We start from the raw sequence: 60,948 nt of genomic DNA, 5'->3' as shown, positions 1-60,948 counted from the left end.
GACTTTGTAGTTTTGTTGTACTTGATAAATCGCATGAGTTTTCTTGTATTTTAATTTGATTTATTTTTCTCTCTTTTAAATGTAATATTAATAGTTTATCAAACCTTGCAGGCTGGAATGTAGAAAGCTTTTTACCTTTTACTGCAGGTGGATTGATTGATATTTTGTAACACTCCTCAACTGCAAGATAAACTATCTTTGCTCTCCAGGTGAGGCTAGGATAGTAATATGTTGTCTTAAAAGGATGCCTGTAGTTGTCTTCTGATAAGATAGGGAACTCTTTAGTGTTGATTGTTATCTGGTTTGTCTCTCTGTGGATTCTAAGTAACCTTATGATATTTTTCCTCATTAACATCCTACGCTAAATTCTACACCCACAAATTCCTTGAAGCTGATTTGAATGAAAATGCTTAGGGTTATGGGGTGTAAATAGGTAACATGTTTGACTTCCTATGCAAAGATGGGGATGTGTCTATCCTATCAACTTTCCTTTTGTATTTTCCTTTGATGTGTTAACTATAAAAGAGAATGCAAGTTGATACCTGGGGTTTGCATGAGAGGATCCGCTTTTTTCAGAATGTTCTGAATAAATAGTAATTAAATAATCTTCCTGTCCCAGATTGCATAATTTGGGATCTGGCATGCTGGGGCGTGAACCTAGGGCCAGATTTGGCCATCCGTTCTTACTATGCAAACATAGCTGATGCTTTAAACTTTGTCATGCCTCTTTGAGAAATTTTCTTGAATCAAAACATTGAGGACTTTTATGTTTCTCAAAGACAACACATTATTTTGGGGAGAAACTGAAGGGTGGACAGTTAGAAACTGATGGGGCAAATAGAACTCAAATAAAGGCAGAGTTGATTGCATAGCAACCAACCCTTTAGTAATAAAATCACTTCGTTGAAGGAAGCTCCCCTTCCAGAAGGAAGATACAAACTAATCAAATTGCCCTTCTTATAGGCAATCTCCACTATAACTGGATTTGTTGGATTAACTTCCCTAAACTATTACATTGCAAAAGTAATTCTTAGATATTCATATTACCATATCATTTGGCTCCTAAATGCTAATTGGCATATGATTTTTTATAAGAGATTAGTTACTTTTCATCAGTTTCATATGCCAAGAAAATGTCTCCAGATATGAAGGTTGGCTAGGTATCAAATATACAGCTTCTGTCAACTTGTGGGAAACATATCCTAGGCAGCTGGAAAGTACCTTAGCCCAATATCTTCTTTTTTAAGAATGGAACAAAAAATGAAAACAGAGAATACCAATCTCCATTCAGTATCCATTGGCCTAAGAAAGGGTTAACTCTTCCAGAAACTCCCTAAATAGGAAGGGGAATTTAGACTTAGAAAAGAACATGGAAGTGTCTTTTAAAATTTACAGGAATTTCAAGCCAATGCTATAGGAATGACAACTGTTGCCTTTATACAATTGGAGCAAGAGAATTCCTAATCTGTGGGACAGGAAGGAGTCGTTATAATTTCTTTTTCTGAAGAGAAATGATGCCCTCATTGGAATCCTCAGGAGAATTTTGATCCATAAGCCTATGATATCTCTAATGGGAAGAATAAAATATCATTAAGAAGGGAGACTGTTAACTTGCCTATTACTTTCACCCAGTCCCCTGGCCCCAGTTTTTAACTCGGGGGCATTTATAATTATGGACCATTCATAATTGAATTCATAATAGTAAATGCCAATACTGCTCCTTCAGAGAACAATTTATTGTGTGTACCAGTTAGAAGGAAGAGGCCTCCTTGCCTCCCAATATTCAGCAGAAATAGATACTCTTCCAGAGATGAATGGCAAACTAACATGGCTTTGTGTCTTTGGAGCCGACAAGTGTAGTGGAAAGTGTAGTGGTAAAGGAATCAACCTTCTGAATTATTTTCCTGAAAAACGGCTTCATATTGCCCAGGGCTCTTTACAGATGCTCTCTGGGACAGGGCCTTAATGGTCTACAGCAGGCTTTAGAGTCCTGGGAGCTGGCAGAAACAGCTTCGTCCAAGCTGTGGTCAGAGCCTTTCATAAGGAGACTGGGTGTGCCCATCTTTCCTCTTAACCACTTTTATTTGAAATGGCTTATAAATCACTTTTCGGATATTAAGAACTTTCAGAAGGACATTTCCTTACACCAGATGGTTTTCCTATAATCCACAACAAAAGATTTATGTAAGTTTAAAACTTCATAACTTTTTAAAATTTGGAAATAAGCAGCAAAAGAGTTAGACCAGTGGTTACCAATGTGGGGCCCACGCTCCACAGGAGGGCAATTTGATTTTTAATGGGGGCAATTTGGAACCTTGTTTAAATCAAATTAGGTTTAAACAACCTTTTAGGCTTCCTCTGCGTGAATAGGTGTTCACTTTTTGAATAGTAAGAATTATATGTCACGGAGCGGGGTGGGGGGGGGAGAGGAGGATTCAGGATTTTAGAGATGCTTAGGTGGGGCATGGCCAAAAAAAGTTTGGGAACCACTGGATTAGAAAGTTGATTTTGAAAAGATTTTAAGTAGGCTAAGGGGCCAGATTGCTCGGACACAAAACAAGTTATAAGCAAGTTTTTATATAAACAATATAAAAATATTATATTAATATATTATAAAATATTATATAAAAATATAAAATATATAAGCAAGTTTTTGTTTGTTTAAAATCCTATTAAAGTGCATGAAGTTCTGAGTTTAAAAAATCTCACTTTTAGGAAATATTCTGGATGACAGAAAAACATGATGAGAGGACACCTTGAAGGATAATTATTACAGGCAATCAGAAAAAAATTAAACTTTATAATTAAACAATTGGCACTAATAGAGAATGGAGAAAAATATTTTAACTCACAAGAATTTAAAGATATTTGGCAACAAGACACCCAGCACTTACTCTTTAGACTTTTTGATTAATAAAAGTGGCTTAGGGCCAGGGTACTTATGGGACCGCCTACTGCTACCGAATGCCTCCCACCGACCCGTACGCTCGCACAGAGAGGGACTTCTCAGGGTGCCGTCCGCCAAGCAATGCCGGTTGGCGGCCCCCAGGGGGAGGGCCTTCTCTGTGGGGCTCCCACCCTCTGGAATGAACTTCCCCCTGGACTTCGTCAACTGCCTGACCTTCGGACCTTCCGCCGCGAGCTGAAAACTTATCTGTTTATGCGCGCAGGACTGGCATAGGAATTTTAAATAGTTTTTAATATTTGATACAAATTTTATGGGGTTTTTATGGTTAAATGTTTTAATCTGGCCTATATTTAATAAGTTTTTTAACTATGGTTTTACTTGTACATTATTGCTGTTTTATCTAGGCTGTGAACCGCCCTGAGTCCTTCGGGAGAAGGGCGGTATAAAAATCCAATAAATAAATAAATAAATAAATAAATAAAAGTGGACAAAAGAAGAGATAGAAGATATAACTTGAAAACCAGGCTTTTGGAATATGGATTCAAAACTACAGGATCTAAAAATGATATTAACAGAGTTGTTATACCATATCAACAAATGAAACTGGTTATTGTTTCTTTATTGTTATTGTTAGTTAAAATAGATACACAAATAATAAACCAGAAGAATGACATGGATACATGGATCTTAAACTCAATAATGTGACTCTGGAATTTTTTTTACTTTGAATTTACAAAGGAAGTGACTTATACCTATGAAGGCATTCTTGAAAAAAGCAAAAAAATAGAAGTAATAAGTTTTTGAGATATTACCTAAAACAAATAAGCAAGACCTTTAAAACTAAAATGAAGGCTTACAAAGTGGGCCTATTTGATCAAAATTAAATTGTATATGATACTGTCTTTTCTGAAAGCTTTTAATGGGTTTTTCTTGACTAGGATTGAATGGTGAGGCTTTAAAGATTTGTTTATGGGGAAGATATGGGAAGAAGAGACTTTTATTGTATTTTTAGAGAAAGTGATAAGCTATGATATTATGATCAAGATGAAAAAAGATAAGAAATTAATTTGAGGGACAATGTTTGAAGGTCTTAAAGATTAATATTTTCATTTTTTTTCTAATAGCGCTTAATGGAATTTTTCTTAATTGATAAATTAATTAATTTGATGAAGTGTTGAATATTTGTATTTATAAACCTGTAGTTTATAATTACAAGGAAGAGGTTTTAAAGAAAATGAGAGGCTAAAGAATAAAGTACAAGGAAATATTATGAAACTTATGGTTTTTTATTATGCTTGGTTTATGGGTGGGTGTTTGTTTTCCTGATTCATCATTCTCTCTCTTTCTCTCTGAATGAAATAAAAAATAAAACACAAATGAAAATCTAGAAGAATACTTTTATTTTTATTAAATGCTCTTCAAAATAATAAAGCAAATACTACTGAATAAAATATATTCAGAATATTTTAAATGCTATACTATTTTCATAACTTTACTTATTACATTTTATTCTAAAATTAAGGCTTTAGTATAAATAAATTTCAAAAATAGAAAATCTTACAAAATTTTTAACAAGTAAAAAAACTCCACTATTAATGACTTGATAATGTGCAAAGTGTTAAGTGTCATTTTGTAAATTCCAATAAGTTCCTTAAAGTACAGTATATTATTCCCAAGTTTCAAATATGAAGCAAAGTTGTACAACTTGAAATTTCTTTAGGTCTAATGGTGTCTTCTTGAGATCTTTACAGCTGTTTCATGTTGTTCGTTTTATTTTCCGATTCACTATTACACAGTTTTGACTTCTCTGAAAGAACAGTAAGTGTATCATAGTTATGATCCTCTCCCTGTGACTGGGATTCAAGAAATTGTGAACTATGATAAGGGTGGCTTAAAAACTGTGGATGAAGAAAAAGAAACAGATTAAAAATAGCTATCTTGTTTTGACAAACATTTTAAATCAGAATTGCCCCCCCTGAAGTCTCATCCCAGAGGATTCAGCAGTTAGATTCCAACAATTGTATATTTTTTAAAAACTCACTTATAATTTACTAATTACCTATCAGACATTCATTGCACAACCACTCTCTTTTGCTGTATGTCAGCATACTTGCAAAAAATCTCAAATTGCATTATCATGAATCTTGCCAAGCAAGGCAAATGAATGATAGTTACTCATCCACAGAAAAAGGACTCGGCACAATCATTTTAAATTCTACTCTCTCACTGAGCCTCTAATGCAGTTTTTCCCAACCCTTTTACCCTAGAGGAACCCTTGAGATAATTTTGAGATCACAAGGACCCCCTGCATAAAAATTGTAAAAAATATGAAGATCTTGCAACACAATTCACTTCTAATCCATATAATCCACATTTTACATTTATAATCACAGTAAAGTGGTAGGCCTGAAGCTGAGACAGGGTATGTAAAAATTTCCATCATTGAAAGTCCTAGCATTGGCAATTTATAAAACTAAAAAATAATGTTCATTTTTTTCCAACACAATCTCTCAAGGAACCTCTAGGGACCACTCAGAATCCTGGTTGAGAAAGACTGCACTATGAATAATACTATGCAGGGAATTGAAATCAGGAAGTTATTTATGCTTCTCTGTTTTGAGCTGTACTTCTCCTGGAAAGAAAAGCAAGCGCACTCTTCATTGGCTATGGCAAAAATCAGCTGTTTTTTCAGGTTACAAAAACTCCTGCAGAATCTTATATGGTAGAACCCTTCAAATCTCATAAGCAATCTCAATTTTTTTATTTTTTATTTTATTTATTTGTCACAACAGTATATATAAGCATAAGCATGAAATAACTATACGATATATAAACATATATATAAGCATAAGTATGTAATAACTATACGAAATTGGATATAATCAAAGGGAACATTAGGACAGGAATGGTAGGAACGTTGGTGCTCTTATGCACGCCCCTTACAGACCTCTTAGGAATGGGGTGAGGTCAATAGTAGATAGTTTTTGGTTCAAGCTTTGGGGATTTTGGGAAGAGACCACAGAGTCTGGTATTGCATTCCAGGCATTAACAACTCTGTTACTGAAGTCATATTTTCTGCAATCAAGACTGGAGCGGTTCACATTAAGCTTAAATCTATTGTGTGCTCGTGTATTGTTGTGATTGAAGCTGAAGTAGTCTTCAACAGGAAAGACATTGTAGCAGAGGATTCTATGAGTTAAACTCAGGTCATGTCGAAGGCGGCGGAGTTCTAAATTTTCTAAACCCAGGATTTCAAGTCTGGTGGCATAAGGTATTTTGTTGTAATCAGAGGAGTGGAGAACTCTTCTTGTAAAATATTTCTGGACACGCTCAATTGTATTAATGTCTGAAATCAGGTATGGGTTCCAGACAGGCGAGCTGTATTCAAGAATTGGTCTAGCAAATTCTTTATATGTTTTATATGCTCTGGTTATTGAATTAAATGAATTGAATTAAATGAATGAATGGTTAAATGAAGATTTGTGAGAGCACTTGGCTGACAACACAGAAATAATACAGGAGTTTTATTAAAAAAACAACAATTAATACCCACTATTTTAGCTGTTCTAGAAGGTTTCCCTCTAACCCAAAAGATTCATCTATATCTGTTCCAGCAACGTTACTGGATGCATTCTGTACTCTCTAGAGCAGCACACAAATTTTAAGATGTGTAATTTCAGCTCCCAGAATACCTCAGCCAACATAATTAAATTCTTAAAAAACATGTCTGGCTAGGAATTCTGAAAATTGAAGTTCACACAAGTTAATGTTGCCAAGTTTGAGAAACACTGTTGTCTACATCTTTGACCATGAAAGCAGAGTTGTTTACTCAAGGCTTGTAACTCTGACACTTCAGAACAACAGTCATGGGCCATTCTGCTTCAGTAGGCATCACATTCGGTTTAGTAAATTATACCAATTATTTTTATACAGACACAGATAGTGAGGAACATACAAACCTGAATGAAATGTTGTGGCAAAGAATATGAAGGGAAAAAGCTATATTTAATCCAGTGATAAATACAACCAATCATACAACCGCAGAAAAAAATGAATGCCAATACTGTTAGGAAAATAACCGTCACTGTTACTTGATCTGTCCCTGCAAGAAAGAAAAAAACAAAATTGTTCTATTTATTTATTGTGGAACACATGATGCATATAGCTTGAAATCTAATAATATCTTTAGTTTCATAGTTATAACTGTGACAGCATTATACCTAATGTTAACTGCAGAGAAGAAACAACAGCAGGTTGTATGCTGGCTTTGCCCTGTTGCAAAACCCAAGATTTAAATAGTTATTGTTATAATTTAGGTTTCAAAATTCTATCCATAGAATACTCAAGTCAGCTAAAGGTTTTAAAAGGACATTTGCAATGGTTTATATCATATTTATTTGTTCAGTTTATATGGTAGCCCACTCAATTAATCACTGGGGGCACTAACAAGATTTAAAGAAAATAACCGAAAAAGACAATAAAATAATAAAATGTACCGCACCAGGGACAAAATGCAGAACTCATATAGCAATCAGCTTATATATCATTCTGGCTCAGTGTCAACTAGAAGAATCAGATTTTCAGAGCCTACTTAAAGACTGGTGGGGTTGTGGTTCTTACCTACTATATTATTACTATTAATTGTTTGGGTACAAGTGGCTTTACTCCACTCTCCAGATTTATTCAATTCTTCAATAAATATTTGAGCCTTAAGACAATATGTTATTCCAGTATCTAGGCCAGATATTACATATAAAGTGTGTGGTGTAGTCACATCGATAACCTAATTGGAAAGAAACAGAAAATCACAATATAATCAAGTCATAGGAGTTTTATTTTCAATTGACACTCTCCATATATTTCTACTGCTAGAGTTCACAACAGCCTTTCCTAACTCAGATATATGTCTAAATAAATTTCTACTTTCTCAACAATGGCACTATTGGTTAGGGAATTCTGCACCTTGGACTCTACACATCTGAAGGGTGCCCAGGTTAGAAATCCTGCTCCAAAAATATATGAACTCATGTTAATATAGTAGCCCTGTAGCCACATTGATGAAACATTGAAAAAACATGCTACAACACCACCATGTAATTCTTGTAGCCTGTCATTTTTAAATCCACTTTCAAGTCACTCTTGTCAGGTAGAGCTTGTTTTTTTAAACACACTGTATAGAAGCAGACACTATTAAAATTAATATCTAAATCCACTGTTCAAAAATATCCAATGTTTTGCCCAGTATTTTGTTCCACTCGATAAGTTGTGATTGAATGTACTTTGCCTTTAATTGCATCTTTAGTTCCTTCTAGTTGCCTTTAAATGTCCAATTTTCCAAGTCTTACTTTATTTAAAAGAAAAGAAAAGAATTTTCCCACAGGAAGGATTTTTTATAATTAATTCCAAATTTTTATTTCAAATTTATCTGGAGCTTTAGCCTGTGTGTAACTTTCTAAAATCAAAATTTTAATCACCCTTTTGCTGTTTATTTTAAAAATCTGAATTTTTCTCTATTTATTGTATACAGAAAGGTATATTTAACCATCAAAGAAGCCCACTTCCACATGTCATCAAAAATTACCTGTTCACTAGCATTCTTCCAAATTTTTATCTTGTAAACTATCGAACCATAAAAATTCTTCAAGGAATATGTGATATTATTAAGTATAACAGGAGGGCTTTGGAGGTAAACATCCAAGATTCCAGGTTTTGTGGGTGTAATTTGTACAATAGGAGGTATAATGATTGCTAAATGAGTTGAAGGAAACAAAAGAAGATACTTATTTTTACTCTTTCTATAATTCACTTAAATATACAGCATGACATATAATCTTCTTTCCTATTTATTCATTTAAAAATTTAAAATGTAGTTGTATATTTTTCATACCTACCTAGCAACAACTACTCAACAAATTAATATTCTTGTGCTTTTCCTTACATTTTACACCCTATGTCTACTTGCTCTTCTTGATCTCTGTTTCTTTTTCCTAAAGATGCTAAGCAACAGCCCTGAATGTTGAGTTTTACTGGCCTGTACTTTTATTAAGCAGAAGGTTTGTGGCTCCCTTGTGACTGGATTCTGCTGCATATGTAATAGAAAGTGCATTAAAAAAGCGAACACATGATTAGAAGACTTACCTCCCTGTAATCATAGCACACCTCAAATGCAATTACTAGCTTTAAAAAAATAATCAGCAAATGGCTATCAAACCAATCCCATCATCTCTCATAGCTTCGCAAAACACGGTGAGAAAAATGCATCGAAAGAATTTATGCCTATTACCTCAAAACAATATATGACCACAAAATATTGTCAAGAAATAGAACCAAATAAGAAATTTCCTTTGCAACCTGTATAAGGTAAAGGTAAAGGTTCCCCTCACGCATAGGTGCTAGTTGTTCCCAACTCTAGGGGGCGGTGCTCATCTCCATTTCAAAGCCGAAGGGCCAGCGCTGTCCGAAGACATCTCCGAGGTCATGTGGCCAGCATGACTAAATGCCAAAGACGCACGGAACGCTGTTACCTTCCCACCAAAGGTGGTCCCTATTTTTCTACTTGCATTTTTTACGTGCTTTCAAACTGCTAAGTTGGCAGAAGCTGGGACAAGTAATGGGAGCTCATCCACTAGGAATTCGAACTGCTGAACTGCCGACCTTTCGATCGACAAGCTCAGCATCTTAGCCACTGAGCCACCCCATCCCATGTATGCATCAACTTAAAAAGCAAGTGGCTAAAGTAGGATTTGCTAAGGAAATAGGCTTTTCCAGAGATTTCTTTTTTAAAAAATCATGTGACCACTTTGTCTCATTCACTAAGGTTATAGAGAGCTGGATAGTCTTATTTTCACTGCTTTTTTCATTTATTTATTATTAGAAAAAGATTTAAATTTAAAAAAGGATAAAAATGTCAGCAGTGTATTTGATCCCAGTTCAAGTCAGTTAAATTTTTAAAAAATCCATTAAGGTTTGTTTTCTCAGGTTTTAATATCTGACAACACTAAGACCAGCTCTGAAATCCCGCCATTGAACTTTTAAACAGCTGAACCCCAGATAAAAGACATTTGGAATAAGAATTAGGTTAACAGAAACAGCAGATTCAGAATTATAGAATTTAGTCTAAAACTATCAAGCTGTTTACAGAGACAATGTTATTGCTGATATCTGAATTGCATGCTATACTGGCAGGGTGAACTGCCATGTCTGAGAACACAATTTTTGCAGCATTGTATATGTAATTCCTCCACTGCCCCTGGGGAGGCCCCAGGCACATGGTGAAATGGGGGAGGAGGAACCCACCCTAAACTCCCTGGGAGCACTAACAAGCTGGTAGGTAAGTTTTGGGAGATTAAGTATTTGAGAACCTGAACTGGAAGTTAGAGAGAAGGTCGGTTTCGTTTGAAGGCAGCAAAGTCCATCTTTTGGACAGAGAGGACGGCTAGTTTGAAAGAGGGGTCAAAGAGGTCATCTATGTCAAAATTGAACAGCCCTCTCTCAACAGAGGGGGAGGCATATAACACCATCTATCTCTAGTCTACAATGCAGTTCTTTCAACAGTTCCAAAAAGGCTCCACATCCGTTTGTGATCAAGTGATCCAGACACCTCAAGGTGGCCTCAGTGATTCTCTAAAAGAATGCAAATGACCAGCTATCTGCAAGGAGTATAAATCCTTCCATTCTCCACCATCCAGCCAGAGCTGAAGAAGTGAAAAGTCTTCAAAGAAAAACCAGATAGTCCAATTGCCTCTTGAAAAAGTACCTCTGGACATCTGAGAAGAAGCAACAAAAAAAGGTCCTAAAGCAATACTTGAAATGTCAATCTTGGTGATTCAGGTTGGTGTCCAGGTTACTGATGAGCAAAAGTTTGGATTAAAAAAAAAGACAAACATCGTCTCCTCCGCCCCTTTAGTTAGGCCTTTTTGCAGTTCCAGAAGTGAAGGGAGGACAGCATTCCAAAGCCAGCAATTAAGATAAATGATTGTGAGAAAAGGCAAAAGCCATGCATAAGCAATGTTTAGATAAGTTTGTACCAGTCACTATTGTTCAGATTTTCTTTAGGTATTCACTTTTGCATTATAGCACACTTAGATACACAAAACTATCACAACTCAATTTCAATCTCTGGCAAATAGAATAAATTAAATGTACTGTGCTCTGAGCTCCATGTATGTCTGAATCAGTTCCTGTATTTTGAATGAAGTTTATTACTAATTTTATTCCTGATACTCAAGGTTTATAATCAATTCTCTACAGATTTCTTGAAACCAAGCTTTTTTATATATTTGCAAGTACATTTAGTTTCTTTTCAGAAGTCTTTGATATTAACACAGAACTGTCACTGAAAAAAAAATCAGGAACGAACTCTTTTCCCATTTATATTTGAAGGCATCTTTAAAATTTGCCTTTGATTTAATAGTAAACTTGATGAAATGATATTAGTAGGTTGAGTAGTCAGTGGTAAAATAAAAAAAACACATGACTCCCAGGAGTGCAGTAAACATTGTCATGGTTCCCACAATTTATTAAAAGTCTTTAAATTTCCCAAATATGATGCTTGGAAGGGGCAGTAATGTAAGATCTGAATATTATGACAATTCAGCCTATCTATTACCAGGGGGGTCTTGCAGGATGTGATTTTAAAAAGTTAACATAACAAAATAGTTAAAGATTGCAACATTGAATGCAATGTTGTAACATCATCTTTAGTTTTTCAAGCCTGCCCTGCAGATACCTGGCCGTTATTCAAATCCTCCTCCCTCTTACTTCTGTGCTCTGTTGAAAACAGATTGAAAGAGTAGGAACAGCTGCCTTTTAAAGCATTTTTATAGCTGACCTGAGATTCTGGTAGGTAATAATATGAGAGAACTCTTAATTTTTTTCTTAATGATAGCCTTGCTAATTCTCTCTAAAAAGAGTTAACTTGATCTGGTTGCCCCAGTTAGAAGCTGTGAAGTCATTTTTATACAGTTTGTTTCTGTAGGAAACTCTGCCAATTGAAGCAAGAAAAATGATTTTAATCGAGAATAAAGTGATATAAGAGATTAGTTTCATTTTAGACTAAGAATTAAGACCAATGTTTTCTTTCAAAGAAAAATATTCAAATTCTTTAGGGCAAATATGCAGAAGTAAATTGCAAGAAAGGAAACAGCTTCTGTGAAATATTAATATTATTATTTCCTAATTTTAACTTTTTCTGGAGAGGATGGAGGCAGGGCTGGTAAGCCTTTCATTCTCAAACTTTGTTAAAGCTATTCATTAGTCTCAATATTAAGAGGGTGGATGAACTTTATTAACGCTGATAATTGTGTATTAAAAGTATCAGTGGCAAGTTATCATATCTTACAAGAATAGTAAAGTCCGACAAGATTCAAACCTGACATTTTTTAAAAAATAGTATCCTCTCATCATGACAGTTGTAAAAATAGTTCTGTGCTATAATACTTCCAAGCCATATACATTATAATAGGGAATTAGAAGAATAACTTACTGTCCTTGAATGGTGTGAAGTTAAAATATATCCAATGCGATTGTTTATTCTCAAATTCAGCTCTAATTCTTAAATTAGAAAGACTGTATTTAGGTGTATTTGAAATATTGCACTCTGTGAAGTATATTCTTCGGCACAAGTCAGTGAAACTTGACTTCAAACTACTTTTAAAAAAGGAAACAAAATTATTTATCAGGATAAACAGCTTTCTTTCATATGCTGAACAATAATATTCATTTGCAGATTTATTTTATACTGATTAGAATAAATATTTTTATGCCTGTCTACTAAGAAGTCCAGTACTTTTTATTCAGGATGAATTTTAGATAAAAATTAGGGCTGAACTTTAGCCATTTAATTTGACAGTTCATTTGTGATGTATTACATAGAAAAGTATTTCCTTATTTATATTCTTTTTAATTGAAGCAAACAACATTAACAAATAAAGATGGAAATGAATAAAAAAGAAGAGAAAGTTAAATATGAACCACACATATCCCAATAAAAAACCATGTTTAAAAGTTAAAAAGCAATTTACAGAATTAACAACATTAAAGATTTTTACCTTCAGATAAATTTGTACAAATGAAGAAATATTATAGAAAAAGGTTGTTAATATCTATATATGATGAAGAGATTTCAATGAAGTTATTCTTAACTGTAAAGTTCTTTCAAAATCTTTGTATTCTGAAAGTACTTCTTCGTTAATGGGATGTACACTACAATTATTAGGCAAGTGAGTATTTTGACCATATCAACATTTTTATTTATATTTTCGACATAAAAGCTGTGTAACCTTGAATGCTTAGTGGATATAAGCATATCAGGTGATGTGCATTTGTGTAATGAGGGAAGGTGTGGCTTAAGGAGATCAACACTCTTTATCAAGATGTGCATAATTATTAGGCAGCTTCTTTTCCTCAGACAAAATGGCCAAAAAAGAGATTTAGCTGAATCCGAAAAATCAAAATTGTAAAAAGTCTTTCAGAGAGATACAGCACTCTTGAAATTGCTAAGATATTGGGGCGTGATCATAGAACCATCAAACTTTTTATTGCAAATAGTCAACAGGGTTGCAAGAAATGTGTTGAGAAAAAAAGACACACCTTAACTGCCAAAGATTTGAGAAGAATCAAACATGAAGCTATCAGGAACCCATTATCCTCCAGTGCTGTCATATTTCAGAACTGGAGTGCAACCTACCTGGAGTGCCCAGAAGTTCAAGGTGTTCAGTGCTCAGAGACATGCCCAAGGTAAGGAAGGCTGAAATTCGACCACCACTGAACAAGACACATAAGCTGAATCAGCAAGAGTGGGCCAAGAAATAACTGAAGATGGATTTTTCAAAGGTTTTATGGACTGATGAGATGAGAGTGACTCTTGACGGACCAGATGGATGGGTCCGTGGCTGGATTAGTAATGGGCACAGAGCTCCACTTTGACTCAGATGCCAGAAAGGTGGAGGTGGGATTCTGGTATGGGCTGGTACTAAAGTTAGACCTTTTCGGGTTGAAGATGGGCTCAAAATCAACTCCCAAACCTCCTGCCAGTTTTTAGAAAATACTTTCTTTAAGCAAGTGTTACAGCAAAAAGTCTACATGTTTCAAGAAGACCATGATTTTTCTGCAGGACAATGCTCCATCACATGCATCAAAGTACTCCACTGCGTGGTTAGGCAATAAAGGTCGTAAAGATGAAAAATAATGACATGAGCCCCTTCCTCACCTGACCTAAATCCTGTTGAGAACTTGTGGGCCCTTCTTAAACAGGAGATTTACGGGGAAGGAAAACACCTTCACCTGTTCACCTGTTGAACAGTGTCTGGGGAGGGCTGTGGTTGTTGCTGTACAAAAACTTGATCACCGACAGATCAAGAAATGGACAGACTCCATGAATGGAAGGATTATGACTGTTATTGAAAATAAGGGTGGCTATATTGATCACTGATTTGTTGTTTTGAAATGTCAGAAATATTTATTTGTACATTTTCAGTTGTTTGTTCATTATTCTAGCACTGTTTCACTTTGATTCCACCCAAATAATTTCACTTTTATTTTTAACTATATTCATTCTGCTGGAGGCTTATTGCTTATTTTCGGGCAAACATGGTAACTAAAATGTCTGTAAATAATAATGTATTTTTCCTGAACTTTGTTGCATGCAAATGGGAATTAGATTGTTAGGAGGAACATAAAAATAATGTGAATGCAATGTGTCTGGTAAAATAAAATGAGATAGGGTCAAGGATGAATGTAAATTTCAAAAGTTGCCTGCCATTGACTGCTTCCTAGGGCTCAGAGAGTATGTCTGGCCCAAAGCCACTCAGCTGGCAGGACTAGAACTCAGTCTGGTTTCTAGCCTGGTGTGTTAACCACTACACCGGACTAATTCTTTTTCCACACTTTACTTGATGCTTTACCATTACCAGCTCCTTATAATATATTAACATAGATTGGGTAGAAATATTAAATTAATTAATTTTTAATGTCAAAAAGTTGCAATGGGATAGTTCCTTACACAGTTCCTATCATTTTCAGCTACAAGGCATTTTATACTTTGTTGTTTCATTCTTAGCAGATATTCTGTTAAGAAAAAGATGTAAAAGAAGCAATCAGAAGAGGTTCCATGTGAAGACATCATAATTATATCTCCATAAAATACTTGATATATTTGATAATATACCTGATGATATTTTGTTTTTTAAAGTTGTATATATATATGCACCAAGACAAATTCCTTGTGTGTCCAATCACACTTGGCCAATAAAAAATTCTATTCTATTCTATTCTATTCTATTCTATATATGTAAAATTCATCCAATTCTGGAATACAGATTATCCTAAAAAATTAATGTTTGTGGTAAACCATCACTGGGTTTTTTTTAAAAAGGTTACATAACTTTTGGAATATATGCACAATATAATTCAAATTTCATATTATAAATTGTTAGCCAAATAAATTTTCCTCCCATATAAATGGATAAATTGAGAGAATAAACTAGAATATACTTTCAGCTGTATAAGGACATGTGAATGGCATAAAAGAAACAAATTACATTTTTCATGTAATTATTGTAAACATGTAATTATTCATGTAAACATGTAATTATTCATGTATTATGAAAATTATCCATTCTTACCACATTTACCTTTTATATTGAACTGTGTAAGTTACATTTCCTTCTGAAAAATTTGATGGATCCCACAGGAGAACACTATTAAGCATAATTGAATTTAATCGTACGTTTTGAGGCTCTTGGATAATTGCATGTACTGTAATATGCAAAGAAGAAATACTGTTCAATGCATGATTTTGAAATTCTTTCACTGACAGGACAAGCAATTCACATATATGCATGTTTCAACATATAAAAATAGATAATTGTTTATATTGATGTAATTTCCCAAAATTTCCAACAGCAAGCCTCAGCTGGTTAATAAAGAATAGACATGGTGTCGAAACTCTGAATCATATTGCCATTTTGTAGATTCCTGAAAATAGGATTCCTAAGATCTTTCAATTCAGAGGCTGAGCACAACAAAATTCTCATAATCAGAGGGAGGTTTCTGAGTGTAGCAACCTCATGAATGGCATGACTGGAAACTGGTTTTGCCATTACCCAAATGCTACCAAATGAATATGGAAATAGAAACCCAGATAGGTTACATCGTAGAGCCACTGGCAAAAAACACTTTTAAAAACCTTTTATCTTTGTTGCTGCTCTGCAGATAGGAATGATAAGGATAGAAATAAATATAGTGGGCCCAAGAGAAACCAGGAGAGCACCTGTTTTCACCAAAGGAAAAACTAGCAGTACAGGGAGTACTAGTGCTGAAGTCTTGGTCACTTTATGGACAATGGATCTTTACACAAATGCTTCTAAATGTTCCTATCCTACTATCCAGAGTTTATGTTGTTGTTTGATATATGGTATATCCCAACTGAAAAAAAGAATTGGGAAAGATGGAGGGAAAAAAAAATGTTTTAAATCTAATCAACTACTTTTTTTTAAAATTTACATTTATATCCCGCCCTTCTCCGAAGACTCATGGCGGCTTACATTGTGTAAGGCTACTGATAAGACTTCATTATTAGTTGCACTTTTGTACACAGTAGTATATGGGAAAAATAAATTTTCTTTTTTTGAGGATCATTCCACTGTTACATAGCAAAACTTTTCTACATAATTCCAAGCATTTTGAGATCTGACCAAGCTAAATCATATGGAATCTTTGATAGCTTGCTGAGATGTTGGCTAGATATTTTGATGATGAAATCAATCATATTGCCATGCCTGTTTCTGCTGTTCATTCTGCAAAGATATACAAAATACCTTTGGCAGGCTTTCGATCCTTAAGGCCTGACAATGACGACAAAGTAGGTGGTAAAGCACCTGTTATTCTGCCCTTTTCACCACATGGCTTTTTACTCTTAATGAAACAGGTTATAAATTCCTCTTTGTATGAAAGAGGAGTTCTATCTGGTAAATGTACCCACAGAAGAGAATATTCCCCTCCTCTGACTCCCAATCACTGGATCAGAAGATTTGAACCAACGGTTGAAGCTAATATCCCTTCTCTAGGCAGCATGCTTGAATTAATGGTGATGAAATTCAGAAACTGTTGAACAAATGCTCTAAATTCATCTTAGTTGGGGTTTCCCCCAGGTTTGACACTGAAACTACCTTGACCACATTGTGGAAAGAGACAGGGATTTTGGGCCATAAACGGCCAGAAAACGCCCCCAAAAAACAGCCTGAAAATGGCTAGAAAACAGCCTGAAAACAGTTCAGAAATGCCTGAAAAATGGCCTGGTTTTTGGCCGTTCTCAGGACGTTTTCAGCACTCTGGCACCCAGGAAGACCAGCTGGCTGGTGCACTGGAAACCAGAAGAACAGTTGGTAACAGGGCACATGCCCACAGAGAGGGCTCTGCATGCCACCTCTGGCACGCGTGCTACAGGTCCGCCATCACAGACATAGAACCTCCCACTCCCAACCCAAAAGCCACTCCAGAAGGATATCATGGTTGATGGTATCGAAGGCTGGCAGTAAAATGGAGGGAAGCATTCAAGAAAGTTTCTTTAGTCACCAATTAGATTATAAGTTCAATGCAAGACTTACTGAGCAGGTAAGAAGCTTTACTTAGTTAGGTGTTCATTTTCAGTTTTCTACTTGCTGGACTAACCAACTGAATGAGCTTAATTTAAGAGCCCAAAGAGCATTGTTTGTGATTAACAAATATGCCAATATAGTACTGTAATAACTATGTTCCCGAAGCAATTAAATTAAACTTGTCACTGTGATGCTCACTTGTGCACCTATAAGAATATTTGCAGTTAGAAACCATCAAATCCAATTTCCTAAAAGCTTATCACACATCCCTTATTCAACTACCAACAGTATTCTATGACTAGAACTATGAGGTTGCCTAAGACTTTTTTCCCTTAAGAGTCTAGTCAAAGCAAATCCTGTCCAGTCAGTCAGAGAAATTTGTTTCTTCTCTGAGGTGAGAAATCAGTTGTGAACTGGAATACTGTGGCTCTTCTGCCCTGGCAACATCCACCACCGCCTTGCTAAAACTTCAATTAAAATTCAAAGAAGACTTGGAACCGAGACCCAGATACTTTTCCAAAAGGCAACTGGACTTTGTTTTTCCTTGAAGACATTTGGCTTCTCCTCCAAGAAGCTTCTTCAGTTCTGACTGAATGGTGGAGAATGGAAGGATTTATATTCCTTGCAGTCATCTGGTTGTTAGCACTCATTCTGAGGGTCATTGAGGTCACTTGGAGGTTTACCTGTGCCCTCAGATAAACCTCCAAGTGGACTCAACAACTCTCAGAAAGAGTGTTAACGACCAGAGAATATAAATCCTTTCGATCTCCACCATTCACTCAGAACCGAAGAAGCTTCTTGGATGAGAAGTAAAATGTCTTCAAAAAAACCACTGTTCAGTTGCCTTTTGAAAAAAGCACCTTTGGGACAACCATGACCTGGAGCCTGAGAATCTCCATAGACCAGCAGTCATCAACTGGTGGTCTGTGGATTACTGGTGGTCCACGAGAAAATTTGTGGTGAGTAGAGGCCGGCGAGGCACCACTTGATGTGAGTGACATTGAGTTGGCCATGCCCACCAAATCACATGACCCACCCAGCCGGTCATTAGGCAGATCATATTAGTGGTCCGTGGGATTTAAAAGTATGAATTTAGTGGTCCCTGAAGTCCGAAAGGTTGGGGACCCCTGCCATAAACATTTGAAACCAAGCTGCTCAAAAAACCCACAAAGGATGAGTTTCCCATTCCCACTGATGGTTTACCACCTTAGGTGCCCCACACAGGATCCTTTTCTCCCTTGTTTGAATAGCTGGGTTACCTATCCATTAGGGTGACAACGTTATGTTTAACCAGCAGAACTTTGACCAGCAAGTTCTGTCAAGCCACCTAAGGACCTACCCCCCCCTCCCTTCCATTGCAATCAAGTGTAGCAATCGAGCTCGCCGTTTAACAGGTGGGGGGGGGGGAACGTTCCCGCCACTTTCGGCCAGAGAAAGACCGCCGAACTTTTCCAGAGGCCCTCTCTGCCTACTAAGGGCTGCGAAAAAAATATATGCCCCTTTTCCAATTAAGGTTCGCTCCTCTTTTACTCTCCTTACTTGGCCAGAAGAAGCAGCCGCAAATTAGACACCACCAGCTTCTCGTCCGGACCATTCTCGGCTACCATAGCCGATCGCCGTCCTGCCTATGCTTCGTCCCCGTCGGAATAAGGAGTCCTCTACGCGACGTGCACGCGGCCCCGTCGAGTCCCCGTGGTGAATTCCTCAGGAACAGGCTGGGGCTCCCACTTCTTGGCAACGCCCCGTCACTCTGGGACGCTTTCGCTGTCTGCCTTCGCTCTGTTGCGCCTTGTTTCGCTCATTACCCGGAACTCACCGCACTTTTCCTACCACACTGCTTTGTTTCCTTGGAGACCTTTCGCTTCTCCTCCAAGAAGCTTCTTCAGTTCTGACCGAATGGTGGAAAATGCAAGGATTTATATTCCTTGCAGTCATCTGGTTGTTAGCACTCATTCTGAGAGTCATTGAGGGCACTTGAAAGTTTATCTCTGCCCTCAGATAAACCTCCAAGTGGACTCAACAACTCTCAGAAAGAGTGTTAACGACCAGAGAATATAAATCCTTTCGATCTCCACCATTCACTCAGAACCGAAGAAGCTTCTTGGATGAGAAGTAAAATGTCTTCAAAAAAACCACTGTTCAGTTGCCTTTTGAAAAAAGCACCTTTGGGACAACCATGACCTGGAGCCTGAGAATCTCCATAGACCAGCAGTCATCAACTGGTGGTCTGTGGATTACTGGTGGTCCACGAGAAAATTTGTGGTGAGTAGAGGCCGGCGAGGCACCCCTTGATGTGAGTGACATTGAGTTGGCCATGCCCACCAAATCACATGACCCACCCAGCCGGTCATTAGGCAGATCATATTAGTGGTCCGTGGGATTTAAAAGTATGAATTTAGTGGTCCCTGAAGTCCGAAAGGTTGGGGACCCCTGCCATAAACATTTGAAACCAAGCTGCTCAAAAACCCCACAAAGGATGAGTTTCCCATTCCCACTGATGGTTTACCACCTTAGGTGCCCCACACAGGATCTTTTTCTCCCTTGTTTGAATAGCTGGGTTACCTATCCATTAGGGGGACAACGGTATGTTTAACCAGCAGAACTTTGACCAGCAAGTTCTGTCAAGCCACCTAAGGACCTACCCCACCCTCCCTTCCATTGCAATCAAGTGTAGCAATCGAGCTCGCCGTTTAACAGGTGGGGGGGGGGGAAACGTTCCCGCCACTTTCGGCCAGAGAAAGACCGCCGAACTTTTCCAGAGGCCCTCTCTGCCTACTAAGGGCTGCGAAAAAAATATATGCCCCTTTTCCAATTAAGGTTCGCTCCTCTTTTACTCTCCTTACTTGGCCAGAAGAAGCAGCCGCAAATTAGACACCACCAGCTTCTAGTCCGGACCATTCTCGGCTACCATAGCCGATCGCCGTCCTGCCTATGCTTCGTCCCCGTCGGAATAAGGAGTCCTCTACGCGACGTGCACCCGGCCCCGTCGAGTCCCCGTGGTGAATTCCTCAGGAACAGGCTGGGGCTCCCACTTCTTGGCAACGCCCCGTCACTCTGGGACGCTTTCGCTGTCTGCCTTCGCTCTGTTGCGCCTTGTTTCGCTCATTACCCGGAACTCACCGCACTTTTCCTACCACACTGCTTTGTTTCCTTTTCTCGAGCTCCAGGTGAACCTTGGCCCCTGAACAGCTCAGGCAGCGGAGCCGCCAGGGAAAATCCCTCTTTCGGCAGTTACGGAAGGAGAAAAACAAAGCGCCTCCGCCCCCGAGTGCGCTCTGTCCGCCTGCCGAGCCCGCACCCCGCATCAAAGCTCCACCTTCGCCGCCGGAGCAACAGCTTCTATAGGTGCTACTTATCTTTGGGTTCCTTTCCAAAGCGAGGGCGAAGGAACGGCTCGGTAGCAGCCGATGCAAAGCCTGGTGTGTGTTTTTTTCTTTTCTAGGTATTTAAAGCAAATAAAGCGCCGTGTAAATTACACGGAGGATGAAGGTGGAGAGGCCGGAGGCTGTGTGTCTTGCAGATTGGGGCGAAGAAGATAGAAGGATTGCAGTTTGCGATTGTTGACATCTAACTTTGTAGAAACCAAATCACAAGCATTGCTTGTGGAAAGTGTAGGCGCAAACAGCAAAGGAGTTTTAATGTTGGGAAACCTAAAGTGAGCTGGGTCTTTCTCATAGTTAAGTTAGTGGGGGGAAAACAGAAATACCTTACCAATGTCTCTCTTTGAGATTACTGTATTTCCTTTCAAATCAGAAAAATCAAAAAGAAAAAACAGTAAACTTCCACTGCGTTCAAAATCCCCCCACCCCTTTTTCTGAATCGTTTGAAGGATTGAAGAAAGGAGAATGCAAAAACAGCCGCTCTTTTAGCAGCAGCTGCTTCCCGAGTCCTCAAAGAAGAGGGAGAGGAACTTCAGTTAACCCTTGGAGTACCTCCATCCATAGAGATCAATGTTGTCTTCAATTTGCCCATTGGAGGAGATAATGCCCCTTGAACAACAATGTCCCAGTTCAGTCACTGGGCGGGGAGGCTTCAGGCCAGAAACCCCAAAACCCTAGCTCCTTCACCCCTCATATCAGCCTAGACCCCTGAATTTTATCCTGAAAATTATTGATGGGGCTCTGGAGGGCCAATTGCTTCCCTCAGACTCCCTGATGAAGCTAAAAGTAGGGGACAGATCTCTCTCTTTTTGAGTGACACAAGCTACTTTCAGGGACCATCACTCAAGCATTCCTTTCTAAATATTGCCACAATGTTTTGGGAACACATTGGGAATGTTTTGGGAAAAGATTTCGTAGCAAAAAGCTGGGAGCAGTTATAAAATGCACTCAGCAGGGAGTCCCCCTTAAAATTCCCCCAGAAAGGGTTTATCTGTTTCCTGGAAAAGTGAATGATCCTTAATAGCCCTGACTCTTAACAAGATAAACGCCCAGAACACCCCAGGGCAGAGACAGTAACATTCTAGTGCTTAGATAGATTTAATAGGTAAAAGTAAAAAGCTCCTAGAAGAGATGGTTACTTTATGCTGTTATGTGTGGTAAGAAGACCCAGGATCAATTTGGTGTGAGTTCTGTTAAAATGTTTGGATACTCATCCATCATGATAGCATGTGGAATTGAATGGGATTGAATTGATTGTGATTTGTATGGCCAGCTTGCAAATTACTTAAACTTCTCAGCTTGGAACTGTGGGAAACTGGGAGTACTAAATCTAGTAGCTAGATTTAAACTGCTGAGTTTTCCCATTTGAGGGGAGAGGATTTAAAGAGGATTTAAAGAGACAACTTCCCCAGGTCTATAAATGTTGTTTGATGGTGTGTGGGTGTGTATGTATGTATGCAATCATTTCCAGACCTGGATAAAAATTGTTGAGAGAATGGAGCTTGTAAGAAAGCTCCCTGAGCTAATTGTGATGCTTGATTTGCATGGAATGTGTGTATAAATAAATAAATAAATATGTGCAAGCAGCCTGATTGCAGTGTTAGAGAAACTCATTGAGAAGGTGTGAGATTTCTGTGTTGTGTTTTGGATTTGCAAGAAATGTGTGCATGTGTGAGAAATTGTCTCTGCATGCTGCCTGATTGCAACTTGTGTCTATCTGTGTGTAGCTTGACTGCAATGAGTTACTTTTGGAATTTTTTTCCCTAACCCTAACCCTAACCCTTTGTCCCCCTTTGTCCTTATTTTTTCCAATAAAGTATGGTCACTATACCTTGGAGCCTTTCTTCACTAGGTATATGAATGAATTGATATCATTACTTGTGATGGTAAGATTATTTTGAAGATGCTGATCCTCCTCCTAAGATCAGGTATCTCCCCTAGGGGTTTATCTGTGGTTAACTGCAGCTGGATTGATTACCTGAACTCATCCCCAAAAGAGGAGCAACTGGAACGAAATGTAGATGCTTTGACTCTGTGACAAATTGAGCAAGAAAAAAATGGCTTTGCAGGAGGGGACAATAGCTTATGCAACTCAATGTACACTTGCACTAAATATATATTTAATATAGCTATGCTTTATTGAAAGCATCTAATTGATTTAGGCATTGGTCTAGAAATCAGAAGACTATAACTTCTACTTTTATCTTATGCGGCTGGCTGCGCGGGTGATAGAGGGAGCCCCTCGTGGCTCCCGTATGACACCTATCCTGCGCAGACTGCACTGGCTACCTGTGGCCTTCCGGGTGCGCTTCAAGGTTTTGGTAACCACCTTTAAAGCGCTCCATGGCATAGGGCCGGGTTACTTACGGGACCGCCTACTGCTACCGAATACCTCTCACCGACCCGTGCGCTCTCACAGAGAGGGACTCCTCAGGGTGCTGTCAGCGAGGCAATGTCATCTGGCGACGCCCAGGGGAAGGGCCTTCTCTGTGGGGGCTCCCACCCTCTGGAACGAACTACCCCCAGGACTTCGTCAACTGCCGAACCTCCGAACCTTCCATCGCGAGCTTAAAACACACTTATTCATCTGCGCAGGACTGGACTAGATTTTAAATTTATTGGTTTTAAATGGGTTTTATTATTTATATCGTTTTAACAATTCGGCCTTTTTAGAATAAGTTTTTTAATTGTCATTTTAAATTGTATTTATATGTTTGTATTTGCCTGTGAACCGCCCTGAGTCCTTTGGGAGATAGGGCGGTATACAAATGTGATCAATAAATAAATAAATAAAATAAATAAATACCAGGTTGGGCACAAAGTGAGAGCTGTGTGACCTTGGGCCAGTTGCTTTTTCTCAGAAGGCAAAGGACTTCCAAAATCTGGCCAAGAAAACTACAGGAACTTGTCTGGGCAGTCTCCAGGACTAACGCCTACTCAAAGACACACAGAAAAGAGTTTACTTTACCCTTTGGCTTTAGTGTAAAGGATAGATTAAACTGAAGGAATGCTTAATAAAGTATTAGAGTTCATAACTGTACTTGGCCGGCTGGGTCAAGTACCTAACCAGGGCCAACTTTAGTCCTGGAACCTGGAACTCCACAAACAATTCTGCAAGTAACAAATGTAATGCATTGCTTGCTTTATAGTTGAAGAACTATAGTTGAAGAAATGCATATAAAGTAAAAGGTACTCAGTGCATCTGAGCAGTGTGATTATTGTTCGAATTGTTGTTTTATCTTATGGAAGAGGCCCTCATCAATCTTTATTTATTGATTAGTCCTTGGGCCATATCAACAATAGCATCAATTAAAATTGGTTTGTTTCTTGATTTATCTTCATATAGTATCTTTTTATTTTGTTAAATAGAAGGGATAGAGGAAACCTGAACATTTTTTCTCACTTGAGATAGTTCAAAAATAGAAATAGGAACTAGTATTGCAACATAAAGTTAGAAATGCAAACTGTTCACAGCTGATGCATGTGGCTGGAAATCCCCTCATGAAATGCAAAGTTGCATAGTATCATGTTGGAAAATTAAAGATGAAAATTCCCCGCTGGAAAATCCAAGATTTCAACGCTTTTTAATGCTTGATATTGCATAACTCTGTAGCAAAGCTCAAACATTTTACTGCTTGAAACAATGTCTTAATTTTATACTGGGATGGAATATGATCTGCCATTTTAAATGATTTTAATAAGGTAGGTTAAAGATACAAATACCATAAAAGGCTCAGGAGGGGCAGTTTAGGGATTGCCATTCTTCCTTCACAAACAGCATAAATGAGGAATTCAGGAACTTTCACTTTTTTAGATTAATTAGCTTGATTTTTATCCTGCTTTACTATTTTCAATATGAGCAACTACGTGCTAGATGGAAGGGAGATCAGAAAATTGGTATAGAGCAGAACGAGGGAAATTTGGGAAAGCAAATTAGAAATCAGTCTCAGGAGCATATAAAGAGATTGTATAATGTGTTACTTGAAATAGATTCTGAAAGGGACTTGGTAAAGGACTGTATGATAAAGTGGGCACAAAACTTTCAGGAGCCAATATTATTGGAAACGTGGGAAAAAATTTGGGTTAGAAATGTTAAATTCACGCAGGCACAGAATCTGAGGGAAAATTTTTATAAAATGTTTTATAGATGGCATCTAGATCCTAAAAAATTATCGTGTATGTATCCAGAAATGCAAGCAAAATGTTGGAGATGTAATTGTGATGACGCTACATATTTTCACATTTGGTGGACTTGTAAGGACATAAAGGCCTTTTGGATAAAAATTTGGTGGATTTTACAAAATGTTTTGAAAAAGATAAAGTTCCTGCCGCAATTTTTCTTGTTGGGAATTATTACGGATTGTACAGTAATTGAGACTAAATTGATTTTAAATCTAATAACTGCAGCAAGATTACTAATAGCACAATATTGAAAGAAAAAGAAGTACCAACAATAGAAGAATGGATATTGAAAGTTGCCAATTTGGCTGAGATGGCGAAGATATCAGCCTTTTTGAAAGACAATACGCAAGAAAGATACTTAAAGGAATGGAAAAAATGGATTGACTATATTCAACGTAGATATCAGACTAAGAGTTATCAGACTGTTTTTGAATGATTATGATGTATTATTTTTGATTGCTTTCGGGGGAAGTTAGGAATTGATGATTGTAGGGGTATAATTAAGTTGGGACGAAAATTTTTTAGCATATGTTTGTTTTATTTTTAACTATACCTTGTGCTCGTTCCGGGAAGTCGGGGGGGGGGGGGAGGGGGGAGGAGGGGGGGAAAGGGGAAAAAAAATTTTGTAAAACTTTTTGAATAAAAAAACAACTATTTTCATAAATAACCAAGGGAACATACATAATATACTTTCCCCCTCCCATTTTCCCCATGACAACAACCATGGGAAGTGTGTTGGGCTGAGAGAGAGAGTGACTGGCCAGCTGACTACCAGGCTTAAAGTGGGACTACACTTCACAGTCTCCTGGTTTCTAGGCCAGCACCTTATCTACTATACTAAGCGGGTTCTGAAGTAATCATAACTATATGACACCCAAACCCAAACAAGTTGTAATTTGCTTAATTAAGGTTGGTGATGATCAAATTTTAAGCCATAGTACATGAAGGCATTTTGTTTTTAATAAATCAGCAGTTCTTAAACTGTTTGACCAACTATCCTTTTTTCTGATCTCAAATAATGTCATTATCCCTATTAAAGAAAACCAAACTCTCTTGTATCACACAAGTGTCTCAGCTGTGGCAATTTCAAACTGAATCTTTGACTCATAAACAAGCTATTATAAATAGTTCCACTAATCTAAGAATGCCCAAATGACCTTCAGTTGATGATAGTCCCACTTAAGAGTAATTGTATATAAAGTATTTTTTGGAATATAAGATGCTCCGGACTATAAGACGCACCTAGCTTTTGGGGAGGAAAACTAGAAAAAAAATCTGCCTCTGCCTCCCAGCATCCATTTAGTACATCTGGCCCACTCGCCGCACCCCATTCGCCACCGCCTGTTTGCCGCCCATTCGGTGCGGCCCGTTTTCTGCCAGTCATCCGTTCAGCACAGCCTGTTCACTGCAGCTCATTCTTGTTGTGCCTCGCTCGCTCCCCCCGCCGCAGCCGGGCCCCTCTTATCTCCTGCCGGACGCTGATAGTACAGAAGAATGTCCTGGCATGCCTCCAGCCCCCAGCCCTGGCACCATGCCCGGACAAACCGAACAAACCTCCCTCCGATAGCATGTGCGCCTGAAGCCAGCCACGAGCTGGGATTACCAACAGCTGGAGACAAAACGATGCAATGGATAGATCCACGCTTCCGGAGAATGGAGAGGCGACGTCACCAAAAGGAAGGGAGGGGCAGGCGTGGATAAGTGCTGAGTCATGGAGCCACACCCCATGGCCTATATAAAGGATCTGCTTTCTGGCATTCTCTGAGTCAGGCAAAGTCTAATCTGGATTACTGAAGTCACATCTTGGATTCCTGTCTGCCCTGAGGACTCTGATAGGACTTTGGCAGAGCTGCAGAAGCACGCTTGATACGGACTTCCCCGACCCGGCTGTCAGAGGAGGAATGGGACACGACAATTCTCTGCGATCCATTTGTTGCTGCCGCGGCCCATTCTACGCGGTCTGTTCCCCACTGCCATCGCTGCCCGTTTGCTGCAGCCTGTTTGCTGCAGTGGCTGATCAGCGCTGCACCAACCACCCTCCCCCTACCACAATATTCGCTACATAAGATGCAGAGTTTTCCATCCACTTTTTTGGGGGTGGGAGTGTCTTATACTCCGAAAAATATGGGTATGTGCCTCTGTCACCTATAAAGTGACTCTAGATGTCTACATAAAATAGAGGTAGTTTGACTTCAAAAGCTCTTTTAATCAAATTTGACTCTTAATTAACTACCAGTACAGATTTCTTGGCAACTGTATGCTTTCTTTCATAATGTTTCCCCCCCAAATTTCTCAATCCAATCTAAAACTCTAGTACTGTCTAGTAGTTTGCCTTCCAATTACTAACCATGTCCAAATTATCTTAATCCTGGAATCCAAACTGAGCCAAGTGCTGCTACTATTGAGATGTAGAATGTCTTGTAACGTGTTTGTAATAGGAACAGCATCCAGCAATCTTAACTGAAGTGGATCCAAATGATAGTTATATTCATGGATACATTAGATTTTAGGCCTTTGGGGGTCATGAGCTCAGAGTAAAGGCTTTAGAAATATATATAGATTACAAGCTGTTAAACATTTAATATTTAATACATGTTAAACATTTAATACATGTGCAGCATACTTTAGAAAGTAATTACATAGGAATTTTATTTTGCCAAAGGGTGAGATAAGAAATTGCTTGTATTTTTAAAAGACTAAACCCTATAACATGTTTTATTATTACTTGGAAGCTAAAATACTTTAAGAAAGCAATTATTTACTTATATTCAAGGCTGTGTTTTGTTGCAAGCAAATCTGCTTCAAGCATTAAAAAAAATTTGGAATTTAAAAATAGAGTCTTATTTAAAATATAGTATATGAACATTAAAAGTAAATAGAATTGATTAAAAAACTTTGTTATAATGCATTCGTTCAAAATATTAATACTGGTATATTTAAAGGTCTGGAGAACAAAAATGTCTTTGGTACACTGTGGAGGGTATTCAGAAGCTGAGGGGCTACCCTAAAAATGTCTGCTCCTTCACAATTCATCAGTCCCTCTCAGCATGGGAGTGGGTGAGAACAGGGTTTCTGTTTTAGGCTATAGGAAGGCACATATATGAAGAGTATTGTTTTATATAGTATGATTCCAAACCATGGAGAACCTCTTGTTAATAGCAGCACTTTGAAGCTGACAAAATACAATACCAACCCTTGAGAGCCCTTTGGGTGTAAAAGAAGTTGAGATGACAACAAAGGCCATGCTTCAGTGAATTTGTCTTGAGCATTCTTCCCTGCTATTGTTGAATTAAGTGTGAATTTTACAGAATTTTTCTCTATTTCATGAAAGATCAACAGATGTTTGGTGATGTTAGATGATATCTGCATCTCTTGCTTGCCATAGGACAAAGAAATCCCACAAACTATTTGTAGAGGACATATCCTCATTACATCTCCTCCATCTCATTTTCATTTTGAATTTGAACTAAGGTGTTCAGGCATAAAAAAAATATTTTCACTCATATTTTAATAGAAAACTACCTATGTGGACATTTTAAAGCACACTGGAAAAGAGCACATGGAATCTGGCAATATGCTGAAGTCTTATTAGCCTGGTAGATCTCTGGTGGGACCATGCTCTTCTGATTGATCACCAGGTCCTCTACTTCTATGACTATTTTGGTTGTGAGTATAAGGTTAAATGACTTGATTGTACAGGCTATTTCTTCTTATTTTTCCTAGTATGGGAATAACAGCCTGGCTAGAAACAGAACTGCTATGTCCCATTAGTAAGCTCACTAATCTGTTTATGTGATCCTTAAACTCATGAATTAACATTTGTCACTTTTGATAAAAAGATCGTTACTGTTTCTGTGGTTCCTCCTCAGTGAGCCACAAGTCCCTGTATGTTGACCCTACATTGCCAAGACAGGCATGGATTTCCTGCCAGTTAATGCTACAAGCTCATTGCTTTATATTACCATCATTCTCCAGTTCTTTGTTGCTATGGGTGAGATAAACATTAATCTTGGGGGCTTTCTCCCCAATTCTTCTTGCATATTAGAATGCTTCCCTCTGGTCTTCTGTGTTGCTTGGCATATTTGTTTGAATTATGTGATCATTTGGAGGATATGCAGAAGAGGGGAAGCAGTGCTTTTATACTGAACTTTTGATAGAACATTGAATTCTTCCAGGAGATCAAAAGGTTATTTTATACCTAGAGCTTTTTTAGAAATTATTATATGATTTCCAACCCAGTAATAGAAATTGTGTGTCTCCTGGATGGTCTACCTTCTTGCTATGATAACCATATAATATATTCTGTAAGGTAGGCAAAATACGAGGGGGGGGAATCCCTGGCCCACTCAGCCCAGGGGAACAACTGAAAGGTGGGTTTTTGCAGGTAGATGATTCTGGGCAGCAGAATAAAGGAACTTATTCTAGCTACCTAACATTCAAGTATGGGAGCAGAATAACTCTCTATGGCCTAATTACCTGGGTGTAAAGGTAGGAAGTAAGACAGGGCAATTTTTATTTACATGTTTTCTTTCTAACTCAAAGATGGAAGGAAAGTGAATTAACACAATTATGAGGAAGAGTCCATTATTAGGTCCTATCTTCATACTTTCAAAGGAGATGTAGGACCGAGAAGGCATATAGGTATACCATAGGGCAAAGCATTGGGGCTTTGTCTATGATTTGACAAAAATACAAAATAGGTTGTTGCTGCAAGAGATTTGTTTAAATTGAATGCTTGTCTGAAAGAAAAGATACACTCACCAATGACCTATTAGAGCACGGGTGTCAAACTCAAGGCCCATGGGCCACAACTAGCCTGTGGCATGCTTAGATCTGGTCTGTGCGGCCACCCTGGAAACAAGCAAAGGACAGGCCCGAGGTCCCTCTGCCAGCAAAAACGGAGCTTGGAAGGGCCACATGTGGCCCTCCCAGGCCCTGTTTTAGACCACAAACCTTCTGCAGCCATCTGCCAGTAAAAATGGGGCTCTGTTTTCACTGGCAGAGGGCTGCAGGAAGCCGTCACGGCCAAAAATGGGGTCCAGGTGGCCCACACCCCCCCCAGAGCTCCATTTTTACTAGCAAAGGGCTAGCAAAACAAACTAAAAACAAAACAAAAGGAGAAATGTTTCCTCTTTTGCATTTGAGCATGCAAGAAAGGACAGGAAAGGGAAAGAGGAAAGACAAAGAAAAAGAAGGAAAGATGGGAAGACAGCAAGGAAGGAAAAATAAGGGAAGAGGGGAAATAAGAAGAAAGAATGAACAGGGAAGTAAAAAGAAGAAAAGGAAGGAAGGAAGGAACGTTATAATGAGAGTGATTGAGAGTCTGAGGGAAGTCCTGCCTTAACACTTGGCCACTACAGGTGCCCTCAACATGAGTATCATTACGCTGGCCGTGCCCACCCTGGTCACGCTCACCCCAGCCCCCTGAGGTGAAATACATCCCTGAGGCAGCCCTCAATGAAATAGTTTGACACCCCTTTATTATAGGAAAGCATAATAGTCCAAGGTTGGCTGTAGATTTTCACAGAGTGACTATTTTAACAGGCTTTTCTTCTAATATGACTTGCCAGAAAAATGTGCTTTTTGGTTGGTGATAATTAAGAAAATACATGAGCTTGGACCTTTAAAGAAGGCTTTGAATGATTTTTTAAAACCATATCAAACATTTTAATACATTCTAAGACACTAATACCACTTTAATAAATTGTGCCCATTTTGTTTTGTTTTATTATTTTACTAGATTTCCTGTTTTGTGATTTCTAAATGACTTTACTAAAATATACGGGCCGGGGGGGGGGGGCGGGAAGAGAGAAGGAGAGAGACAGAGAGATGATTTTAAAGTTTAAATATGCAAAAATATTTCACAATAATTTTAATTATAAATTTCTTATTGTAATAAAAGGTTGGGTTATGCAATACAGACTTTCATGAATAATATAGATACTAGCATTGATTATAACACATGTCTGTTTTTACTTCAAATTTCATTTGGTCTTTAAAGAATAGACTCTGACAATGCCCTTGAAATCCTAGTAGGAATCAGAGGTGGGTTTCAGCAGGTTCTTACCAGTTCTGAAGAACCGGTAGCAGAAATTTTGAGTAGCTTGGAGAACCAGTAAATACCACCCCTGACTGGCCCCGCTCCCATCTATTCTCTGCCTCCTGAGTCCCAGCTGCTCGGGGGGGGGGGGGAATAGGGATTTTGCAGTAACCTTCACCTGGAGTGGGAAGGGAATGGAGATTTTACAGTATCCTTCCCCTGCCACATACTCCAAGCCACACCCACAAAACGGGTAGTAGAAGTTTTTGAATCTCGCCATTATATGGAAGAATCCCTCAGATATTGTCAAATGTTTAATTTTAATGCTTAAAAGATTGCCATTAATACTTTATCCAAACCTAGAATGACTATAAGCCAACACATCTTACAAAGGCCTAGCATAGAATATCGAAACAATTTAGTCCATTTAACAATATTGCAATCATCTTGTGCATTAATTTGATCCTTCCTTCCTTCCCTCCTTTATAGCTCATATTTTTCTGACAGAAATAGTAGGCTGAAAGTAGTGAACAGCAACATTTTAAAACCTCAATACAGCAATATTTTAAAAGGAACAAAATATTTTCTAAAAGAGCCAAGATGCCATAATATTTGAGAAAGCTTTCATCAGGCTGGGTAAGAGAAAAAGCTCCAGACCCTGTGACTTCTTTCCTGGAGGACCTGAAATTGTGCTTTACATGATTTTATTTATTTATCAAATGTGTGGCACACAATCAAACAAAACAATATAAAAGTTATTATAAAAACAATCATAAATATGATTGTTATTTAATAATTTTAATTATTAAAATTAAAGTTTTGTTAAAAAGTAAAGTATACAAACCACAAACAGAGAAAGTACTGTAAGTATATTAATTGCCTCAATAATAGGGGAGCCACATGAAAATATTGCCAGTTCCTGGGGATCCCCAAATCTGATGATATAATCAGGTTTTGTGGGACTTCCTTAACATCCACAGGGGTGGAGCTAACCTAATTTTGGACCAGGGAGGTTTCATAATTCATCAGGGGCAGAGATACAGGTTGGGAATATCTCAATATCTCATGCTCTAGACAACTCTCGTTTCATCTCCCTCAGCTCCTCTGTAAAACATAAGAAGTGACAGTATCCCCAAGAGAAAAGAGGCTTCATGGGTACGATGTGATCCAATGCCTTAGCAACCATTTTATACTAACTTGTAACTTTTATACTAACTTGTAACTTTGGATGTCCATACAGCAGACTAAAGGAACAAGCCCCATTTCCTCTGAAATCTATCTGGGTCCATCAATCCTCAGGGAAATGAAACCAGCCTCCCTGTAATGAATAGAAGAATCCCATGGAGATTAGGGCATGATCTGACTGTGGTTCTAAAGAATTCCATGGAGATTAGGGCATGATCTAACTGTGACAAGGGAGATACTAAAAAATGCCACTCACAAAGGTATTGCTCTGAGAGGAACACCAGATCCAGTGTTATAACCAGTGGTGGGATTCAGCCAGTTTGCACCACTTCGGGAGAACTGGTTGTTAACCTTCTGAGCAGTTTGGCAAATTGGTCATTGGAAGAAATCATTAGGGCAGAGAACCGGTTGTTGAATTACTTGAATCCCACCACTGGTTATAACCATTGTCATGTGCTGGATTCTGCATGAACTGTGATCTGCCTTGTCTCCCACTAATTTTCCTCCTTCAAGCATGTTGGAAAGAAATGTGTGAAAGAAACCATTCCTTAAGAAATTCACTTTCCTTGTTTGAGAAAACAAACAAACAATCTCACATCGTACTGGTAGTCCTTCATGTACGACCACAACTGAATCCAAAATTTATGTTGCTGAATAAGACAGTTGTTAAGTAAGATTTGCCCTAAATTGCAATCTTTCTTGCCACTGTTGTTAAGTAAATCATGGGGAAGTAAGTTGCCCTGTAATAAAGTCACGTAGTAAGAAGTTTAAGGTTGTTAAAAACAGAAGAATAAATACAAGAAAAAGCAGCTAATTTTTAGATTTCTAAAACAGCATTAGCTGCTGAAGGAAAAGTAAAGTCCAGACCTGATGGCTTCTTGATATGCCGGAGGTGCAGATTCTAGAATTCCCAGCTAGAGCACACCATGAAGACATTAATTTGGAGAAGGCAGGACACACAACTATAGAAAAAATGTCTGCCAATCACAATATCGGTATAAACTGTAGCTCCAGCTCTCTACAACAAGCTATGTAACTATATTTTGGTATCCACAGGAACCAAGTTCTACATGCAATATAAATGCAGATAGTAAAGTGCCAACACTGTTTCTTGTTTAAATGTAACTCACGATCATTAATTTGGAATGAAGAAATGGAAGAAAGAGCTCAATGTTTGTCTGGCCTAAATTACTGTTCCCCAAAAGTGCCTTTCAAAGGGAGGGACAGTGGAAGCTGTGTCACTTTTCATGGATTCATCTTCTCATATATCCACTGGTGCATTCTGTTTCTGAATAAGATGATTCACTTTCTCCAGAGACACTAAGATTTTCCCATGAACATAGAGGACTTTGAACATCAAAGCTCTGATTATCTGGCATTTCAGTGAAATGGTTTGGTTCAAATGCATCCAAACTACAAGATTCATTCAAGTCTATATCTTCATGGTCAAATGTAGAAAAATCCATTTCTTTATCCGATATTCCTAGCATCACACTATTTAAGTTTACATTTAAGCAGTCTGTACGTTCTGATTCTGCTACATGGCCAGAGTTCACTTCAGAAGGATATAATGGAGTAAATGGGCTGCTTTTGTCAATATCATTCTGATCTATTTTTGCTCTGGTTATTTCATTTGTAGTAGCTGAGCAGCCTGTGAACAACTTCTGACCGATGTCCACCTCAGAGAATGGTTTAATCTGGTTAAAGATGCCACATTTAGTGTCAAAATTACTCTCAACATCGCTTTCACTGTTCTCATCATCACTGTGGTGTTGCACTTTACTTTTCTGGACCTGGATATCACAAACTTCTTCAGGAGCTGATTCAAAGACTGAATAAGCCAAGTTAGGTTTGATGTTCTAGGGAAAAAACCAAAAACAAATGTTGGTATTCACATTCACAGATGGCCTCAAAGCAGTATTGCTGTGTGATTAAAAAAAAATGCCTGAAGCACCTATATATTCATTTGACTAATAATATTTCTTTGCTTTGCTTGTATCTTTAATCTGGGGCTTTATTAAACTTTCCTTCCTCAGAATGTCAAATGTTTTCTTCTTTTTAAATTCTGCCCTGAGTTCCCTTGTGGGTAACTAGATACAGGTTCTTATTTCTCCTCTTCCCTAATGAGGAAAAATATGCCTTAAACAAATGGACCTAAAAGCTGTCAGCAAACCCCTTGGCAATCAGAGCCCCAACTCTTCACTTCTATTAATAAAGCTATGAGGTGGCACATGCTAGAGTTCCATGGGGCTTTATATTCCCAGTAGGAAGGCAGAGATGGCTTTTGTAGCCTGATTGTTGTTCATAAATTAAAAAAAGCCTGTGACAGACATAGCTTTTCACTCAGGTGTACCTTGTACTCTCTGGCACAGAGAGATGGATGATTATCAGAGGGCAGGACTTTCAATTCCATTTCACTGCTAATGTTACTGTCAAATCCCACCCTGATATAATCTGCTTCAAATCCTGTTCAAAGGATTTCACTTGAACAGAAAACATTTCCTCATATCTGAGGTAGGTGTTTCACCATACCTATTATCAGAGGCAGCACATAATAATTAGTGGGAATTCATTTAGCCTCAGCAACTTAATCTGTCTATTTTAAAATAAGATTCCATTGGATTACCAGACAGATGTTTATAGCAAATTAATCTTCTTTCCAAAATCAACTCTAAAGTTACATACTGTAAAAAAAGAAAAAAAGCCTCTTTAAATCTTATGCAGGTTCCTGATTGTAAGCTCAAATCCACTTGTATATCAAGTGCTGCAGCAATACAGCCAAACTAAGAATGCTGTTCCTTTTGGCACATTGAGTATGTAAATATATGAGACTAAAATGAAGAGCAGTCTCATAGCCATTAGGATAGAAATAGTCTTTAAAAACTAATGAAGAAGCTACATCACCCCAAGTCTATGAAGAACAGAAGGAATATAGGGAATATTCAATGGAGTTAAGAGGCATGTAGCTTCTTCTGGGAATCCCTTTCACCATCTTTGGTTGAACTGCCCTAACATATACAAACCTTAAATTGAAAGTATTTTGCCACACTACTTACCAAGACACTTGGTGATGTCTTCCTTTTACAGGAAATAAAACCAGTCTTATGCAGGAAGACTGGAATGACTACTACTACCAATAGTATTGACGGAGCCAAGATTGAAAGCATCATATAATCTGCAGGTTAAAAATATATTTCATTAGGCAACAGTGCATTTGAAGATTATTTCAAAACTACCTGGTTTTGTCAGGAAGACAAAGAACCATAATACACCATATTTTTGGTGTATAAGACACACCTTTTTCCCCCCTAAAAATGGGTGAAAATTTAAGTGCATCTTATAGACCGGATATAGGCGTTTTTGGCCTCCTGAATCTTCCATGCATTGTGTTTTCGCCCTCCCCGGCCCCCAGAAGCACTCTGCAGTGCTCCACACATCCTTTTTTTGCCAAAAATGGGCTTCCAAGCACTCTGCGAGTCGCGTTTTCACCCTTCCCTGCCTCTGCAGTGCTCTGCATGTCCCATTTTTGCCCTCCTCAACCCCCAGAAACACTCTGCAGTTTTCCGCATGTCCCATTTTCACCAAAAACAGGCTCATTTTTTGTGAAAACAGGACATGCAGAGCACTGCAGTGCTTCTGGGGGCCAGGGAGAGTGAAAATGTGATGCGCGGAGGGCTTGGGAGCCCAAAAATGGACCCGTTTTTGTCAAAAATAGGATGTGTGGAGCACTGCAGAGTGCTTCTGGCAACCGGGGAGGCAAAAAAATGTGACGCGCAGAGACCAAAAACTATATTTTTCTTGTTTTCTTCCTGTAAATCTAGGTGCTTCTTATAGTCCAGTGTATCTTATAGTCCAAAAAATACAGTAATCATGTAAAAAATACTGAAATGCTAAACAAATGTTTAGTCTTTTAGTCACAAAATAAAACAAAATAAAATGAAATGACCCATTTTATTTCCTTGTTTCATAATTCACTGTACCTTCTCTATTATTGGAGTCAAGCATAATACATTTTGGATTTGTGGAATTGCACTGGTGATTAACACCTGTATCCACCTGAACAGCAATGCAATAATTTTTATTTGGTGGCAAATCTTCCAGAATAGTAAAGAAATGATCCTTTTCGGTTGTATTATCAATACGCTGTAAAAGACAAAAAAAAAAAAGGTGAATTGTTTTAAAATGCACTGAAAGGATAAAGCTAAATGATGTGAATTGGTGAAACTCTACTTTAACCTGGAATCAAGGCATGGCTTTGCACTTACAGTGGTACATCAACCATAACTCAAAGCAGTAACTCAACTGCTTTGAAACTCATCAAACTGGTACTCAACGCACTTTGATACAAAAGTTTGTCTGATACTCATTGTTTAGTAACACAAACAATGAACTTGTAACACAAGCTAGAACTTGTTGGTCTTGGCTGCCTTGTGACTCACTACATTATTCCTTATGGGGAAAATCTGTTTGGTACGCATCGTTTTGGGTACTTATTGTGCCTTCCGGAACCAATTAACAATTAATTCCAAAGTACCACTATACTTTCTATTTAAGAATGTCATTTTCTATATGGGGGTTAGAGAAATAGTGAGATACTTTGTGAAGTCCTTTAAATATCAGTACTATACCACTATTTATAACTACAACAATCATAACTGCAATATCAACAATAGTTTTATTTTTGTAATTTGTGTTTCTGAATTGGATGACATTGCAATGTCTATATACTAAAGTGCTTTTTGATATTTTGTTAATTTAATTGTGTATGTTTGTATGCCAGTATGGCCATTGGTTTTCTATATTAGTCTTAACAACTCAACCCATCAAGTTCAGCTGGCAGTCTGAACCCATGCAAAGAAAACTTGTCCATCCGGATTCCATCATTCCATTTAGAACCAATGAATAGAAACACTGAACTGGAAGAAACCAAGGTCACAATGGCTGAAAATGATGTGAGCTCAACACATCTGAAGCTGAGAAATGTAATATTGTAAAAGCAAAAAACTTAGCACATTTCTTAATTATAAAGTGAATTCTCTTTGATATTTTTAAGACCTTAATAATAAATTACTTACATTTTCCTTGAGTTCAGCTGTTTTCACTATGATTCTATAATTAAGTTTTTGATAAATTTTAAGTAACAGAGGTGAAAGTTTCACTGTGACATTTACACAGTTTTGACAAACAGAAATATTAAATTGAGGTGGCTTGAAGCATCCTAATTAAAACATAAAAAAAAAATTATCAATACTATTTGCTGGCAATCCAGATTTCTTAAATCTTAGCAAATGTAATAATCTAAAATATAAAGTACCTTGGAAATTCTGTAGGATTTCTAATCAAACCTAATCGATTCTTATAAATAATATTTTCAATAGAAAGATACATACTTTTATTTAATTTTTTATTACTGGTTTGCTTTAATCATCAATGTAAATTTTGATTCTGAAAGTCAGCCCTGAATACAGAATCTGATTCTTTGTGCTACTCTTAACTTCTAGCCTAGCTTTTAAAATTCTCCTCAAATGTATAGTATAACTGGATGTAAAGGTCATCAAGGCCAACTCGCATGACAAATGAATAAAAAGTATTTATTTCCCAAAGGGAAGATGACCTGATTTGAGATAGTGAAAATTAATATATGATTCAAACAAAAGGAAGGAAGAAATTACTTACGGTCAAAATATGGATTGAATGTTTGAACATCTGAATAATTTGTTCCATTGCTGGTGTCTTGCCGTACTATAATAATTGCATTTCCTTGGCAAAAATCTGCAAATTCATTTGTTAGATTACAGAATAGTCTTGTAATATTAGTACATTCCTGGACTGTCTTGAAGTTTGATTTTATATCACTATATAAAAACAAGAAAGAATACAATATTTTTCAGTAAGAAAACACTGATTCCAAGGAAATGTATGATAATTGGCCAAAATGTTGAAACCAAATTAGATGTATAGGAAGTTTTCTATGCAAGATTAGGCACCCTGGTAAAGCTGTATGTTTCAATGAATTTATAGTTGATGAAATTTATGCATAGTGTATAGTTAAATATGGATTTTTTCTGCAAATTTCAATACACTTTTATTGCTTATGGGCATAGATTCAAAGTGATAAAGCAGTAAATATGGCAGCTGCAGAAGTCTGAAGACCCTTCCAATTTTGTAACACTTCCTTTGGCAGAAATAACTACTTTGTTGTTTCTTATAATTGAGAAAGTTTATGTTCTCACTTTGAGATTCTTTTCTTTTCCCATTCTCTCTGGCAGAACCCTCCTTACTCAAAAATATTCCTGATATCCTTGTAGATACTGTATCTTTGAGAAGATCCACTTACATTCACTGGTAAGAATAACAAGTGCTATGAAAAACAAAGAAATGAGCAGGAGGTGCAAATTTTGCAAAGGGTGACTTTTTAAAGGTGATGAGGCACAATGGGTGTTCTGTCCAAACTCATTTATATTTGGTCTGGATGAGCCTACAGCAGGTTTCCGCAGAGAAAATGGGAAGCAGCAAAACCCAGAGAAAATTTCAAAAGATGATTCAACCCCTGTGCTTAACTATTTATCAAAATATTAATGAATCGCAATAGTTTTGTTTCTTTGACATTACATACTATTTAGTTTTATTTGGGGGAGTATCACACACATTCCTTTATCACTTAAAAGAGTCATAATATTGCAGAATTTGATAATATTTTTATCCTTTCCCTGATATTTTTAAAAATGTGACATCTGGCAAGTATGTACACATACACATGTAAAAACAAGAAAACAGTGAAATACACCTCTGGATCAATCATGCAAGAATATTTCTGTGCTAGAAAAATTCTGAAAGGAAGAATGGGAGAGTATTTCAAAAGTTTTTCTTAATTAATTATAGGAACCATTTGAAAGGCGGTATTATAAAATATTGACTGGAAAGTTGTCTGAACCTGCTATATTTACTGTCTTCTTATTTTAAAATTTTAAACACATGCACATAGATAATAAATATGCACTGCAATTTACAAAAAGATGTCATGTTTATGTACCATACAGGAGGTATATCAACTTTTGTTCACTTGAGGTTGATTGGAACTTATAATGGGTGTGTGTGTATTTGGGTGGTTAGAGCTAACAAGTCAGTATTTTTTCAAACTTTTTGATGGTCTCAGAATTTTTCTTGATTTCCGTGAAAATATTTAAGGTCCTTTAAAACCTAAGATGCCTTTACTGGGTTTCTGCTAAGAATTTATTTCTATCTTCCACCTTAGATACTGCTTCATTGGTGTTATCTGTGCATCTGTTTCTGAGAAAGCTGGGCAAGCAGCCAACTCCCCTGGTCCCAGAACATGATGGTCTGAATCCTGGTTTTTTTGAGACCTGGTAGAGAGGGGAAAAGAGAACATCTGTGATAGAGATGCAAGTATCAAAAAGAAAGAATCATAAGTCATCCTGTTTTCTAGTGCCTATAAAGACATCAGACTCTTCTGAGAATCTTCCTTAAGAGTTCTACAGCCTAATACAGTTTTTTCTCAAACTGGTACATTCCTTCTGGGAGTTGCTGTACACATGCAGGGGCATCAGATATCAAAGCAAGACAAGGAAAGGAGATATTCTAGGAGACAGATCCAATTCCTGGAGTTTTCTTCCTCTGGATACTGAGTAAAGCACAACAATGTTTAAATGAATTAACTGAATAAGACATTTAGAATTGGTTTTATTTTGGGGATCACAGTTGCCTTAATCAATGACTGGATTAATACACTGTCTTAATCTAAAGCATAGTTTCTTTGGTTTGTATTTAGGAAGACTGTGAACCCATCCATTATGGATTATATGATATCAAATCAATTGTAACTTGACCACAAGCTATGGTTTAAAATTAAGGATCAGTGCACTGTATGAACCATTTAAATTCAGGAACATTCAGCCTATATGTATTCCACTACATGTCTAAAACCCCAAACACAACAGTTCATACTAAAGCAGAAAAATGGGGAAGAGCAATAAATCTGATCTCAAGTAGAACAAAACCGGGATGCCTTATGCATGGTCACTCATGCTCTCGTCACTTCTCGTCTGGATTATTGCAATGCTCTCTACATGGGGCTACCCCTGAAGTGCACTCGGAGACTCCAGTTAGTCCAGAATGCAGCTGCGCAGGTGATTGAGGGAGCTTCACGTTGCTCCCGGGTAACACCACTCCTGCGCAGTCTGCACTGGCTACCTGTGGTCTTTCGGGTGCGCTTCAAGGTCCTGGTTACCACCTTTAAAGCGCTCCATGGCTTAGGGCCCGGGTACTTACGGGACCGCCTGCTGTTACCTTATGCCTCCCACCGACCCGTACGCTCTCACAGAGAGGGTCTTCTCAGGGTGCCATCCGCCAAACAATGTCGGCTGGCGGCCCCCAGGGGAAGGGCCTTCTCTGCTGGAGCACCTACCCTCTGGAACGAACTTCCCCCCGATTTGCGCCAACTACCTGACCTTCGGACCTTTCGTTGTGAATTGAAAACTTATTTGTTTATCCAAGCGGGACTGGCTTGATTTTTAAATTTTTAAATTTTGATTTTTAATAATTTTATATGGGGTATTTTAGTTTTGGGTCAATTTGACGGTTTTAATTTGGCCATTGTTGAATATGTATTTTAACTGATATTTTAATTTTGTATATTTGTTTTATTCTTGGCTGTTCACCGCCCTGAGTCCTTCGGGAGAAAGGCGGTATAAAAATTTAAATAATAAATAAATAAATAAATAAATAAAACAATTATATAATGATTTTTTTGCTTATATTTTTCTACCTACCATCTTTGATTTTATTTTTATTTTTATTATTATATTTGTATCCTGCCAACTCAGAATGATACACATGGGAGTCTCCTATTACCTTACACTGCAACCTCTCAGGAAGTTTGTTAAAAGAGAGGACTGGCTGTAAATCAGCCATGAATTTCCATGGTCATCTGGTGACACAAACCTAGGCTTCCCAGCTTAGTTCAAGATCTGTATTATATATAATACAGATTTATTCTTTATTTATTATTTGTTCATATATGCAAACAAGTTAACTTCACTACTAACGTGGGCAGCCTCCTCGCCCACACCCTCTTATCTTTCTTGGTGACCTCAATCTACCTTTTATCAATTGGACTCTAAATGAATGTACAACTTAACCCATACATGCAACCCTGCACAATGTTGTTACTAATCTGGGACTGGATCAACTAGTAACTAACAACTCTAGACTCAACAACTGCCTTACTCTCATCTTCTGCAACAGTTTAAATTCAATTTATGGTCTACAAATAAACGAACCCTTTTCCAACAGTGACCACAGCATGATTGACTTTTGTCTGATATATGTCCTTACAAAGATCATCATAATGATGGGATCCCCAATTATAACTTTAAAAAAGACAACTATGATCTCATAGATACTGACCTCTCATCTCTTGATTGGCAAATTCTATTCACTGGCTGTAATACTGCTGAAGACCATTCTAACACTTTTTTACTCGAAGTCAAAAAAGGCATTAAACTATACGTACCACTAATAACCCCCAAAACCAGAAAAAACAAATTACCCCTAACAGTAAGGAAGTTCCAATCCAAAAATAAAATCTCTTAGGCGAAAAAACAAAACTGGCTATGTAGCTAACTTTAAAAGCCACTATAAAAACCTATGCAACCAAATAAAGACTGAATACACCAATTATCACATCGAACAAGAGGAAAACCTTCTGTGCATGAAATCCACCCGCGTCTTCTATAATTTTGTAAACAACAAACTTAAAGACTCTAGATCCATCCCACCCCTAAAAGAACTTAACGGTAAAGACTAAAAGGACCTAACAGGAAAGACTGTAATGATGAAGTCGTTAAAGCCAACCTCTTTAACACATTCTTCAGCTCAGTCTTTGTAAACAGCAATGGCATATGCCCCACCTTTCCTAGTCATACCACAACTAATTACAATGATCTAACACATATCAATTTTACAGAAGATAACATTGAAAAGGCACTACGCAGCCTAAAACCATCTCTATCTATTGGACCTGATGGACTATGTGCCTACTTCTTAAAAAAGCTTTCCACTGCTACAGCAGAACTCCTAAGCATAATCTTTGAAAAGCCAGCTCCTTTCAGAACCAGCTCCTTGCCCCAGCTATGGTCACTAGCCATGGTCATCCCTATCTTCAAAAAGGGTGACTCCAGCCTAGTTGAAAATTACAGACCTATCTCTTTATGTTGTGTCACCTGCAAAGTTATTGAATCAATTATAAAACAATCCATTACCCTCCACTTAGAGACAAACAACCTACTCTCTAACAAACAATTTGGTTTCAGAAAAAAATTGTCCTATAATATGCAACTCCTACAATGCAAAAACATAAGGACTACACAACTCACCCAGAGCAAAGCAATAGATGCAATTTACGTAGACTTTTCTAAAGTCTTTGATTCAGTGGTACATGACAAACTACTTCTGAAACTAAAATCTTATGGCATTTCCATAAGTGGAAATGCATAAGTGGATAGCTGCATTCCTGTCAAACAGACAAGAAGTAGTCAAAATAGGGAGCACCCTATCAAATCCTGCACCTGTTAACAGCGGTGTCCCCCAAGGCCGCATTTTAGGATCCACACTCTTTATATTTTACATAAATGACCTTTGCAATCATATTATAAGCAGTTGTGTTCTCTTTGCTGATGATGTAAAACTATTCAACACCACTGACAATGTTGCTACCATTCAAAAAGACCTTGATTATGTGTCAGAATGGTCAAACAATTGGCAACTCCAAATCTCAACCAACAAATGCTCTTTCTTACATATTGGGGGGAAAAAATCAGAACACAAAATACAAGCTGGGCGGATATGATCTCATAGACTGTCACTCTGTTAAGGACCTTGGAGTACTCATCTCTAATGATCTAAGTACCAGAGCCCACTGTAACAACATTGCCAAAAAGGCATTAAGAGTCTTGCATAGCTTCTTCTCTGGTAATATTGTACTGCTAACTAGAGCATACAAACATTTGCTAGACCAATTTTCGAATACAGCTCATCTGTCTGGAACCCGCACTGTTTATCGGACATTAATACAATTAAGTACAATTACCGTATATACTCGAGTATAAGCCGAGTTTTTCAGCACGTTTTTTGTGCTGAAAAACGTCCCCTCGGCTTATACTCGGGTCTCTGACTTATACTCAGTTTTTTTTAAGCCCCTCGGCTTATACTCGAGTATATACGGCTTATACTCGAGTTTTTTTTTTTTTCACATTTTACCGGACGGCGCGGGGAAGCCCTGCCGGTGCAGTGAGAGGGCGGGGCGGGGGAGCCGCCAGCCTTCTCAGCTGAGGGAGGAGGGTTTCAACCGGTAGGTGCCTCATTTCCCACCCTCGGCTTATACTCGAGTCCCCAGTTTACCCCAGTTTTTGGGGTAAAATTGGGGACCTCGGCTTATACTCGGATCGGCTTATATTCGAGTATATACGGTAAGTGAGTGCAAAGATATTTCACGAGAAGATTCCTCCACTCCTCTGCTCGCAACAGAATAGCTATGCCACCAAGCTTGAAATTTTGATCTTAGACAACTTAGAACTACACTGCCTTTGGTCTGATCTAAGCGTAGTACATAAAATTATCTGTTACAATATCCTACCTGTCAATGACTACTTCAGCTTCAACCACAACACTACACGAGCAAACAACAGATACAAATTTAAGGTAAACCGCTCCAAACTCAATTGCAGAAAATACGACTTCAGCAACAGAGTGGTCAATGCTTGGAATGCACTACCTGACTGTAGTTTAAGTATAATATAGCCTTTATTGTCATTGTACATCATGTATACAATGAAATAGGTTTCATCCCCAAACTCCCACAACTTTAATCTTAAGTCTGTCTACTATTAACCTCACTCCATTCCTAAGAGGTCTGTAAGGGGCGTGCATAAGCGTACCAATGTGCCTACCCTGTCCTACTGTCCCCATTTATTTGTATCCATTTCATGTATTCCTAATCATGTTTGTACTTATATCTGTTATCTTATAAATGTTGACAAAATAAATAAAATTAAAAAAAAATATATGCTCCTGATTTAATTCTGAGCCTCAAATTCACTCAAAGCAAACATTGTGGAAATGTTAAGACACATAATCTTTAAACTGTCATTCATCGGCTTATTCTGTATTGATATAAAATACTTGTCTTTCACAACATAGAAAGCAGAAAGAAAAAAATTATAGAGTGGATCATCCTGATGTAAAATGAAAGAGGGCAAATATAGATAGGAACATCCACTTCTCAAGAGTATTTTACTTGCCTGGAGTTGTAAAAATTAACTTGTTCCTGGTCTCTTACTGCTGATTTTGACTTTGTTCCCGTGGTATGTAAATTACAGCCAACAATTCTAAAGAAAATAAAGCAAAACATTTTCCCTTTCATTTTCTGTCGAATGTCCCATCCATTCAATAAATGCAGCCATTTTGCTCTAGGTTTATCTCCATCAAATAGGAAAAAGTGCTAATTACTGCCACTGATAGTAATAATGAGGACATATTGCCAATTGAGTGATAACTCTAGAGTTTTGCAAATATATTTCAATTGAATATAACAGACTGATGTTCTTTTATTTATAAGCACCTAGTAAAATTGTGATGATGAAAATATTCACAAAACAGGCATGTTTGTGTTCAGTGTTGGATGCAAGTATATACTGTGGTCAAAGGTTTGCATCAATTATCTCATAATGAACTTTTTGTCACTTACTTTCCGTTGATCTCCTGAATACACCAAGGATTGAGGCAATGCTATATTGCCTCAAGATTTTCAATTGGTTTTAGGTTCATATAGGATAGCATCTATACTCCAAGTATATGCAACACCCAGGATCCTTTCTGACTCCATTTGCTGAAAATTGTTTTCACAGTTTTCTATCATTTTCGACTGGAAACTGATAATACTGAATTGTATTCCCAATAATAGGTTTTATAGTATTTAAGAAAGAACCCTCTTTAAATTCTACCTTAAATTCAGGAAAATACAGAAAAATCTGAAGCCATTCAAATGTATGTCATAGGCTGGTTACTTTGCATTATCATCCCATGCTCTGTGGCCTTTGCCATTCCTAAAAATATTAAGGGTGGTCTCTGTTCACAAAATGATAATCACTCCCCAAGTTTACTAGGTATTTATAAGAAATAATATCCCATGCATTAGATCAAATTGCATCCAATCCACAAAAGATGTACCAAATAAATCTACTGACCTTTAAACATTTGCATTATTTTTCTTTTTCTTAAAGCAGTATCTAAGTATGTAGTGTTAAAATAATACTTTGTCCATCATGATTACTTGTAAACAGTTACAAAATATAAATATGTATAACGAAAATGGATAGAAACCTTTCCGTAAAATACTGGTACATCACTGTGTAGCATACTGGCATTCTTGAACTATTTCCAGCTTCCCATGATAGAATGTACTCAAAATCCTCTTTTTTCATATTCAGACTGAGTGATGATTTAGATATTTCTTGTGGGGAAAAAAACACCTGTCACTATATATTCATATGCATCAAGCAGAATGTACAAATGTATTAGGACATGCCATGTCTATTTCTCTCATAGCTTAAGCCTAGACTTTTCTTCCCGTTTTTCTTCCCGCTGATGATTCAAATCCAGCAAATCCAAAACTAGTTGCCCATCTTGCCCCTTACTTTATGCATCAAGCAGATTGTTTGCCACCATTATACATTTTTAAAGTAAGAATCATGCAAAAGCACATAAAAAGGAAAGGAGAAGAAGGAAGAGGAGGGAATAAGAGCTATTTTTTAAAGTAAAGAAATATTTTGGAAAATAGGAGAAATCAGCATAGTGCATAGCTTATTTCAAACAGAATGAGATTTCCCTGGGTTTCTGTGATCAAGAACCGACTGAGTCATAATGGATATAAATAGTTGCAAAATATTCCATTGGCCATAATGCAAATTGGTGCTGACTCCCACCCTGTTTAAGCACCCAAGGTGCTCCTAGTCCTGTTTAATGTACTTATATCCCATTTGTTTTTGCTGGATAATTTAAATCAAACGTTAGATTGCAATCAATCAGCATGTTTATTTTCTAAGAATACCTATTGCCTGATATGGGGACCAAGGAACTCTTGGAGATAAGGATGATGCTGGAGGCTTGCTTTGCAGCCTCCCAACATCACACTGTTGTTGGTGATGATGATGAAGTTGATGTAGTTTTAATGAATGGAACAGAAATCCCAGACAGGCCCAAGCTTGAAGGGATCAGTTAAGCATCAGCTTTGTGTGTTCCCTCCTCCCCAACCGCATTTTTCTTTAAAACTAGATTGTTACATGCAATCATGAGGTTGTAGTTATATTAAATTTAGTTAATTTAAGTAATACGGCTTTATTATCTTAAAAAAGTCTTTTAAAAAAACTAAAAATAAAACTTCCAAAATTTCCCTCCCAGTTATGCAAGAAAAGGATAAAATAGAGTAGAGGGTATGTGTGAAGCAGAGGCTTGCTTGATCTTTAGATATGTCACACTAAATCATGCTTTGGCATAACATTAGATAGATCGATGGACTGGATTTATGTCACTTACAGGGATGTTGCTATCAATAACAGCTCATCTCTAGCAAGATCTCTATAGTACATGAAAAATACTTACCAAGAAAGTTGCTAAAAATTGCACTGATATATACTGTAAATTAGACAAAACAAATATTAGGAAAAATGCTACAATCATTTGATCATATATAAATAGATGGTTGGAAAGTTAATATAAAATAGAATTTAGCATAAGAGAGTCATGACTTTCTTCCAGAACAGGATGGGTGGGTATTTTGCTACTGAGCAGTTTCATGTCAGAAAACAATTCATAAGCAGCTTTGGGCATCCAATTATCTTCAAGGCTGGTTACAGGTGTATTATTCCTATTTCTTTCCATGGTTTTCCATGATAAAATGTATTCAAAATCCTTTGGTTTCATTTACTGTTTGTCCTCTCAACCCAAATGAACCTGCTTTTCTCTCCTTCATGACTTTTTATCTGCAAATCTTTCCAAAACGTTTAGAAGTTGCTATTTGTATAAAAGTTAAAGAAACTATGATATACTATACTTTTTTTAAGTAGTAAAGATAATATTTAGATTTATTGGGATATTGGATTTTTGCTTCTTTATTATCCCCCTTTTCTTCAAGACAAATAATTATTTATTATTGTAAATTCTAATAAAATAAATTGGGAGTGCTTAGATATTTTTGTATACAAAAACCAGTTTCTATGCACTATTAAATTACTATAGTAATAAGTTTCTTGTTTATTCTCTGTACAATGGCATAAACAACAGAAAACTTATAGCACTCTTTGCATTCTTCTAGAGTATTGGAATAGCTTTGGACTTTATAGTTCTGCACTACCATTAGACATGAGGACTATCGACTTACAGAAGTGTGCAACTGCGGGGTTCTCTTGGACTCTGAGCAAATGTGTGAATAGCAGGTACCTGCAATGGCCAGGAAGACCAAATCCATCTTATGTGCCAATTGTTTCCAGTCCTGAACTGGAAGGCCCTGTTTGTAATCACCTCTTGTTTGTGGTATTGCAAGGTGTTCCCCTTGCAGATCATTAGGAAACTACAAGTGGTTCACAATGCAGTGATGTGAATAATTATAGCTGAACCACAGTGTGCCATATAACATCACTACTTTATGAATTGCACTGGCTCTATATATATATATATATATATATATATATATATATATATATATATATATATATATATATATATATATATATATATATATATATATATATATTTATATCCCGCCCTTCTCCGAAGACTCAGGGCGGCTTACATTGTGTAAGGCAATAGTCTTCATCCTATTTGTATATTTATATACAAAGTCAACTTATTGCCCCCAACAATCTGGGTCCTCATTTTACCTACCTTATAAAGGATGGAAGGCTGAGTCAACCTTGGGCCTGGAGGGACTAGAACCTGCAGTAATTGCAGGCAGCTGTGTTTAATAACAGGCTTCTTACAGCCTGAGCCACACTGCGGCCCTATTAGGCTTCTGGGTGTAATTCAAGGTGAAAGTTATCCTCTATGAAGCCTTTCATGGAAAAAGGCTCTTGGTTGAACTACCTGGCTCTGATTATTTCAGCAAATCAAACAAGGTCCAGCAGGGCAGGCATGTTCATCCTGTCCAGTGGTGGTTGCCCCTGGTTCAGACCAGTTCTATAGAACTGGTAGTAAAACCGGAGGGAGGCTCCACCCACTGACCTGGATGTCATCATAGGCGATCTGCACATCCCATTGTGAACCAGTAGTAAAGGTAAGTAGAACCCACCCCTCTATGAAACAATGTCTTGCCTTAAGACATGTATTATGCATAACATAAATGTCTGGAAAAATTAGGGGAGTATTTCAAAGGTACAATATTTTATGTGAAGAAAGTTTCCATGGATGTGAATGCTTATTAGCGAAATATTAACTTCTTTTCCTTGTTGCACTAATTCTGCTTTCCTTCAGATGCCTTTTATAAAGCTATTTTAAGATTACAGCTTAGAATTATAAATAATAACATTTTTCTATTCTGAATGCAAAATGTGTTTCTTTTTTAAAAACCTAATATTACACATATTAGGAAAGAGGTTCAAATAAGACAAATGCTAAATGAAAGAATAATGAATTATTATTTCTCAAAATTAATTAAAAACCTTAAAAATAAATTGTGCATGATTTTACTCTCCAAATTAGGTAGGACTGCTATTGCTGTTGCTTCAATTAATATATCACCTTGAAGACCATTTATCAATATTATGTTTCAAATGAACGATTTGTTTTAGGCACCTGAAAGGAGGTGATCATAACACTTCCAGGGCAGATTTCCTCTCACAATGCTAACACATGACAAAGAAGAAACTGGCAGCCAAAAAAGCCACACCCTACATTCTCTCTAATTAAACTTAACTTACCAAGTTTGCAGAAATTCAGTGGTTTCATGGAAAATGCCATTGTAGTTTAAAAACACATCCTAGCAATTGAAGTGTTGATGTAAGATGTGCATCTGCAAGGGACCAAATGAAACATTGTTCAAATAATAACAAACTTGGCTATTTAATCCATTGTAATGTTAAAGCTTTGCTATATCCTCCTATTCAAATAAGGCTTTTTGATGCAAGATGTTTTTTAAGTGGGAGAGGAAAACGATTTTCTGTTATCTCTCTACTCTCTGTAGGCCTCTGCTATTCAAGTCTGCTCCAAAGAACTGGACGACCTCCAGAACAGTATGAGATTTCATACTAATAGAAACAATGTATGTGCATGTACACACTCACACAAACAGCTTCTGTTCACTGAAGCCTTTGCCAAAGGACACAATGCGATATAACTCAATGTAACACTCCAAGGTTGAAGTCTGATTGAATTTAAGAGCTTCTTGTTAAATTTGTGAAATCAACGTTTTTTTCCAGCTGCCTAAAGTGCAATTTATAACACAACAGTTGCTATAAAAGGAACTGAAACTTCAAATACATGATATTTCCTTGCTCCAGTTAAAACAATTACGCTCCTAAGTACTTTTAAAGCTCACCACCCAGTGTTACTTAGTATTCAAGCAGAGGTATAGCAATTCAAAACTGCAATCCATTTGTTCAGCCACAGCTTCCAGAATGCAATTAAGAGCCAATTAAAAGAGAGGAAGCCAAATTTTATTTATTTATTTATTTATTGTTTCAATTACTATACCGCCCTTCTCCCAAAGGACTCAGGGCGGTTTACAGCCAAAGTAAAGACAGTTAGTACAATTTTTAGGACCAGTTTAGAAGGAAAATTTAGAGTTGGTTGAAGAACTTAAAACCAATAAAACCCCTTATTAAAACCCCAGTAGGCCAGTCCTGCACGGTGAAACAAAAATGTTTTCAGCTCGCGTCGAAAGGTCCGAAGATCAGGGAGTTGACGGATACCTGGTGGTAACTTGTTCCAGAGGGTTGGTGCCCCCACAGAGAAGGCCCTCCCCCTGGGCGCCGCCAGCCGACATTGACTGGCAGACTAATGAACTAATATTTTCTTTCCTGGAATCCTTACTCAGACAATTGCTGATGACTGTACATATTTTATGTACAAAAATACAGATATAGATTTCTCTCATTTAGAATACCATAATTTATATGCAAAATTACACAGGAGGAGGATAAAGAAGAGAAGCTTGGCTTTGACTGAAATAAATAGCAGTCACAATAAACTGAATTATTCTGATTATAATGTTGTTTAAGTGTATAACTTATTTTTTTATTTATTTTTCACATTTCTGAACAGCCCAACTCCCTCAAAGAGGGACTTTTAAAATCAAATCAGGAACCCACTTAATAAGCCTTGAAAGTGAAACATTAGCTGATAAAGCTATGCTATAGGTCAGTGATGGCTAACCTTTTTTGCCATCGCGTGCCAAAGGTGGGGAAAGCGCGGAAGGGGTCGTGTGAGTACGGGCGCACACCCATAATTCTATGCATCCCACCCCCCATGGATGCATGCATGACCTCCCCTTACTCCCCCTGCTTTTGGCACGCGATGGCCCGGTGGGCTCGGTAGGCCTGTTTTTTGTTCTCCACAGGCTCCAGAGCTTCTCTAGGAGCCTGGGGAGGGCAAAAACAGCCTCCCCACCCCAAGCCCTCTGAAGGCCGGAAGCAGCCTGTTTGCCAACTTCCAGTGGGACCTGAAATCGGCAAATGGGCAGATTTTAAGCTTTTAAAAACAACTATTTCATTCTCACAAAAATGGGAAGTGACTGGAACCAGATCACAAAACCACACTTAAGTGTAAACAATCTGCATTGCCTTCCTCTTTTTTTTTTTTTTAAAGGCATCTGTGCATTGTGTTAATCTAGAAGGAAATAGTACTTTTTGCATGAACAAGCAAGTATTATTGCTGTCCTCACATTTATTTTAAAAAGATAAGAGTTGATATTTTACTATACTTTATATTAAGAACCTCCATAACAGGAATTAAGGTTCTAATAAATTATTAGTGTCCAGCAAATAAATGTAAGACCATTTGCTAGACAATTAGCTGTCTCAGAATCTGAATTTCTCTTACAAATAAACAATGGTTTTTTTCCTAATTCTGTAAGCAAAATCTTCCTTCTTCAATGGAGCTTTCTGGGGCAAAAGGCAAACCTTTCAGCAACCTCTCCTCCATCCCTGCATACCAGTAGGTTGTCATAAAGAGCCACACAGGTAGTTTGCGGCCACAATTGAGCCCAAAATTTCTGTTGTCAAGTGACACATTAAGTGAGTTTTGCCCCACTTTTATGACCTTTCCTGCCTTGGTTGTTAAGCTAATTTAGCTTCCCCATTTACTTTGCTTATCATTAGATTGCAAAAGGTGATCACATGACCTTGGGACACAACAAAGGTCATAAGTATGAGTCAGTTGCCAACAGAGGTGGGTTTCAGCAGGTTCTGACCAGTTCTGGGGAACCAGCAGCGGAAATTTTGAGTAGTTCAGAGAACCGGTAGTAAAAATTCTGACTGGCCCGCCCCCATCTATTCTCTGCCTCCCGAGTCCCAGCTGATCAGGAGGAAATGGAGATTTTACAGTATCCTTCCCCTGCCACACCCACCAAGCCATGACCACCAAGCCATGCCACGCTCATCAAACCACACCCACAGAACCAGTAGTAAAAAATTTTTGAAACCCACCACTGGTTGCCAAGCATCTGAAATTTGATCACATGAGGACAGGAGGCTTCAAAGGTTGCAACTATGAAAATTTTTGATAAGTCAGTGCCCTTGTAACTTTGAACGGTCACTACATGAACTGTTGTAGGTCGAGGACTACCTGTGTTAGTCATCATAAAGCAGCTCTGTTTGAAGGCGCAGAGCTATTTAGGTGCTCCCCGCACGAGCTGTGTGCGTGTGTGTGTGTTGCAGCTTTTTAGGGACGAGAGGCGGCAACTTAGATCAACGCTTAGGGCTAAGACGGGTTTGATTTTTTCTGCATCTCGTCGTCTTGTGACCGCCCGAAGCAGCAGACGCTGCGGCTAAGGCAGCCTTCCGCCCTCCACCCGCTTCCTCTGCAGCTCCGCTTCCCCTTCAACAGGGTCCTGGGCCAAATCCTTCGGTCGCTGAGGCCGAGAGCGCGGGACCTCGCCCCCATCCCCTGGGGTGGCCTCCTGCTGTCCCTCGGGCCGCTGGAAAGGCGCCGTGGCCAACGCGGCGGCGCAGTTTCGCCCGTTTCTTTCCTGCTTCAGCACCAAGCCCGGCCTCTTTTTTCCCTCTCTGCCAGGCTTGGAAAGTGGCAGGGAAGAAGCGGCCGGCTCCGGCCTCGACGAGGGACGGGCACAACCTGCTTGTGCCAGGCCCGGTTCTCGCCGAAGTTGCACCCGTGGGGGCGACGGGCGTTCACCCAGACTCCGGCCCCTGCCGCGAAGTCGACCGAAGCTCCCTCCTTCGCTCCCTGGGGAACGTACAGGAATTGGCCCCCTGCCTGGCTTACCTGCCGAAGGAGCGGCCCTTTTCTCCGCCTCGGACTCCGTCGGAGCGAAATCAGCCGAGCCCTGTGGTTGCCGCTGGGTGAAGACCACTCGATGGGCCCGCGATTCCGAAAATGAAAGCAAACCCGAGTGGGAAGGGCGGGATTGCCACAGGCTGCCGCATCTCAGCTGCGGCGGAGAAGCGCTGCTTCGGCCTAGGCAAGAAGGAAGGATGGTGTGAGTTAATCGCAGCCCTCCCTCCCTCCCTCCCTTCGCAGGGTTTGCTATGCCTGCTTTCTTCCTTCAGGAGAAAGAGTTTTGGCTGCTCCAACCAATTGCCTGGGAACCAAATCCCAAGAAAACAAATCAAACAATGAGATGGGGGGGGGGGTGTGATGGGGGAAAAAAAAGGAAAACCCAAACCATATGCAAGAATCACATCCACCGACAGAGATAAAAAGGCTTAAATGCTCAAAGCTTGGGGAACAAACAGGGTGAACTAGATGCGATAGTAGGTATGACATAGTTGCCATTACAGAAACCTGGTGGGACGAAAGCCATGACTGGAATGTACTGCTGGATACAAATTGTTCAAAAGAAACAGATCCACAAAAAGAGGTGGTGTGGCACCAGGGGTGAAATCCAGAAGGTTCTGACAGGTTCTGGAGAACTGGTAGCGGAAATTTTGAGCAGTTCAGAGAACCAGCAAATACCACCTGTGGCTGGAGTGGGGTGGGGATGGAGATTTTGCAGTATCCTTCCCCCAGGAGTAGGGAGGGAATACTGATTTTGCAGTATCCTTCCCCTGGAGTGGGGTGGGAATGGAGATTTTGCAGTATCCTTCCCCTGCCAAGCCCACAAGCCATACCACACCCACCAAGCCACGCCCACAGAACTGGTAGTAAAAAAAATTGGATTTCACCACTGAGTGGCACTACATGTAAGAGACCACTACCTATCTACAGAAATGCACATGATCAAAGATAAAACACATCCAGAATGTATATGGGTCGATATAACTCATTCTTTGCATCAGTTTTCACACAAAAAGAAATTATAGCTCAACATACCAAAAAAACTACTGTAAAAGACAAACTAGAAATAAAAATTAAAATAAGCAAGAAAATGGTAAGAGAACACCTATCTGAACTTGATGAATATAAATCACGGGACTTGACAGATTACATCCCAGAGTTCTGAAGGAGCTGGCAGATGTTATCACAGAACCATAGTACCACATTTTTCAAAAATCCTGGAGCATTGGGGAAGTACTTGAGAATTGGAAAAGGGCTGATGTGGTTCCCATCTTCAAGAAAGGAAGAAAAAAAACCAGACCCAGGAAACTATAGACCAATCAATCTACTGTAACATCAATACCTGGGAAGATCCTGGAAAAGATAATAAAAAACCAGATCTGTGAACAAGTAAAAGCAAATAAAGTTTTAACTAGTAGCCAGCATGGGTTTGTTCAAAATTGATCATGCCAAACCAATCTTATTTCATTCTTTGATAAAGTCACTAAATTAGTAGACCAACAAGATGCTATGGACGTAGTATGCTTAATTTTCAATAAGGCATTTGGTACTACATGCACATGGAGAGAAATAAGTAGTGAGGTACCACAAGACTCTGTCTTAGACCTACTACTCTTCAATATCTTCATTAATGACTTAGATGTGGGAATAGAAGGGAATCTCCTCAAATTTGCAGATGATACTAAACTGGCAGGAATAGCCAATACCCCAGAAGACAAGCTCAGGATCCAAAAAGATCTTGACAAATCTGAACAATGGGTCCTATCCAACAAAATGAATTTTAATGTGGAGAAAGGCAAAGTTTTACATTTAGGCAGGAAAAATAAGTACAGATAAGTGCAGATTAGGTGAAACCTGGCTCAAAAACAGTAACTGTGAGAAGGACCTTGGAGTCCTAGTGGATGATCAATTGAATATGAGCCAGCAGTGTGCAGCCGATGCCAAAAAAGCTAATACAATCCTGGGTTGTATAAATGGACGCATAGAATCAAGATCATGTGAAATATAAGTGCCACTTTATAAAACCCTAGGAAGACCACACCTGGAATACTGCAACCAATTTTGGTTACCAGTCTACAAAAAAAATGTTGACACTTTGGAAAAAATTCAAATAAGAACAACTAAGATGATTAAAGGCCTGCGGACTAAACCATATGAAGAACGGCTGTAGGTTTTGGGTTTAGCTAGTCTAAAGAAAAGCAGAATTAGGGGTGACATGATAGCAGTATTCCAGTATTTGAGGTGCTGCCACAAAGAACAGGGGGTCAAATTATTCTCCAAAGTACCAGAGGGCAGGACAATAAATAATGGTTGGAAACTAATCAAAGAGAGAGGCAACCTGGAATTAAGGAGAAACTTCCTAAGAGTGAGCACAATTAATCAGTGGAACAGCTTGCCTTCAGAAATCGTGGGCCGTTCCATCACTGGAGGTTTTTAAGAAGAGACTAGACAGTCACTTGTCTGAAATGATACAGGTTCTCCTGCTTGTGCAGGGGGCTGGACTAGAAGACCTTCAAGGTCCCTTCCAGCTCTATTCTATTTTTATTCTATTCTAGAAATATACATGAAAATGAATCACCAAAATAGAAATTGGGTAGAGAATAGATTGTGATTTGGCCCCTTGCTTGTAAGCAGAGTTTAAGCACCTAGCGTTATGAAGAGACAATGGAATCCCATCAAATTTGATTCTTAAGGTACATCCTAATGGCTCTTAACTAAATTCTCTGTCCAGATCACTACCTGTTCACTCATCATATCTAACTTCACAGGTTACACAAAATTCACAACACTATTATGACACAAAAGGTGGATCTTGGATAATAGATTCTCAAAAAATTTAAATGAAGACTCTTTTTAAAAGGGTAGGAATCTGTATTGCTGCAGCTGTCTATCATTGGGGATAGGAAACATAAATTCGTGTTTTCTAAAATAGTAATTTTTATAAAATTGCCCCCAAATAGAAAAAAAACTGATTAACTTCAGTCCTGCAGATTTACATGACACAGAACTTTGTATTTTATAGCACCCGCTTCACTCCTTTTGATAGTTGGATGCCACAGAATCCTTAGGCCACTGAAAAGTGTTAATTGTAACCCCCAACCACAGAAAATTGCCCACGCGTTCTTAAATGCACAAAGCTTTCACCAGGGAATTAATATATTATACAGCAAATCAAGCAAACTGTATGGAATGAGGATTGCAGGATTTATAAAGCATTTAGCAGCCATGTTAATTTGGTGCCACTGAATTGAGGCCTACTTGTGGTGACTGTGGCAAGATTTTCTTTATCTTGTCCTATTGTAGCTTTTCCAGAGACATTCCTATTATATATTGGACCTGACTACCCAACTAAACTATACAGTATCTGCCTTCTACTACCTGCTGTGTAGCTTTTTTTCCTAGGCATCATCCTACCTCTGAAATTTCCTGCTTGCAAATAAGGAAGCAGTCAGCCTTTATAGATAATTCTTGTTGCTTAATGGCCAATTGCATTTACAATAATGGAATGGTTGCTTTACAGCCTGTTGAGTCTATGATTCTATAATAGTCTTCAAACCTGGAGGTCTGATCACATACTTGTCCAAATTTCAGTCCGTACATACAGTTCTGACAACAATTAAGTGGTGATTTTCCTTTGCTGCCTTCTGGGTTTAATTTTGAGCTCTTTTTTTCTATCTTTTTCTAGCTTTTCTCATGCTTATTAAGCCCACCTGTCCTCACCACCACTGAGATAATTCTTAGCTTCTTCTCTCTCCTTTGATCAGCAAGGAAATCCTATTTGGATCGTAAAGCCCCCTTTCCCATTGCTTCCAGTTTGTTGAACCTATTGGGCCCTCCTACTATCAGGATAGGAGTACCCTACCTTACCACATTAGTAATATTCTCCCCATTGTTGGTGCTGGCAAATACTGGTACATTAAACTTTCTTTTTAAAAATATGTTTTATGAAAATAAAATTGAAATCAGGCTATTACATAAAATCTAACTCAAACTGTAAAAAGAAAAGAGCAATAACCAAGGAAGTGTGGTGTTATCAGAAAATAAAAATTGATTTAAAAATAATTTTACTAAGTATTACAAATATACAGATAAAATACAGTAGAATTGTACAAATATAGTTGTCCAAACTATAAAATAAAAGTAGAAAAAAGAAAGAAAAATAATATAAAAATAAAAGTAGGGGGGAAAGGAAATAAAGAAAGAACAGATAATTTAAAAAATGGTTCACAAATATTTAGTACATCCAATGTTAAGGTACTTTCCTCCATCTTGTGTTCACAAATTGAGTAAGTGTTCTTCTTTATTAATTAAATTTTAACTTCCTTCTGGTTCCCTCTAGTGTCCAGCTTTCAAAATCCCATCCTACCAGTAGTACTTTCCAGAAGTTAAAACAACTATTTTCTACGGGGAAGGTTATTTCAGTTAATATCAAAATCCTATTTCAGATCCATCTAAATGTTTAATCTGTTTATATCTTTCCAGAAACAACACTCTAATCATCCTTTTCCAATTTATTTCCCAAATTTACTCTTTAAACCTATAGTGAAAAACTTCTTTCATTAAGGATTGAAGGAAACTCCCCCAGTGAATGCCATCAAACTTGCCATTCTGAAGGTTCTTAATATTTCAAAAGTAGTAAATAAGTAAATTTGAAAGTGATTAAGAAATGAGATTCAGCCAAGTTTTATATCCATGTAAGCTACATTGTGACTATAGGTGTAATTGTAATCTCTCAACTCCCAGCCATTTCATCAACTGACCGCAAAAGATCTCAGTTGCTGTCATTCCCTTGTGAGTAGCAGCTATTTTACAACCTCTTTTTTTATCCTGATTTTGCCAGTCAAAATCTGTCCTCTGCCCACCAATTTCAGCCATAATGCCATCCTCACTCCTACGTGGATGTCTAATTTACTATTTCCTCACTGGAAATGTTGGAGAGATTATTTTCCTCAGCAACAGTTGATGCAGGAGTGTTATTCTGGTCTATGATTAATGATAATGACAAAATAAGACTGTAATTCCATAACTGTGTCTGTGATTCAATTACATTATGTAATAAATATGTATTAAATTTTTTGGAGAATCAGGTTACCTAGTAGATGAACTTTGAGGGCAGTCTTGCTTATTTTTTTTTATTTGTACATTTTACATACTGTCCATCTCACTATCCAAAGTGACTCTGAAAGGCTAGCTGAATGAATTTGTTGGTTCACAACTGTCATCATTCCCGTAGTGTAAAACCATGCTAATGCAAGTTTAATTGTTTGTTTGCTTGCATAAGAAATTTGCATGGCTACCCAGCTAAGTCACATCACTTTGGATGACTATAATCGAGCATAAAAATAAAAGCATATAAAATAGTAAAAGAACAATAAAATAATAAACTCTTCAGTCAACTAACATCCTGGGCATAAAACCTGAGGGGTTAAGTTTAGCCAGCGGAGTAAGGGCCAGCTGGACTTCGGATGGGAGGCTGCCCAGATTTGCTTATGGAGAAGGAGGAATGCTTATAGATTCATTATTATTAGATTTATAAAACTTTTCTGTTTAAGATCACAAACACACTACCCAAAATACATGCATACTATACATACATTACAGTACATTCTATGAAAAGAATTAAAGTAAATTTAATCAAGATCAGCTAAGGGCTTCCTTTCTTTGACAATCAATAATAAATCTATTGGTAGATATTAATGCAATGAAAGACAGAAATCATATTCAAGGATCAAGATAAACGTTCTTATAGGATAGGAGCCAATCAAAGCTCCAAACATTGTATTTCATTGTTAAAGAACACAACATGAAAAACTTTTTCTTCAATGTCTGACAGTCAGGCTTGAGACAATCCTTAAAAGAACTGGCTAAATGTGTTCCCTTCCCATGTTTTGTCTTCATTCAAAATCTTGCCACTATCAGCACCAGCCTCCTTCTCTGAACCAAACAGCTGCAGTGACAAGTTCTGTATGGTTGTGTTTGACCAAAATAACTTGTTAAGTTTTGATTCCCAATTGATGTCTCAGGAGTCCCAAAGGTGCTTTTTAAAAGGCAAATGGACTTTGTTGGTTTTTTTGCTTGAAGATGTTTTGCTTGTCATCCAAGAAGTTTCTTCCTTCAGAACTGAAGAAGGTTCTTGGATGAGAAGCGAAATGTCTTCAAGCAAAAAACAGAACTCATTTAGCTATGATGTCTAAGTATTTTCTGCCCACCAGATGGTGCTATAGTTTTATTAGAGAACAATTGACTGAAAAGCCCTAGATGCGTTTAGGGATTATATTGAGTTTTGTGTACAGTATGCTACTCTTCAACAGTCTATATTTTTTAATTCCCTTGGGCTAAGCTGTGTACATTCTGCTCTTATGATCAATAGAGAAATATTTCGTATCTGATCCAAACCCTGCATGTTAAGAAACAAATTCTAAGAACTGTTTTTTTTTAAGAGTTTATTTTTGATAAGGACTATAACTCTTATATACATTAAATTGACTATTACTCTGGAATTTCTGAGTAGAATAGAATAGAATAGAATAGAATAGAATAGAATAGAATAGAATAGAATAGAATAGAATAGAATAGAATAGAATAGAATAGAATAGAATATTGGCCAAGTGTGATTGGGCACACAAGGAATTTGTCTTGGTGTATATGCTCTCAGTGTACATAAAAGTATATAAAATATACTACCACAATGCTTGACTGATTGGCTACTACCTGCCTGTACGTTTGGCTCTGGAAGTCCCATAGGATCCTAGCTTTCTTATTCTCCATAAACATCTTTGGGATCTTGCATCTGGACTAGGAAGATCTAGCCCATATACTGTGAATAATTTCTTGTACACAAAGCCAGATACTTGGTTGTGCCATTCAGTGTATGCTGTCCCTGCCTGCATCTTACACCCTGCTGCTATGTGTTGCACTGTCTCTGAGGCCTCTCTGATATCTGCACCTTGGATCCTGTCTGATGTCATAGACCTCTGCCAGCTTTTATGGATCTGGTGCTTAGTGCCTGTTCTTGTGCTGCTTTAATCAGTGTCTCTGTGCTGTCTTTTAGTCCAGCTCTTTCCATCCATTGGTAGGATTTCCCAGTGTCTGGCACTTCGGCTATTTATTGATGGTTCCAAACAGGTTCTTGCCTTGCCACTGTTCTTCCTCTGCTTGAGCTTCCTCCCATGTCTGCTGCTGCTTGAGCTTCCTCCCATGTCTATCTCAGTAGCTTATCTTTTGGTGTAATCTTTCTGATGTATTCTTGGATGCTCTGGATTTCATCCAGGACAATGGCTTTGATACTCACTAGGCCCTGATAACCCTCTTCTGGCTAGTGCAGTCTCTGGATGCTAGACCTGGGATGGAAACCTCCATACCTTGTGAGGTTCCTCCATGGACTTCTCCAGGTCTTCACATCAGCAACTTCTATGTCATTCTTTGGTTACTATACTGGCAGGGTATCTGATGACTGGCAGAATAGACATATTGATGGTATTGCTCTTGTTCTTCTCATTGATCTTTCTGTTCAGGACCTGTCTGATGCTTTGGTGATGTTTGGATGTTGCTGTCTTCCTTGCCTCATTACTATGGTTCCCATGTGACTGTGGTGTGTGTAACTAATCTATAGGTCTGCTATGTGGTCTGCTGATAATTCCACCCTATCAGTCTTAACTACTTTTTCTCTCTTGGCTACCATCTGGCCACACTTCTCTAGTTCAAATGACATCCCAATGTCCTCACTGTAGATCGGTGTAAGGTGATCAGCTAATTGGTGTCTTGTTTACTCTTAGCATACAACTTGAAATCATCCATGTACAGGAGATAATTGATGGTAGTTCCACTCTTGAACTTTTATCTAAGAAATTTCGGTTGGTGGGGTCCAGGAGAAGAGCCTTCTCTGCTATGGGTCTTCCTCTCTGGAATATCTTACCCCCTAAGGCTTCCACTCTCCTGACATTTTGAAAGATGACTTGGGGAGCCAATGGGGGAGCTTCATCCTGGAGATAGTTGTATGAAGTTTCCAAAAGATGCCCTAATTAATTCATGAGCCTAACTAATTAAAATTCAACACCACCTCCCCTCTTGCCCAGTGTGTTTTGTTCCCTTCTTTGCCATCTTATCTCCATGATTTTTTTAATTTTTATTTATTTA

At 38.0% G+C, this 60,948-nt stretch overlaps 2 protein-coding genes across 4 annotated transcripts; both read right to left on the bottom strand.

Moving 5' to 3' along the window:
- Positions 1-4,301: 4,301 nt before the first annotated feature.
- IL10RB (interleukin 10 receptor subunit beta) lies at positions 4,302-19,348 on the bottom strand. 2 transcript variants are annotated; one of them, XM_058185949.1, is made up of 7 exons: positions 19,045-19,348; positions 15,541-15,664; positions 12,393-12,556; positions 8,490-8,656; positions 7,529-7,691; positions 6,868-7,010; positions 4,302-4,806 (listed from the first exon to the last, which is right to left on the bottom strand). In XM_058185949.1, exons 1-7 carry the CDS (start codon positions 19,097-19,099, stop codon positions 4,654-4,656), a joined length of 969 nt encoding a protein of 322 aa, XP_058041932.1. In that variant the 5' UTR covers positions 19,100-19,348; the 3' UTR covers positions 4,302-4,653. The 2 variants fall into 2 exon arrangements, with proteins under 2 accessions (XP_058041932.1, XP_058041933.1); XM_058185950.1 differs by having other exon boundaries at positions 12,393-12,553.
- Positions 19,349-27,683: 8,335 nt separating this feature from the next.
- Positions 27,684-53,030, bottom strand: IFNAR2 (interferon alpha and beta receptor subunit 2). 2 transcript variants are annotated; one of them, XM_058185500.1, is made up of 11 exons: positions 52,801-53,030; positions 49,281-49,372; positions 46,969-47,001; positions 45,691-45,820; positions 44,610-44,696; positions 39,543-39,656; positions 37,969-38,147; positions 37,368-37,510; positions 36,273-36,435; positions 35,349-35,467; positions 27,684-34,151 (listed from the first exon to the last, which is right to left on the bottom strand). In XM_058185500.1, the coding sequence occupies exons 2-11, from the start codon at positions 49,318-49,320 to the stop codon at positions 33,546-33,548; spliced, it is 1,614 nt and encodes a 537-aa protein (XP_058041483.1). In that variant the 5' UTR covers positions 49,321-49,372; positions 52,801-53,030; the 3' UTR covers positions 27,684-33,545. The 2 variants fall into 2 exon arrangements, with proteins under 2 accessions (XP_058041483.1, XP_058041484.1); XM_058185501.1 differs by lacking the exon at positions 52,801-53,030 and adding an exon at positions 52,005-52,723.
- Positions 53,031-60,948: the final 7,918 nt, after the last annotated feature.

This window comes from Ahaetulla prasina, chromosome 5 (genome assembly GCF_028640845.1).
Source record: "Ahaetulla prasina isolate Xishuangbanna chromosome 5, ASM2864084v1, whole genome shotgun sequence".
In the NCBI taxonomy this organism is placed as follows: Eukaryota; Metazoa; Chordata; class Lepidosauria; order Squamata; family Colubridae; genus Ahaetulla; species Ahaetulla prasina.
Note: the sequence above shows the minus strand (reverse complement) of the source record. Positions and strands in the feature narration are given on the sequence as shown.

Excerpts from the sequence above, each read along its gene's own strand:
- IL10RB (XM_058185949.1), bottom strand. The coding sequence starts at position 19,099 with ATGGTCCGGACGAGAAGCTGGTGGTGTCTAATTTGCGGCTGCTTCTTC. Across the intron at positions 15,665-19,044 it reads CGGCTGCTTCTTCTGGCCAA|TACATGCAATTATCCAAGAG; the intron begins GTAAGGAGAGTA and ends TGCATATTACAG. Across the intron at positions 7,011-7,528 it reads TAATAGTAATAATATAGTAG|GGACAGATCAAGTAACAGTG; the intron begins GTAAGAACCACA and ends TCTTTCTTGCAG.
- IFNAR2 (XM_058185500.1), bottom strand. The coding sequence starts at position 49,320 with ATGGCATTTTCCATGAAACCACTGAATTTCTGCAAACTTG. Across the intron at positions 37,511-37,968 it reads ATTCAATCCATATTTTGACC|GATGCTTCAAGCCACCTCAA; the intron begins GTAAGTAATTTC and ends TGTTTTAATTAG. Across the intron at positions 36,436-37,367 it reads CAGCTGAACTCAAGGAAAAT|CGTATTGATAATACAACCGA; the intron begins GTAAGTAATTTA and ends TGTCTTTTACAG.